At 43.2% G+C, this 72089-nt stretch overlaps 1 protein-coding gene across 1 annotated transcript; it reads left to right on the forward strand.

The window, feature by feature from the left end:
- The first annotated feature begins 7992 nt into the window (after positions 1-7992).
- GRPR (gastrin releasing peptide receptor) lies at positions 7993-44734 on the forward strand. Its single transcript, XM_077807178.1, has 3 exons — positions 7993-8411; positions 38993-39344; positions 44342-44734. Exons 1-3 carry the CDS (start codon positions 7993-7995, stop codon positions 44732-44734), a joined length of 1164 nt encoding a protein of 387 aa, XP_077663304.1.
- The last annotated feature ends 27355 nt before the right edge of the window (positions 44735-72089 follow it).

Consider the following 72089-nt stretch of genomic DNA (forward strand, 5'->3'; position numbering starts at 1 on the left):
CTGAGTGGTGCACTGTGGGTAGCTATCCCACAGTTCCCACAGTCTCCACTGCCCGTTGCAATTCTGGGTTAAACTCCCAATGCCTGATGGGGCAAAAACATTGTCGCGGGAGGTTTTGGGTACATGTCATCAGTCTCCCCTCCCTCCCTCCCTCCCTCCGTGAAAGCAACGGCAGACAATCGTTTCATGCCTTTTTTCCTGGGTTACCCATGCAGACACCATAGCATGGCAAGCATGGAGCCCGCTCAGCTCACCGCTGCTGTTGTGACCATTGTAAACACCTCACGCATTTTCCTGTAGTATGTGCAGAACCTGGCTAGGAGCCGCCAGCACGAGGACGACTGTGAGGAGGACATGGACACAGACATTCCTGAAAGCACGGGATATGGCAATTGGGACATCATGGTGCCAGTGGGGCAGGTTGATACAGTGGAATGCCGATTCTGGGCCTGGCAAAAAGGCAGACTGGTGGGACTGCATAGTGTTGAAGGAATGGAATGATTCCCAGTGGCTGCAAAACTTTTGCATGCATAAGGCCACTTTCCTGGAACTTTGTGAGTTGCTTTCCCCTGCCCTGAAGCACAGGAATACCAAGATGAGAGCTGCGCTGACAGCTGAGAAGTGAGTGGCTATAACCCTGTGGAAGTTTGCAATGCCTGACTGCTACCAGTCAGTCGGGAATCAGTTCAGAGTAGGCAAATCTACTGTGGAGATTGCTGTGATCCAACTACCCAATTCAATCACTGACGTTCTGCTAACAAGGGTAGTGACTCTAGGAAATGTGCAGGTCATAGTGGATGGCTTCGCTGCAATGGGGTTCCCTAACTGTGGTGGGGCAATAGATGGAACACATATCCCTATCTTGGCACCAGACCACCTTGCCAACCCATACATAAACCACAAGGGGTACTTCTCAATGGTTCTGCAAGCATTGTTGGATCACAAGGGACATTTCACTGACATCAATGTGGGATGGCCGGGAAAGGTGCATGACGCTCGCATCTTTAGGAACTCAGGGCTGTTCGAGCAGCTGCAAGAAGGAACTTACTTCCCAGACCAGAAAATTACTGTTGGGGATGTTGAAATGCCAATAGTTATCTTTGGGGACCCAGCCTATCCCTTGCTCCCATGGCTCATGAAGGCAGGCAGCCTGGATAGTAGTAAGGAGCAGTTCAACTATAGGCTGAGCAAGTGCAGAATGGTGGTAGAATGTGCCTTTGGACGTTTAAAAGCTCGCTGGCACTGTTTGCTGACTAGGTTAGACCTCAGTGCAACCAATATTCCCATTGTTATTGCTGCTTGCTGTGTGCTCCATAATATCTGTGAGAGTAAGGGGGAGATGTTTATGGTGGGATGGGAGGTTGAGGCAAATCTCCTGGTGGCCAATTTTGAGCAGCCAGACACCAGGGCGATTAGAAGAGCACAGCTATCTGTGCTGCGCATCAGAGAGGCTTTGAAAACCAGTTTCATGACTGGCTAGGCTATGGTGTGACGGTTGTGTGTGTTTCTCCTTGATACAAACCCGCCCTCTTTGTTGATTTTAATTCCCTGTAAGCCAACCACCATCCCCACTTCAATCACAGCTGGCAAAGGAAATAAAGTCACAGAAACCATGCATTCTTTCTTTATTAATTGAAAAAAAAGTGAGCATAACTGACAGGGTAGCCTGGGTGGGGTGGGGGAGGAGGGAAGGACAAGGCCACATTGCTTATTGTAGCCACAATACAAACGAAAACTGTTTGAATGACAGCCTTCTATTGCTTGGGCCATCCTCTGGAGAGGAGTGGCTGGGTGCCCGGAGCTTCCCCTGCGTTCTTGGGTGTCTGGGTGAGGAGGACATGGAACTAGGGGAGGAGGGAAGGTGGTTATACAGTGGATGCAGTGGCGGTCTGTGCTCTTGTTGCCTTTCCTGCAACTCCACCAGACGCCTGAGGATGTCCGTTTGCTCCTCCATTAGCCTCAGCATCGCCTCCTGCCTCTTCTCATCACACTCACTTACCGCTTTCCTGGCCTCTGCCACTGAATGCCTCCATGCATTCAGCTGTGCCCTATCAGTGTGGGAGGACTGCATGAGCTCAGAAAACATGTTATCGCGAGTACATTTTTTTCGCCTTCTAATCTGCGATAACCTCAGGGATGGAGATGATAGGGGGAGCATAGAAACATTTGCACCTGCGGTGGGGTAAAAAGGAAGAGTAGAATTTAAGAAGATACATTTCTGAGAACAAAAAGGAGACTCTTTCACAGTGAATCAAGCAATTCACAGCAGACGTGCTTTAGGTACAAAGTCTCATTTTGCCTTTTATATTGAGCTCCTGCTAATATGATGACACATCACACACAGCTGGGCAACAGAATTCAGTTTCCAGGCAGCCATGGTAAGCCAAAGGGTATGCAGGGTTGGCTTTTTACACCTTCATAACATGTGGGAATGGTTTCAAAGTGCAGCACCCTCCTTTCCCATAGCAAGCAATGCCAGTTGGGTTTGCCATTTAAAAGGAGGGGCTGCAATTTTCGGGTGGATGTGCAGCACACCCCTCCCCCCACCACTTGGTTATTCTCAAGGATGATCCCTTTTAACCAAGCGCAAACAGCCCAGCATGAACGGGGTTCTTTTACTGTTCCCTTACAAAAATTCCCCTATTTCAACCAGGTGACCATAAATGATATCACTCTCCTGAGGCTAACACAGAAAGATATAGACCGAATGTTGCTTGAATGCGACCAAAACCCAGGACCATTCGCTGCCATGCTTTGTGCTGCAAGGATTCCAGACTATGTGCTACTGGCTTGGCATGATAAAGTGTCCTACCGTGGAGGACGAAATAAGGCAGCCCTCCCCAGAAACCTTCTGCAAAGGCTTTCAGAGTACCTCCAGGAACGCTTCATGGAGATGTCCCTAGAGGATTCCCGCTCCATCCCCAGACATGTTAACAGACTTTTCCAGTAGCTGTACTGGCCGCAAATGCATCCCGCTTCTTCAGGGCAAATCAAACATTAAACACACTTGCTTTTAAACCCTGTACTGTAGTTACAAATGTGCACTCACCAGCGGTGCCTTCTTCAGCTTCAGGGTCCGGGAACCCACCTTGGGAGGGTATTGGCTCCAGGGTGATGAAAAGGTCCTGGCTGCCGGGGAGAATGGATTCTCCGCTTGTCTGCTGTGCATTCTCCTCCTCCTCCTCTTCCTCATCCACAAAATCCTCCTCCCTGTTGCGTGAGACTCCCCCCCTTGCAGATGTCAACGGACAGTGGTGGAGTATCGGTAGGGTCCCCCCCTAGAATGCCATACAGTTGATCATAGAAGTGACATGTATGGGGCTCTGACCTGGAGCGACCGTTTGCCTCCTTTGTCTTTTGGTAGGCTTGCCTGAGCTCCTTGACTTTCACGAGGCACTGCTGTGTGTCCCTGTTATAGCCTCTCTCCACCATGCCCTGTGCGATTTTGGTATATATATATATATTAGCATTTCTTCTTTTTGATCGGAGTTCAGCCTGCACAGATTCTTCTCCCCATACAGCAATCAGATCCAGCGTCTCCCGTTCGGTCCATGCTGGAGCTCGTTTGCGATTCTGGGACTGCCTGGTCACCTGTGCTGCTGAGCTCGCCACGCTGACCAAACAGGAAATGAAATTCAAAATTTCCCGGGGATTTTCCTGTGTACCTGGCTTGTGCATCAGAGTTGAAAGTGCTGTCCAGAGCGGTCATATTGGAGCACTCTGGGATGGCTCCCGGAGGCCAATACTGTTGAATTGCATCTGCACTACCCCAAATTTGACCCAGCAAGGTCAATTTTAGCGCTACTCCCCTCACTGGGGAGGAGTACAGCAATCGATTTTAAGAGCCCTTTAGGTTGGTTGTGTAGACACATTGCTTTTAAAATCGACCTAACGCAGCTAAATTAGACCTAACCTCGTAGTGTAGACCAGGGCTAAGTTTGATGTAAACAACGCAACATTTTTGTAACATAAATACTGTTTCAAGCGTCACAGTATTTGGCTTTTCCTTCTCTTGCTTTGTTTCTTGAACTTTCCATTCTCTGGATCTCCATTTCTAATCTTCATCTTTTCCTTTTGACAAACCAGGTCAGTGCTCCCAGAACTTTTATGAACTAAAGAACTTTTCAATCATTTATCAGTGCCTAGTGTCATTTCTTGGACATCACTGAACATAATGAGCTGACTGGATTTGCCTGTCTGGCTACAGCTGACAAAGGCACTGCAAGATGATCTCCAAGAAGAGGTGACAGAGAGGGATGGCAAATAAAGGAACCCGCTTGACAAAGACAGAGTTCAAATAATTGTCCCATCTTTACTTATTTTCCTTTTATTTGTTTGTCCCAAATAGTTTGAATGAAGGAGACTTTACATCCTAAATTGTGATGGGTTGCAGACTTATGTATTCAAAGAAATGAGACTGGCAAGTGCTGTGATTTGACTGTATTTGTTGTTTAGATTTTTTAAAATGGCCTATTATCAGAAGAGAAGCTATTACAGATCCAGCCAGAAGTTTCTAAAGTAGTATTAATATACATTGGTGCTCACTGAAAACATACCATGCTGCATGGCTGTTGTCCAGTCTCCTTTTCATAGAATCATAGCATCTCAGGGTTGGAAGGGACCTCAGGAGGTCATCTAGTCCAACCCCCTGCTCAAAGCAGGACCGATCCCCAACTAAATCATCCTTTTCTCTAGCAATGTCCCCTCTCCCATGCAGTAGGTGCTATTATTAGAGCCTCTCTTCTTTTCTGCATAACCACATGATCCCATTTCTGTTGGACTCCCATGATTTGGCTCCCCATTACCCTGAAAGGAAACAAAGGCTGCTACAGTAACTAACAACAGAGTCTGATAGAGATTGTGTGTGTGTCCATTTTTCTGGGCCAAATGCATGTTATGTTCTGAAGAGTAAACTTTAACTTTTGTCATACCTTTTTGTTTCAAATGGGAACAGTGAGATTTATTTCTTTTCCTACTCTCTTCCAGTAGGCACTGGGGCCCCGCTTTGGCAAAGCAGTCATTCATGTGCTTAACTTTAATCATGTAAGTAGTCCTGGTTAAAGTGAAGCATGTATTTAAGTTCATTTCTGAATCGGGGCCTGAATGGATAGCAGCAAAGCTAGCATCAAGTGCTTACGTAGATCACATGGTTGAGTCAAAACCCAGTTATCAATATGCTACAATGCTCCCACTGACCCTTAACCTCATTTTAGCATGCAACTCATGAGTATCTGGCAATTAAAGTTTGTCCAATTATATTTGGAAATATTCAGCTCAATCTAATGGTCAGTATTTATGCTTTTTAGCAAATGTATTATTTGATTCACCCATCCGTTCTTGTGAATAATTCTGGTAATTGATAGCTTATTGTTTTACTTGCAGAATTACCAGGGTGCAATCCAGACCAGTCAGGGACTGTATCACGACATGCCCCATAACCCTCACAATGCTTTGCTGCTATAGCTCCCAACCTGGGCCACTCACAAACAGCCTGACAGCATGCAGGTCACACCCTGAGTGTCTGTGTATAGCTATAGCCCTGGTCCAACATCTCTGACCCCAGGAGCCTGTCAGCAAACACCAGCCGCATTCTGGCTTCCAGCAGCCTTGATTACTACCTGCAGGGCGAAACCAATCCACTCCCAGCTCTGATTTTTCCCAAAATGTGTGTTATGCACTGTCCAGCGTTCTCCTGGGCAGGTTGGATATTAGAGGTCCACTGCCCTTGTAAGGGTCAATATTCAACAGTTTGCTACTTTAATTGGAGTTTCCACACAGCCCAGTTTAACCGCAACGCTGGCTTAGTTTATATTAAAAATAAAACAAGTTTATTTCACTACAAAGAGATAGATTTTAAGTGAGTACAAGTACAAGGTATTAAAGTCAGAAATGGTCACAGGAGAAATAAAGATAAAACGGTTCCTAGTAGCTAAAACTTAACAAGCTAGACTTGATTCAAGGTAAAATCTTTACCACAGGTGCCCAGCAACATAGCTGACCAAATTCTCAGGACAGGATCTCCCCCAGAGTCACAGGGCTGGTTCCTTTGTCTTCTTAGGTGAAAGAGAAAGAGAGACGCCTTGGGATGTTTTTGCTCCTCAGTTTTGTAGTCCAGTCACCCTCTGACGTGGATTCTTCTGAGGGTTACCCTCAAATCAAAGTGTATTCAAACAGTAAAGAAGGCAATAGGGAGTCTCATGGAGAAAATGGCTCCATGCTCTTTCTTCTCCCCTATGAATGCTGAAATGCAGATTTCATTGTCTTCTGCCATTTCACCTCTCTTGCTGTCTCAAGGACCCTGTTTACTACTTATATGTAAATTGAGGTAAACATACATTCCTTTGTTTAGGATAGACCTGTATAACACCTTTCTCCTAGTCAGGGCTTTGTGGGTTTGAACATGTGCTAACAACAGCATGCAAGGAGAAGTCATAACTTTACAAATAATGTTCCTACATATATTTCACCATGATATTATTGACCAGCAAGTTATTAGTTTTCGAATGATACCTCCCAAGGCATATTTTATACAAAAATTATTACAATAGTGGGTAAGGAGTGAATATAGGGGTGCTTTCGGTCAAAACCAGTTGCAAGGGTAACTTTCAAATTACATAACATCATTGAATTTTGTAGTGTAATTTAAATTTACCCTCATTCCTTCAGAAGACAGAGTCCTCATACTGTGAGTTGCATTTCTGTTATAAAGCAGTGAGGAATTAGTCATAATGGTCCCTTGATTAATTTATAAGAAAGATCACCTGCAGTACTTGGAGTGACCTAGATACATCATCCCCATGCTTCATCTAAATGTGTATTAGTGTTCTGTGTATACAATTACATTGAAGAGAAGTGTTTGGATCACTAGCATGAAAGGCACCTCAGAAATAGAAATTCCTGAGTTAAACAGTAAAATTTACCACTCCCCATGGTTGCCATGGAATTCCTGAATTATAGCGATGTTTCCAATAATGTGCAGATTTCAGGCTTATGGCAGTTGCTTAGTTTTCATAAGTGTCTACCTAGGCTAACTGTAATATTGATTTTGTCTTAATTGGTCAAGTTCAGTGGAGTTGTCCTGGGGGATGATTTTATTTTATTTTATTGAAGCAGATTGAATATTAGAATGCCAGCACTCTCAGTTGCAAAGGTATAATTGCTGGGCAAATCATGGTATTTGCAGGCTAATAAAACAGTCATTTTTAAGGCATTCCCTGAACCACATCCAAGAGTGAATTAAATGAGACAATGAAGCTCTTTTCGCTTATAATACTGAAAAAAACAAGAGGTAACAATAACAGTTTTATTGGTCTAAAGAGTTAACAGCGACTTCTTTCATGATCAGGCAGTGATTAAATTGTCCAGCAGGTGGCTGGCATTCTCCAGCAGAAACCTGCAGCTTCCATACTATTACTGTAATCATTTAAGCAAGCTTGCTACCCTCCTACAAAGCAGGGAGAGTGTTGACGTCCAGAGGTTCCTGCCTATAGGATCAGAGTCTTTAAAAGAGCTGTTCCCTTCCCTCACATTTAAACCCAGCCTACAGCTGCAGGTTCTGAGAACCGGAAGAGACTGGGAAATGCAGTTTGACAGCCACAATCAAAAGTTTTTGCAAAATGTAATTCATGTAATTCAGACTGAACTCTGCTCAGAAACAGTGTGCTGATGCTGAGAATTTAACTAGCCTGGATTCTGAAAATGCCTTGCGTCTATTTGTCTCTTAATTTGGTAAATGGCCTTTTAGAACTGAGTAATACGTATTCGCAAGCCAAATGAATGAGAGGGAGAAAAGTTCAAGGATCAAACTGATTCCAGATTATGGAAATAGTTCTGTTCAGTGACTTTTTTAAAAAAAATCACACAGTGATGTATGAAGTTCAGTCTCTTCTGTCTATTTAAAACAAGCATACAGCAAGAAAACTCAACTCAAGCAGCTTTATGTGAGGATTTTTGAACAAGAACATTATCTTCCCGTAGAACTGAATTCAGACAATGGCTTCTGAAGAGTGTTTTCTTCTAGACTTGGAAGTGGATAACTTTATTCTTTGCAACATCTCCATCAATCAAAGTGCAAATCTTTCCATCCTGAGTGATGATTGGTTCTACCCAGGTTTCCTGTATGCTATTCCAACTATTTATGGAATCATCATTTTGATAGGACTTATTGGCAATATCACTTTGATTAAGATATTTTGTACTGTGAAGTCCATGAGAAATGTTCCTAATTTGTTCATCTCCAGTCTGGCTTTAGGAGATCTACTCCTCTTAGTGACCTGTGTCCCTGTGGATGCCAGCAGGTACCTAGCTGATGAATGGCTCTTTGGTCGGGTTGGATGTAAACTTATCCCCTTTATACAACTCACTTCAGTGGGGGTGTCAGTCTTCACACTTACAGCTCTCTCAGCAGACAGGTGAGCTTCCTACTGAAAGCCTGAAATGTGATCTAGACTTTTATGGACCCACAGGCCATAAAAGGTACAAATGCAGATAGGTAAAATATATACTGTTGCCAATCTAACATAGTAGATTAATGCAATTTCAGTTTATTTCTGGTGTTCATGCCTCCAAACACAAATGTTAGTGGGGAAGTTTTCTGAGGCTACACTGAGTCTTTGTACAGATTAGTTAACATGGTCAGTTTAATTTAATGCAAAGAAAAATGATAGCTGATTAAGACAAAGTTAAAGCCTGGTGAGAAAAGTATCCATTAGTGAAGGATAATTTGTCCTAAGGCAGTATTACAAGTTTTTTAAATAAGATGATTTAGTCACAGGTCTTTACCAGGTCATATTTCAAGAAGTATGAAGAGACTGAAGTAGCAATTTACTATAGGTGAAATCATTTCTCTCTGATGGCTCAGCTTTCACACAGCTGATTTCATCTGAGGCAACAGTTTATCACGTATGTTCAAAATATTCAAAATTAGGTGCCTGACGTTAGGGACCTAAATCTGTATCAGACACCTAAGTGGTCTGATTTTCAGAGATCCTGCCCTCAAAAGATTTGCCCTGGTTCACTGATTTGCCATTATCTAACCAAAACTGATCTGTGCTATAATTTCTGGCAAACGTGTTTTTCCAGTTAGTGTTCAGGTTATCTATCTATCTATCTATCTATCTATCTATCTATCTATCTATCTATGTTTGACTTCTTAAAACTGCTGTGAGTGTAGGAATCAAGCTGTTTTAGATTTATGTAAAGCTTTTTGAACCAATTTTATAAACTTTAGTTTTCAAAAGTCAACAGACATTTGAATTGTAATATTACTTGCAAGGATACAGCCTACTTTTCTGATATATTACAAGAATTCACTTGCAGTACAGCTCTTACATAAATGCATGCCTATGTCAAACAGCCCAGACTGTCTCATTTGCACTCTGAGCTGCAGAATTGAAGTAACAGATTAATGAATAGTGCTATACCTGCTTTAAGTTCTGAAACCTCACAAAGGTACCAACTCTGCCAGTAAGAAAAATAGTGTCCGTTTTGTTCTGCACAGAAAGACATTATGGATGGTATTTTCCTATTCATAAGGAAATCAAATATAAGCTGCTGTGCGAAGATAGAATTAACCATGTGCCAGTCTGGTTGGGCTTTCCTTCAAAAATCACTTCAAATATTTTCATTTCACTGTAAAGGGAGTTTACACATCGACTCCTACATATGCTCTGTGGCTTTAAAACAAACAAACAAACAAAAAAACCCAGTCCATGACACTTCAGAGCATGGTTGGATGTCAGTGGGAATGGAATACAGTTTTGTAGTCACAGTGATTCGACGACTGTATATTAATGCACACATAAAGACACCATTATCAGTGTCAGTCCTAGATAAAACATACACCTTAATGAAGCCAATACTCTCGCTGTAAGAGAGGCGAGAAAATGAGCAAAGCTATATCAATACACCAGAACAGATCCTGCGATCCACCTGTGCTCTTCATTTCTGTGTGACAGGCAACAGGGCTCTTCACCTAGCACAGCTCATTTGAGAGGTTACCGAAAAGCAGGGATCTGTCATGATAGTATTTTTTTCTCGAGAAACTATTGAAAACTAGTATCCTTTCTATGGGTTTAATATAAATCACTCGAAACATGTCAGGAAAAGAAGAGTTCACTGTAAAGAACAAATTACACCAAGGGAAAGATTTGTTGCTACCTAATCACTTGCCAGTAAAAGCAAACAGTGCAGATGTTTTTTACTGAACAATCAGTGAACACAAGCTACTGCTGGAACAAGGGAGCTGAACAGAAAACTGCAGCTGTAGCAAGCTGTTTTCCAGAGATTGAAGCTTTTAATTTCAGCCCCATTTGAACTCAAAGCCATTTGCCCATCATGCTGTGCTGATAGTTGAAAATTGCACCACACTGAAATGTCGTTTTGGGAAAATGACTTAAGGAACTAAGGCACCCTTCTTTCTGGCATAACCTGCCCACTCTCTGAGGTAGATTTTGAACTCACTGTATGAGGCTGTATCCATGGAACTACTATTAACCTTAGAGTGAAGAAACTTAAATCCTGTGCATCATACTGACACTGTTCCTTTAATGGCCTTTTCTGTTTAGTTTACTAAGATTTTTATTTTGGTTATTGTCAGTGCTGCTGGGACAATAAAGTTGCAAAAGAACACGGGGTCACATTGGCCAGTTTGCAGATGCTCAGTAATATAATGTTTATTTTCTGGAGACTGTCAGCTTATGTTCCAGAATCCAATTAAAACTTACAGAATGGTTTTAAAAAAAAAAAACCCATCTCTCTAGACTCTAACCCTCATGGGCGCAAAGAAAGCTGTCCAAGTGTGAACCACCTGTAAACCAATGCAGTGATCTCTGCCTGAATCAGCAGCCAGACTGAGATGGTAGCTTTGATGTGTACGAACTTTGTCATTCATCTCAGTAAAGTCTTGACACTTAAACCCAGTGATTACAATTTCATTGTTTACTATGTCAGAGTTGATCCAAGTATGTTAGGAAGGACAAGGAGGGTCATATTTCTGAGGAGCTGCTCAATCTACTTTGAGCGGCATCCAAGCCCCACTAAAAGTGAGCTTAGTCCACAGAACTCAGCTGGACATCTGAGCCTCACCAAGGAGGAGCATAGCCCAAGGATTCCAGCAGGGTATGCCATCCACACGAAGGGGAACCAAGTCTGAGGGGCCCCGTAGGGCATCTGATGGTCACTAAGGGGAACTCAGGAGAATCTGAACTCCACTGCCCTGTTATACCAAAGCTGTGGAGCCAGGAGAGCATGAACATCTGCACAGCCTGCTTTTATGTCTCCAGTGGAGGGGGTTTGTCATAGCATCGCAAACTTTTTTCCCCAGTTCATCTTTTGCATAAGAGTAAACTCAATTCTAGTGTACCTCAGGCACCACTGGCAAAGTTGCACAGTGTGTTGACAGTTAGAAAAAATACTATTATTATTGTTTATTGAAGTAGTGCCTAGAGGCTCCAATTAGGGATCAGAGCTCCAGTGTATTAGCTGCTGTAAGAACATATAGTAAAAATAGAGTCCCATGCCCAGACAGCTTACAGTCGTATCTTACAATCTAAGCACACAATGAGAAACAATAGGTAGAATCAACAAACAGATTCGGGGGGGGCAGGTAGGAGTCACAAGGTAGCAGTGAGATGAGTATGATAGTATAATAAGCAGTAGCCACAGCACCCCATTGTGTAGGCATCATGCAAGAGGTGAGTTTTAAGGAGATTGGAGAGAGGAGGGTGAAGTGATTGGGGAGCTGCTGCCTTGCAATCTTGCTCTGGTATTTACATTAAGCTAATTTGATATGGAAATCAGGGATAAGGAATAAATAGGAAAACCCAGATGTTTGACCATAATGACTCTTTAACCACTGAGCCACCACACTATTTTAAGTTCCTTTTAGTAGAGAAACCAGAAGAGTTACAAAAACCATAATCAGATTGAGTGCCACATAGGGTGACCAGATGTCCCTCTCTTATAGGGACAGTCCCGCTATTTGGGACTTTTTCTCACATAGGCTCCAATTACCTCCCACCCCGTCCCGATTTTTCACATTTGCTATCTGGTCACCGTAGTGCCACAGAGAATTTTATATATTTATTTACTCTACTGATTTTCTTTTAATTGCCAAATGCACTGAATTTATCAGGCAGGAAAAGTTTAATAAAAGTACAATGTAGAAGGAATGCAATTTTTAAGCTCAAGATAAAATAATTGAATGAGTTGATTCAAGTCAATTTAACATACCCTGAGCTCAGAGGAAGAGAGCATCCCAATTAGCAGAGTCCATGACAAGCTTACTGCAGCACATGGCAATAAATAACCCTTTAACCTTGACAGCCCTACACACATACACAGATTTTTTTGCTAAGTGCAAAGTGAAATCGTTATTTAATGACAGTAAGAATGATGGAAACTGCAGGAATGAAATGTGACTTTTCTTAACTTTTTTTCATTAATGAAAAATTAAAGTTTGTATTTTATGGGCAAATGTTCATACTTCTCTGGTTTTCTGAAGTTAATTTTAACATCAATTAATCCATGGTTTCATCACCTCATGTGATCGCTCTCATGTCTTTCCACTCTGTTGAAAAATCCATTCCACCAGTCTCCAGTTAGATCTGGAATCTTTAAGAAACAGCCCACTCAAAAAAATGCCACTCATGATAAGCTTTCAATGAAGTGTTCTTCCGTGAAAGGTCATTTTGACTGGCTTGGAGATATTTGTATTTCCTTTTGGCTTGGTAGCACCATTAGTTTTATATTTTCTTTAGGCTCATTCTTCCTTTTGAGCCTGTCATAACGAAGAATGAACTCACTAGGACAGTGGCATGAAGTTTGTGATCTTTAAGCAGTTTGTTTAGCGTTCCCTAGAAAGGATGAACAGAACTTCTCTGATGAGCGACCAGTTGTGATCTCAGGCCACAAAGAGACGCAGTTCAGCAGTGTAAGAAACAGAATGTTTTAAATCAGGGGTGGGCAAACTTTTTGGCCTGAGGGCCACACTGGGGTTGCGAAACTGTATGGAGGTCCGGGTAGGGAAGGCTGTGCCTCCCCAAACAGCCTGGCTCCCACCCCCCTGACTGTCCCCTTCAGAACCCGTGACCCATCCAACCCCCCAGCTCCTTGTCCCCTGACCGCCCCCTCCTGGGACCCCTGCCCCTAACAGCCCCCTGGGACCCCATCCTCATCCAACCCCCCCGACCCCTATCCACCCCCCGGGACTCCCATGCCTATCCAACCCTCCCCCCCCACTCCCTGTCCCCTGACTGCCCTGACCCCTATCCACACCCCCACCCTTAACCGCCCCCCAGGACCCCACCCTCTATCTAACCCACCCTGCTCCCTGGCCCCTGACTGCCCCCCAGAACCCTCTGCCCCTTATCCAAGCTCCTCACCCCCTTACCAGGCCACTCAGAGTGGCAGGAGCTTGCAGCCCCGCTGCCCGGGTAGAGCCAACCACACCGCCGCGATGCCCAGCAGGAGCAGTAAGCCAGAGCGCTGGTGGTGCAGTGAGCTGAGGAGGTGGGGGAGAGGGACGGTGGGGAAGAGGGGACAATGGGAGGGGCTGGGGCGAGCCTCCCTGGCTGGGAGCTCAAGGTCTGGGCAGGACGGTTCCATGGGCAGGATGTGGCCTGCGGGCCATAGTTTGCCCATCTCTGCTCTAGAGGAACAAGCACAGGACTAGGAGCAATGAATTCTTGCTTTCTAACGGTAGATCTGATGTGGACTTCCTCTGTTGACATAACTATGTCACTTAATCTTTCTGTTGTAGTTTTCCCATCTGTACAATAGGGATCCTACCACACAGAGTGTTTGCAAACTACCGTATGAATGCTAAACTTCACTAACATACACACAAACTCCTCCAGTGATCTGCCCTCCAGGGACCTACAATTTATTTAGACTATTGAACTGTCACTTGCAAAACTTCTGGCATTGTTAGCAGCTATGCACAAACACCAGGACAAAGTTCTGAGCTCTATTTCTCCTAGAGTAGGAGACTAGGATGGGAGCTGAAAAGCCCCTACCCCTCCCCCCAAATTGAATTGGTTAAATGTGGGTGTACCCTGAAACAAGGGTTCTCAAACTTTTTCTTTTGGAGCCCCCCCCCCAACATGCTATAAAAACTCCATGGCCCCGAGGGGGGGAGGGCGCTCTGGGATTGGGGAAAGGGGGCTTACGCCCCATTGGGCTGGGGGTAGCTCAGGGCTTTAGGCCTGCAAGATGGGGGGCTTTGGGCTTTGTCCCCATGGGGTTGAGGGCTCCGGGTTTCTATCTTGTGGGGAGCTTCTGCCGAGGCTCAGGTCTCCGGGCTCAGGGATTCTGTCCCGTGGGGCGCCAGGGCTTGGGACTTCTGCCCTGCGGGGCAGCTTCTCTCAGGGCTCGGGGTGCTGGAGCTCCTGGCTTCAGCCCCACAGGGTGCTGGGGCTTGGGACTCTGGGCTGTAACTCCGCAAGCGGGGGCTCAGGGCTTCAACCTCGGAGGGTGCTGGGGCTCAGGACTCCGAGTGACAGCCGTCAGGGCTCAGGACTCCAAGCGGCCCTGCAGGGTGGACCCCGTAAAAGGGCTTGCAGTCTCCCAGTGGGCCATGGAGCTCCGGTTGAGAATCACTGCCCTAACGAATCATCTCACAAACTATCCGCTAAACTCTTAAGCCCAGCCTGTGAATAATAGTGTGATCATAATAAACAGAAAAGGAGTACTGGTGGCACCTTAGAGACTAACCAATTTATTTGAGCATGAGCTTTCGTGAGCTACAGCTCACTTCATCAGATGCATACCGTGGAAACTGCAGCAGACTTTATATATACACAGAGAATATGAAACAATACCTCCTCCCACCCCACTGTCCTGCTGGTAATAGCTTATCTAAAGTAATCGTCAGGTTAGGCCATTTCCAGCACAAATCCAGGTTTTCTCACCCTCCACCCCCCCACACAAATTCACTCTCCTGCTGGTGATAGCTATCATTATCACTCTCCTGCTGGTGATAGCTATTATTGGTACAAACCAATAATAAATTATTTAGCGCATAGACTGTTTAAAGAAAAGACACAACATTTGAATGAGACAACAAGTGAGGGAGGGGGCACAAGGAAGAGGTAACAATAATATGAACGTGTTGTCAGGTTGGCTACATTGTGCACACATCTGCTCAGCTGTGTTGGGTATGAGCAAGGAAGGTTGTATCCTGTACAGTTTGGCTTTGTATCTACCTGGGTGGCTTCTGGTTTCCTTTGAGCACTTCAGGGGTGTAAGGGCAGATAGGAAAGCGCTAAAGGGTGAGGGGTATTTGAAGCTGTGCTCCATGGCCTATCAGGCACCATTGCTGGGTACAAAAGAACAGGAAAATAAGTCGTGGCTGTGTGGTGGGAGAGAGATCAGGCTAAAAGAGGCTTGGTGAGTCCTTGGAGAGAGAGTGTGTATGTTTTCTAAAATCTGTGAGTGAACCCCCTGAAGGAAGGCCGTTCATCAGGGTTATTGTCCTGTCTTGGCAGAGGACAGGAGTTTTTGTAATAGTGTTTATTAAATCCCACACAAGGACCGACTTTGTCTGCTTGGGTGTATGCTGGACGCAGCTATGTGGCGAGAGCTCACACGTGTGACACTGGCCCACCCAGAAAAGTCAAAACTGTCTGTGTAGGTGATGCTCTGTGAACTAAGAAAAAAGGCAATTCATTTTATTGTCCCTGTCACCGGAGATTTCTCTGTTGGTTTGTAAGAGTTTTCCCTCAGAGCATGAGGCTGACAGGCATTTCACTTTTTTTTATTTAAATGAGCTGGGCTGCCATGCACTGAACACGCACTCTCAGTTTTTCACAGAGATTGTTAAAACAAATGTCAAGGTTTTCATGCAGTGAGTTACAAGCCTTTCATCTTCCCAACATAATCTTGTTTTCACAAAACACAGGAGGAAGAAGTGTAGTTGCAGTGAGTTTGCAAATGGCATATTTATTTTAAGCATTCTAGGACAATTTCAAATGGAGGTGCGGACCCCTTTGGAAATCTTAGACATAGTCTACAGTCCCCAAGGGGTCCACAGACCACAGGTTGAAAAACACTGTTCTAGATTATCAAGGTGTTAATACTGGCAGAGTGCAGGGTTGTGTGCCACTCAGCTCTTTCAGAAAACTGCATCGTTATAGAATACAACAGCATTTGATAAATTTATGTGCAGGAGTTGCAAGCATACAGTGATGGGCTAGATCTACAAATGGGACTCAGGGTCACCACTGCAATGTCTAACTTTAGGTGCCCTGACACCTGATGGACTCCACGGCCATTAGTTAGGTGCCCAGGTTCTCTATACAATGCCTGGGAGAGTTAGGCACCTGAGACTCCAAATTCACAAAGCCCAGCATGCTAAGTGGGGAGCTGTCTAAACTAACCAATAGGAAGATGAGGGGTGTGGCCCAAGCTCCACCCCTCAAAAGGACTTGGGCAGCTTCCTTTGCTTGGGATTCTCAGCTGTGAGCCCTCTCCTGAAGTGAGGTGCCTAAGCCATATCAGCCCTTTTTCACAAAAAAGTGAGGAGGTAGACCCCCATCCCCATAGACTAATATTTGAACACTCTCTCAGGCTGTAGGAGACCTGGGTTCAAGTCCCTACTCTGCCTGATTCAGAGCAGAGAGCTGAACACAAATCTCTCATTTCCTGGTTGTGTGCCATATCCACCAGACTATTAGGTATTGTGGGATGTGGCTCTCTCCTGTTGAAGCTGTTCCACTTAGTATAACTATTGATTGAGCATGAGAGTGATGCTATGCTCCAATGGTGAGGGCATCCACCTGTGATGGGGGAGAGTCAGGTTCAAGGCTCTCCTCCAATACATATTTAATTATTTATACAAAATGGAACAGCTTCAGCAGGAGACCTCAAGATATCCAGAGCCCAGAGGTTCAGGTACTCTCCTAAGAGGTCTGGGGTCAAATTCTTGCTCCATGTCAGACAAAGAGGGGATTTGAAACTGGTTCTCCCACTGAGTACTCCCAGTGAGTACTCTAACCACTGGACTATGGGGAGTGGAAAGGGACTTCCACCTGTATTTTGTGGTGGCGTGTCTGATCTGGTAGGCATGCTCTATGGTGGCCCCTGAGCAGTCCTCCCATATTGGGCTCTGCAGGCAAGGTAGGTGGGGAAATGCCTAGTCTGAGGAGCCTGCTGGGACTTGGGCATGCACAAGGCATCAGACCTTAGGTAGCTGTGCAACACTGGCAGAAGTGTAGGTACCTAGGGGACTTTTCTTGGTGGAAACTCAGTCAGCGATGGGAGTTTAGGTGCCTACTGGATTAGGCGGCAGCTGAGTGGAAGTTTTGAGGATCAGAATTTTGGACTTAGGTGCCTAAAGTGGTAGTTAGGCACCTAAATCCCTTTGTGAATCTAGACCTTGGTTGTTTACAGTTGAAGACAGTGGTAGCTGCAGTAGTCCAGGGCTTTGAAAATCAGGCTTGAGGTGTCTAAAGTTGGGTACTCAAAAATTGAGGCTACTTTTGAAAACGTTGGCCCTAACACTTGGCTTTGTGTTGTCTTGGGCAGCAGCAGAAATGGAGTTAAAACTCAGACACACCTGACTCTCTGTCCTGTGCTTAGACTATGTTGTGTCCCTTACAGTAAGTGTGACTATACAAAAAATGTGTGCTTCTCCTATGTACTGTTATAGCAGTTTATTGATCTCAAGAAAACCATGGAAGGAAAAGAAATCCACATCCTTTGGGAAGATATTTCCAAGGACTGAAAATTAGAGAAGCCAGTCTCCTTACCTGTTGAATTAACCTCTCCTGCTCCCTGTAGGCATACAGCATACTTTAGTAACTATATGTATAATACCAGAAGAAAGGGTAATGCCTGTAGATCCATTCAGCTGTCCAATTTTATTACTAGTGGACTATAGTGTCTACAGTGGGATTAAATAAAACATGCCACAGGGAAATAAAACCACAATGTGGCTTGCTTTTCGACTCAGATTGGATTTCCATGCTATTGTTTTAAAGGTTTGATCTTTTGTGGGTAAAAAAAGCTTGAAATCATTTTTAGCATGGGTTATAAAACTTCAGTGTGCATCTGGGTTATGAATGTATTCCAGGCAATCTAGCAATAACACTTCATAAATTCTGTATTGCTTCCAGGGCACTAAAGCACTGTTTTCAGATAATCTGCTTGTGCTATAATTTTCTGTGTAGTAACGGGAAGCTTTTGAGTAAAGTCTGAGTAAATCATTTTCTGGAATAGCAAAAGATTGCCTGTTCAAAGCTATGAAAATTTGCTGAATAGTTCCCTCACAATTACTTTCTGGATTCAGATATGAGAGCTCTGAACCTGAACATTAACACTTCCGGTTCAGATAAGAAAATCTGAACCTGCTGAATGGCATAGGGTTTGATCCAACTTCTATTGAATTCAGTGGAAAGTCTCCCTTGACTACAGTGGGAGTTGCATTGGGCCCTTAATTAATTGTTTCCTCGTGATTGCTTTTGAATAGTTCTTATTGTGCTGCATGCACGGTATACATGTAGATATGCGTATCTCTTTTGCTTGATGTACAAAATCTTACATCCTGTGTTGATTTCCACTGTGTCAACACAATACAAACTCTTATAACAGCCGTGGTTTTAGTTTGCATTAGCTCAGCTCCCTTGTCCATCTGTACGAAGAAAAACAGCACAAACAGCATGAGCTTTCTTAATGTTTTGATTACACTTCCAGTTACACCAGATGGCCTAAGCATGGTGGATCCAATTCCATTATCAGAAACGCATACAATGGGACTTGTGGATGAAAATCTGAGGGCAGAATTGGTGCTAATGGGCCAGTGTGTGTCAATATTTAAGCAACAGCGGATTATGGGTGGGTTATTGTTTAATATTTGATGTTTTTAGGCATTACTGTAACAAAGTCAGGAACCCTGGCTCCATTCTGCTAGGCACTGTCCAGACAATTACCAAAAAGAGCCCTGTTTCTGTCCCAGGGATCTCACAATCTATACATCAGATGGAACACAACAAGGGATAAAACAGAAAAATAGGATGTAAGTGAATTGGGAGGGTGAGCTTTCTGTAAAGGGAACAAGTGTTTGTGACAGATATTAGTCATGGCCATCAATTTACTACTGGAAGGCACTTGTGCCTGGATCCACAAAGGGATGGAGACATTGCAACGCTCAGCATCGCGGCACCTAGAAAATCCAGGGACAACATTACAATCCACAAAGTCTGAGCTAGGTTCCCTATACAACAAATGGGGAGAGAGAGGCACTGTAGAATGAGATCCACAAAAGCCAGCATAGATAGCAAGGAGTTACCTAAGCTAGCCAATGAGAGATGCCAAGAGAAAGGGTGTGTCCTAAACCCTGCACCTCTCTCGGACTGAGTTGCCTAAGTCCAGGCTTCGGGGAGGTGCCTATCTCTGCTTAGTGTTCCATAAACCAGAACCCCTCTCCTGGAGTCAGACAGTTTCAGCACCTAAGTAGTTTCTCGTAGGAATGACTTAGGTGGCTGCTTCGTACTGCACAAAACAACTGCTCCACTGTGGATAAATACTTACAATAGTCTGTGGGCCAGAAAGAGTGGGAGTGTCATAAATATAAAGGGAAGGGTAAACACCATTAAAATCCCTCCTGGCCAGAGGAAAAACCCTTTCACCTGTAAAGGGTTAAGAAGCTAGGAAAACCTCGCTGGCACCTGACCAACATGACCAATGAGGAGACAAGATACTTTCAAAAGCTGGAGGGTGGGGGAAACAAGGCTCTGTGGGTGTGTGTGATGCATTTGCAGGGAACAGAAAGGAATGGAGTCTTAGAACTTAGAAAGTAATCTAGCTAGATATGCGTTAGATTCTGATTCCTTTAAATGGCTGAGAAAATAAGCTGTGCTGAATGGAATGGATATTCCTGTTTTTGTGTCTTTTTGTAACTTAAGGTTTTGCCTAGAGGGATTCTCTATGTTTTGAATCTAATTACCCTATAAGGTATTTACCATCCTGATTTTACAGAGGTGATTCTTTTACTTTTTCTTCTATTAAAATTCTTCTTTTAAGAACCTGATTGCTTTTTTCACTGTTCTTAAGATCCAAGGGTTTGGGTCTGTGTTCACCTATGTAAATTGGTGAGGATTTTTATCAAGCCTTCCCCAGGAAAGGGGGTGTAGGGTTTGGGGAGGATTTGGGGGGGAAAGACGTTTCCAAGTGGGCTCTTTCCTGGTTATATATCTGTTAGACACTTGGTGGTGGCAGCAATAAAGTCCAAGGGAAAAAGGAAAATAGTTTGTACCTTGGGGAAATTTTAACCTAAGCTGGTAAAAATAAGCTTAGGAGGTTTTCATGCAGGTCCCCACATCTGTACCCTAGAGTTCAGAGTGGCGAAGGAACCTTGACAGGGAGCGAGAGAGTGAGTGATTCCGTAGCCTTGTGGTTAGAGCACCCACATAGGATCCAGTCCCTCTGCACCAATCATTCTTTCATTGTTTATCCAGCGGAACAGCTTCAAAAGAAGAGACTGAGGAAGCTCCAACATTGGAATATCTTATAGTTCAGTGATTAGAGCAGTCCCCTGCAAAGTGGGAGACCCCCTTGTTTAAATCCTTTCTTCCCCCACTTCCAGAGAGGGGGGTAACTGAATCTGGGTCTCCCGCATTCCCAGGGATGGCTCTAACCACTGGGCTAAAAGTTACAAGATGGGCACCACCTCCTCTAGCTGGATTGTGAATGGGATTTTGCCTTTTCCAGACAGATTTTGAATGAGACCCAATCCAGCCTGCAGCCTCTGCGTACACCTAAAGCAGAGAAGTTAGGTAGATGAGGATATATCTTCCCCTGGTTGATGGATAACATAACTCTAGGGCTTAGGCAGGAGGTAGGAATCCAGACGCCTAGCGTGAAGCACCAGTGCACATTATCAGAGACAGAAAGTTTGGTGCTGAGGGAGCTTTCACATGTGAAAACTTAAATGTTGAGTGAGTGTAGGTGCCTACACGGCTCAGTGGGAGTTTTGTAGCTTACAGTAGAACCGTAAAACTTGGACTTAGGAACCTAAAAATGAGACTTGTGGATCAGAGCCTTAGATACTACTACGATGAGGGAGGCATAAGAACCTACCTGAAATAGAACAGAGTTTAGCAGAAAATCATAAGCATGCAATCATGAAAAATGGACTTGCATCAAACATATTGGCACATCCTGAACAATGGATAGGCACCATTGTTTTAAATTGTGTTTTCTTTCTGAAAAGTGACTTTAAACATGGTATTGTGTGAGTTCCATTGGGCTGCTTTTCACTGGTTCCATATCAGATGTGCTTATTTTACAAGTAAAATGATGGGCTCTTTCTAAATGTGATCCTTGCAAATTCAGTCTGGGATTTTAAGTTAACCTGTATTTTCCTTCTCATTTATCACCACCACTAACAAAGATTCTTCAGGTTTAATTAAGCTGTTAGCTAAACAAGAAGCTCTTTTCTCTTCTTTTCTTTCTTTTTTTTTTTTTTTTCATTTTACAGTTATTTTTATATACTCTCGTATCCATTTTTATCCATGAAGAATGCAGGATCTGGGGTTTCACGATGTGGAATGGATTGTTAATCTTCATCTGAGTGACTTGTGGTGTTTGTGCAAGATACCATATAGTCAGACTAAAACATAGTACAGGCCTCCATAAATTAGGAAGAGCAAGAACAGGGGCTTCTCCACCACGCCACCAATGCCTAAAAACTGTTCTAGAGCAGATCACTTCCAAGAGCGTAAGGCCATTTTTGTCTCCATGCTTATTCAGTTCTTGGCCTCAGTGCTAAGACTGCCATAATTGCTAAGACTTCCAAATTTTATAATGCTTTTAAATATACGGCTACAACACCTACTAGGACCTGGACTGAGACCACATATCTCATTTCACAAAAGGCAACAAAAAGCCATTAAAAGACAAACCATGAAACCCTGGCTTCTTTGAAGTCAATAGAGTTTTACCAGGTACTTCAGTGGGACCAGGATTTCATGCCAGGACTTTTGACTGATAATCCCAAGTAGAGAACAGGGGCACTATTTAGGTGGGACAGGGAGGGGCTTCTGCACCTCCCCCACCCCCACGAGTTTCCTACAGGAGGTGTGCTCCCAGGCGGAACTCTTAACAACAGCACTGCATGCATGTGGAATGTGAGTTCTGCAGAGAGGTGCTGCTCCCAGCTTGTGCCCCTGGGGCAGGGAGTCAGTGTTTTGTTTACAAACAGAGGCAGGGTGATTACAATAAGAAAGGGCTGGTATTTAAATTAAGGATCTGGAAGTTCTTAGATGAGCCTGTAAAACAGGACTCCCTCTGCAGGGGGTGGGAGGTGTTGAAGAGAGAATGCAGGGCACTCCAAAGGAAGAAATGCAGCCAAGCCCTCTGAGCCAAGGTTACATTCAGAAAAGAGGGAGATTTGAGGTGTGTGAGCCAAAACCAGGGAACAGCCAAAACCCAGGGAAGTTCCCACTCTACTTCTGGTACATATGTGGCCCCATCACCATACGGTCTGAACGCCTCAGAATATCTAACAAAAAGAAAAGGAGTACTTGTGGCACCTTAGAGACTAACCAATTTATTTGAGCATAAGCTTTTGTGCGCTACAGCTCACTTAGAATCATAGAATCATAGAATATCAGGGTTGGAAGGGACCTCAGGAGGTCATCTAGTCCAACCCCCTGCTCAAAAGCAGGACCAATCCCCAATTAAATCATCCCAGCCAGGGCTTTGTCAAGCCTGACCTTAAAAACTTCTAAGGAAGGAGATTCCACCACCTCCCTAGGCAACGCATTCCAGTGTTTCACCACCCTCCTCGTGAAAAAGTTTTTCCTAATATCCAACCTAAACCTCCCCCACTGCAACTTGAGACCATTACTCCTTGTCCTGTCATCTTCTACCACTGAGAATAGTCTAGAACCATCCTCTCTGGAACCACCTCTCAGGTAGTTGAAAGCAGCTATCAAATCCCCGCTCATTCTTCTCTTCTGCAGACTAAACAATCCCAGTTCCCTCAGCCTCTCCTCATAAGTCATGTGTTGCAGACCCCTAATAATTTTTGTTGCCCTTCGCTGGACTCTTTCCAATTTATCCACATCCTTCTTATAGTGTGGGACCCAAAACTGGACACAGTACTCCAGATGAGGCCTCACCAATGTCGAATAGAGGGGACGATCACATCCCACGATCTGCTCGCTATGCCCCTACTTATACATCCCAAAATGCCATTGGCCTTCTTGGCAACAAGGGCACACTGCTGACTCATATCCAGCTTCTCGTCCACTGTCACCCCTAGGTCCTTTTCCGCAGAACTGCTGCCTAGCCATTCGGTCCCTAGTCTGTAGCTGTGCATTGGGTTCTTCCGTCCTAAGTGCAGGACCCTGCACTTATCCTTATTGAACCTCATCAGATTTCTTTTGGCCCAATCCTCCAATTTGTCTAGGTCCCTCTGTATCCTATCCCTGCCCTCCAGCGTATCTACCACTCCTCCCAGTTTAGTATCATCCGCAAATTTGCTGAGAGTGCAATCCACACCATCCTCCAGATCATTTATGAAGATATTGAACAAAACCGGCCCCTGGACCAACCCCTGGGGCACTCCACTTGACACCGGCTGCCAACTAGACATGGAGCCATTGATCACTACCCTTTGAGCCCGACAATCTAGCCAACTTTCTACCCACCTTATAGTGCATTCATCCAGCCCATACTTCTTTAACTTGCTGACAAGAATACTGTGGGAGACCATGTCAAAAGCTTTGCTAAAGTCAAGAAACAATACATCCACTGCTTTCTCTTCATCCACAGAGCCAGTAATCTCATCATAGAAGGCGATTAGATTAGTCAGGCGTGACCTTCCCTTGGTGAATCCATGCTGACTGTTCCTGATCACTTTCCTCTCATGTAAGTGCTTCAGGATTGATTCTTTGAGGACCTGCTCCATGATTTTTCCGGGGAATGAAGTGAGGCTGACTGGCCTGTAGTTCCCAGGATCCTCCTTCTTCCCTTTTTTAAAGATTGGCACTACATTAGCCTTTTTCCAGTCATCCGGGACTTCCCCCGTTCGCCACGAGTTTTCAAAAATAATGGCCAATGGCTCTGCAATCACAGCCGCCAGTTCCTTTAGCACTCTCGGATGCAACTCGTCCGGCCCCATGGACTTGTGCACGTCCAGCTTTTCTAAATAGTTCTTAACCTCCTCTTTCTCCACAGAGGGCTGGCCATCTATTCCCCATGTTGTGATGCCCAGCGCAGCAGTCTGGGAGCTGACCTTGTTAGTGAAGACAGAGGCAAAAAAAGCATTGAGTACATTAGCTTTTTCCACATCCTCTGTCACTAGGTTGCCTCCCTCATTCATTAAGGGGCCCACACTTTCCTTGGCTTTCTTCTTGTTGCCAACATACCTGAAGAAACCCTTCTTGTTACTCTTAACATCTCTCGCTAGCTGCAGCTCCAGGTGTGATTTGGCCCTCCTGATTTCATTCCTACATGCCCGAGCAATATTTTTATACTCTTCCCTGGTCATATGTCCAACCTTCCACTTCTTATAAGCTTCTTTTTTATGTTTAAGATCCGCTAGGATTTCACTGTTCAGCCAAGCTGGTCGCCTGCCATATTTACTATTCTTTCGACACATCGGGATGGTTTGTCCCTGTAACCTCAATAGGGATTCCTTGAAATACAGCCAGCTCTCCTGGACTCCTTTCCCCTTCATGTTAGTCCCCCAGGGGATCCTACCCATCCGTTCCCTGAGGGAGTCGAAGTCTGCTTTCCTGAAGTCCAGGGTCCGTATCCTGCTGCTTACCTTTCTTCCCTGTGTCAGGATCCTGAACTCAACCAACTCGTGGTCACTGCCTCCCAGATTCCCATCCACTTTTGCTTCCCCTACTAATTCTTCCCGGTTTGTGAGCAGCAGGTCAAAAAAGCTCCCCCCCTAGTTGGCTCCTCTAGCACTTGCACCAGGAAAGTGTCGCCTACGCTGTAGCTCATGAAAGCTCATGCTCAAATAAATTGGTTAGTCTCTAAGGTGCCACAAGTACTACTTTTCTTTTTGCGAATACAGACTAACACAGCTGTTACTCTGAAACCTAACAATATCTAACCTATTTCTCCTCACAGCCCCTCTGAGGTAGAGCAGTGCTGTTATCCCTATTGTTCAAATGGGCCACTGAGGCACAGAGAGACTAAGGCCCAGATTTTCAAAGGTATTTAGGCACCTAACAGGATTTTCAAAAGCACTTAGAAGGTTTGGTGCTTTGTAAACCCCACTAGATGTTTAGCTGCATTTTTGGGTGCCTAAAAGCCTTTGAAACTCTGTCCCTAAGGCACCAGCCTGAGGTCATTCAGGAAGTCCCTAGGGGAAGTAGAACGCAACCCAGGTCTCTCAAGGCTAACTCCGCACATGTGCTTTCTTCTTTCGGGGGGGGGGGGGATGGGCGTGAAGGGGGGGCTCCACCCTCACTCCACTCCTTCCCCCAAGGCTCCACCCTTCCTCCACCTCTTCCCATCTCCGCTCTGCCCCCCCCCAACACCTCCCACACACCACTGAACAGCTGATTGGCGTGTGACTGGTGGGTGCTCAAAACTATTTTTTTCCGTGGCTGCTCCAGCCCCAGAGCACCCATGGAGTTGGCACCTATGTAGCTCCCTATACACTGGATCAGCCTATCTTTCTGCTGTAGGCTGCAAAAAAAGAAGATTGATAGATGGGAGCAAAACCAAGAAGGCCAGTTCTCTGAGACTCCAGCAATCAGTCCCAGGCGATTGGGAAGGATGTCATGGTTGACACCATGAAAAGCAGCACAGAGGTCAGGAAGGATGAAGAAAGAAAGAGAACAAGAGTCAGATTAAAGGAGATCACAACCCCCAAGGGGTGGCAGGTTCTGCCCCAGGCTGGGTTGTAGAGCAATGGCTGCTGTGCAATTTTAGATTTTAACATTTTGTCATTTTTTGTTCTGAGTTTGAGAAAAGGAAGGAATGAGAACGTCAGATGAGTATCAGGTGTGTTTATGCCTCAAATTCTTAGGATTTCAGCTGTACCCAGGCCACTTCCAGAACAAAGAACAGAAGTTGCATCCACAGAGTCCATAAAGTCAAAAATTATTTTCATGGTTTGTATTATTTGCAGGGCACCATCTGTGTGCTCAGCACTGTTCAGCATATGCCAGAAAATGTAGTCCCTGAGCCAATGCATATAAGATGCATAACTCTGGATAAGATGGCTCAGATACTTAACTCTGAAGTGTATAGTTATTGAGCACGTTAATATCTATGAGTGGAGGCACTGATGGCAGTAGAAGTTTTATTTAATTAAGGATTAGAAGACTTTACCGTCCAACTTTCTTTCAAGAAGAAGAGCTGCTCAGAGGTCCTGTGCCTGTGTATTTCCCTTTCCTGCCTGCAGTGGCCCTGATATACCTCAGAAGTCTCAAATTTTCTCATCTTTAAAATGTGGAATGTTCTTGATGTTTGGTTTTAAATCTCCTCCTGTGAGAACTGCATCTCAATCACTGTAGGGCTGTGTTTAAGAGCCACCTGGAAAGTAATTAGTCTTTAAACAGAAGTGAAAGCAGTGTTGCCAACTCATGATACTTTCATGAGTCTCATGATAATTATTGTTTTCCTTAAAGCCCCAGCTCCTGGAGTCAAGTGGAGATGTGAGGATTTCAGCCTTCATTCTTAAAGAAAAACGAAGTTTCTAGCTCTTGTGGCTGCGGAGAAAGCTTCAAATTGGGACCCTAGTGCATCCTAAAAGCTCAAAAAGCAGAAGGGAAATAAAAAGAACACTGAATTGATTATTTTTACATAATCTCATGTTTTTAAAGCCAATCTCTTGATGGTTGGTGAGCCTGATTAATGATTTTTGAACATTTGGGGTTGGCAATACTGTGAAAGTGACTTGAAAGGGTCAGTTTCACTCCTGTTTAAAGTCAGTTTCTTGAGTATTATTTGTAGGGGGGTAACACCCTTAGAGCCCCAGGCAGTTGCAATATAAACTCACAGGCTCTTGCCCTAGTCGGATGTTTCCAAAAGTTAAATAATCCATTCCAAGGTTGGTGAACTGCCAAAAAGTGATAGAAAGTAATCTGGATTTTTCTACAGTTGTTTCAATTGTTGAATTCAAGTTAGTAACAAAGTAAGAATATACATTAAAATTTTAAACCTAACCAGTGTCCCTTAAATTACTTGAAACAAGATATCAGAACATGCTAGTATTAGAGCTGCGTGGGTCTAATATTTATTACATTTTCTTTCTTTATATAGGAATTAGATACTGTGCTCCTGTCTGCTAGTATCTAAGTTATTAGAAAGTAGCCACTGGAATCACGGTTAGAGTTGCCCCCCACTACCAAAATCTGAAATGGTGCCCTGGTAGAGAACTACTGAAGTGTTTGCTAAGGAATAGACTGTCCCTAGGGCTGCCATTATTTCAGTGCAATAAACTACTTCACCTCTTCCACAGATTTGTTTTTTATTTTTTAAATTAATTTGGGATAGATTTGAGTGCTCATGACAGGAAGCATCTATAGCAATGATATTAGCCAGGAATAGTGCAGTCACTGTTAATAGTCACTATTAAGCTCTCCTTCTCAAAATACCAATGAAATGTAATTCTGATCTAATCCCCTTTGCTGTATCAGTCCTGAGCCATTCCTGACCTGAAATTGCAATTCATCCAGATTGTACGGTGATTTTGTAATGCGCACAAGTGAGGAGAGGATTTGAATTCAAGTCTCAAGAAGTGAACAGTACCTACTATGCTAACTCTGCCATTGAAATGTCAAGTCAGTGGAAAAGGAAGAGGAAGTGATTGACATTCCAAACACTAGCTGCCTATGTATTTGCTTGTCCCAGTATAGATGTACAATTTATTAAAATCAACAAGCTTCAAATACGGATTTCAACAACAACAAAAGTCCACCCTGGAATCAAACATTCTAACCACAGTCTGTAGTAAAGCCCCAGGAAAAATAGGCCCTCTATGAATTGCTAGGCAGCTGTCAGGAGTGTCTTGGTGAGTTGCACAGTCTAGCAACCATGTGTGGAAATATATCTATTTTATAGATTTGCTGATTTACTGATCTACAGATGTATAAATATTCATACGGTTCAATTCTGGGAAAAAAAAAAAACAACCCAAGGTTTATGGTATTGTTCCACTCACTGCTGCTGCAGATGTCCAGTCAGATTTCTTTTTAATTTCTCCTGTGAAATGCTACTTTACTATCAACAAGACTCCTTCTTATATTTAATTAATATAGTAATTCACACACGTATTAAGATTAAACTACTTTCCCGACTGCTCACGGCCTTTTATATATAAATTAAGCTAGCTGGAATAATGCCAATATGTTACATTTCATGTTTTCGAGGGAACTCTTGCACTGTGACAATAGAAAACTGTAGTTACATATCTTTAATAATTTTCAAATTTTCCCTTTATACGCCGGAGCTGAGCTTGAGGTGCACATATTATGTTTAGCAAAAGGGACAGAGGAACCAGTTCAGGTGAAATTTTAAAAATACATTGAACCTAAGCCTTTTTGACCTTTGGAAAAGTTGACTTTTTAAAAATTGTTCATGTTTTTCTGTTCTTTTCAGCTGGGAGCTCAAATTTGGGAAGACAGTAATAAGAGTTGTTTTTTGCTTCATTACAGCAGGACACACTAGATACTTCATGGGAGTTTTGTTTTCTAGACCTGTGCAAAACTCAGCAGTTTCACTTCTCAGAAATTCACCTCAACATTTGTGAAAACTTCAGTCCACCTGAATTAATACCCTACCCCTTGAGTTTTTTCTTTAAGTTTCAGGATGAAATGAACCCAGCAGCTCAAAGTAAAACTCAAACTGTGTGAGTTAACATTAAAAAATAAAAAGACTCATGATTTCAATGTAAAACCTGATACTAGCACACAATTGGCTCCAACTCAGCCTGAAAGGTTCACAAAGTATTCAGCAAACCTGATACAGTCTGAATGTTGAGTTTGTATTAAAACAGAGGCCAGGCAAATTTTCTGGAATTTTGTTGTAAACCTTTTGCCCAGGAGTCCGGACTCCCCCCGCCCCCCCCCCCCCAATATACCCGAGTTTTCTGACCAATTTATAAATTGTAGAGGATGGTCTACTGTTTTGTTTTATAGACTGTCCAAAACCCAGCAGCAATAGGATTCTCTTTAGCTGGTAATATTTGGGCCTTGTTCTAAGACCTTCCTACAGACCCAGCCCAGAGGAATGCTCTGTCTAGCAGATGTGATGCAGAGTTTTCTCCTCATGTCTCTCCCCAAGATGCATGCAGAGTCTCAGAGTTCTGCCATATAGGAGTAAGGCTTCAACCCTGTCTGCAGTGGGAGGGGAAAGGCCAGCCGAATGGTGCTCTGATGGGAAAACTGAGGATCTCTGGAGGCATTGGGAGACAAGAGACCAGGAGTCTGTAAGGGCACATGTGTACCCAAAATCTGGTGGAGTGTTGGAACAAGTGCAGTCTCACCTGGCAGTCACACTCAATAAGGCAGATATGTAATGCCTGAGAAGGGGGACATTACTATGCATGGCTGATAGGGGACTCGTGCAGGAAGTAGGTGGAACAGAGGTTCTGGGAGGGGTCTGTGAAATGCAGCAGGCTAGAGGACAGTACACTACATGTTCTGATCATCTATTCTGAGTAAAAAGAAAAGGAGTACTTGTGCCACCTTAGCGACTAACCAATTTATTTGAGCATAAGCTTTCGTGAGCTACAGCTCACTTCATCGGATGCATACTGTGGAAAATACAGATGTTTGTTTTTATATTCTGAGCTAGATCTCCAAATGTTTCCTGAGCTAGATCTCCAAACGCCTATCATATCAGAGGGCACATGCAATCTTAGATACTGCCCTTTGATTAAGCGTAATGAGGAAATTTTTCTGGTTGCCACCAAGTCAGTGCATGTTAAAGGGAGATCTCTGTCTAATTGTCAGACTGAAAGTAAGTGTGACTTCTGATCAGTAAGATGAGTTTTTAGTACACTAAATAGGCATCATTCTGAGATATACTGTTGAACATCTGGCTCACCTTCCATTGCATGTTCTTTACTGGAAACTACTGACTTTGGGAAACGTGTGCTGTTATAAATTCATATAAAGCTTCATGACAAGTCATATTTATCAGGGAAACTGTAGGCTCCAGTTGTTTATGGGGATAAGCCAGGGCTATGGGTAATTTGAGATTTATGAATCCATGATATCTATATTGGAAAGGAGACTTTGGAATGGCTGTATGGCTCCTATGCACTCTGAGTTTTTAAACTAGGCCCTACCCAGGCCTCCATTTTTGTAAGTAGGTGTGTAAATAGTTGCAGGCCCCCTTTTGTTGCCATGCTCATTTGTACCCACAATTTAGGTTGCTTGGAAGTCTGTGTCTTTGGTTGCATCCACAAATAAGAACTTCAGATCTAAATTGTGAGCAAAAATAATTGCAGTACAAAATTGCACCTTCAGTTATGTGCACACTCAGAAATGGAGAGCAGTATCCCAACGGACAGAGACTTTAGGTAGTTTAATATGGACACTAATGACTTCAGCTTCTCTGAGATGAGGCAGCCAGACTCTTCAGAGCTGACATTGTTTAGTCAAGGGTTCCCATGGTTTGTTCTGTTATTCTGTGCACGTAGCCCAGATATCCACTTCTAGATCAGTGGGCAATCATTCTCTGTGAGAGCTGAATCAAAATATTTTAGACAAAATTTAGTTTTTGCCCCCAAAAAATGCATTTTCAGATCAACAGAAACATTTCACAAATTCATATCCATTTCAGCAAATTGGCTGGGTTGAAATGAATTTTTCTTTCAACATTAGCGAAAACAAAACATTTTGATTGTTTGGAGCTAGCTTCACAAAAACCAAGGAGAAGGTAGTAGTGGTCCCCTTATATCTAATAGCTCATTGGCTAGAGTGTTCACCTGGGCTGGGGAAGAGCTGTGTTCAGATCCTTGCCCCAGAACAGGCATTTGACCTGGTCTCCCCCGTGTCCCGAGTAAGTGCCCGGACTGCTGGACTACTAGATATGAGGAGGGGAACTCCTCCATTTTTGTAACTCTAGCCCTTCATTTCCTTTGTCTCTGTTTAAAGAGGTGAAAACAGACCAAAACCAAAATGTTTCATCTGACCCAAAACAATTTTTTTAAAACTTTTGATTTACCCAAAATTTGGGAAAATGTTGGTTTCAGTTCAGATCAAAACAGATTTTTTTCAGAACTGCCAGAAAACTGAAAAAGTCAGTTATTCACCCAGCTCTGTTGTCTGCCCCATCTACATCAACTCCTTCAAGGAGTGGGACAATCAGAAATAACACAGGGACCCCCATCAAAGGGCCTTATAGCAAAGCAGGGATGCAGTGATTCAAACTTCTCCTACACTTGTTTCAACTGATGACCTGAAAGAGGGAGGAAAAAAAAAAAGAGAATGTGAGTCATCAATTCAAAAGAGGCATGAAACAGAAAAGAAAGGTAAGGCTGCCAGGGGCACCAGCTTCCTCACACAGCGCAGAATTACCTCCTTTAAACAAATGATGGAAACGGAGACAAACATGGCTAAATGGATTTAAACCCTGAGAGAAAACATCACATGTCTTTCCCCAGATTTAGTCATTTTTAAGTTATTTTGCAATGGATGCAACATCCATAGGTCACTCCTCAGCTGTAAGTAGTGAGGAAAAAACCACTAGGGACTTAGACTGCGGCAGCAGGGACAGAATGTCTCTCTCATTGCTGTGGAATAAAAACTGCCCTTCAAATCTCTACAGTTAGGGGTGTCTGAGCAATAATACATTGGGGGGCAGATCCTCGGCTGGTGTAAATTGTCTTAACTTTGTAGAGGAGCACAATGGAGCTAAGCCAATTTATACCAGCTGGCAAGGAACAGAGTTCCCGGTGTGGAGATTTGTTATAATGAATGCTTTTAGAGAATAGGTGTGCAGTTTTTTTTTTCTTATGGCACACATATTAGTCTGTTTATGTCTGTAGGTGCTGCATTAGTGCTGTTTGCATTGCACTGACTAATGTTTGTGTAGCTGAAGCTGGAAAGTACATCAGTGGTGGTATTATTATTGGCAGTATTATTACATATCGGAGTGATAACGCAATTTCCCAACATTTTCCGTGACATATTAACCTCAATAGGAAAAAACCTAACCATACAGATCCCTTGTCTATGGCATTTATTAGAAAGGTAAGGCAATTTCAATGATTGGAGAAGCAGGAAATAATTATCTAATCATCACAATACAGATCCAGCCAGATGCACGTAAACAGAGGCGTGCTGGGAGTCAGTCCAGACTAGTAGAGTGGCCAACCCTCCAGGATTGCCCTGGAGTCTCCAGGAATTAAAGATTCATCTCTAATTACAGATGATGTCATGATATGAAACCTCCAGGAATATGTCCAACCAAAACTGACAACCCTAGTCTAGAGACACATACTTAGAGAGATCTAAGTACTGTCGTGTCCTCAACAGCCTGTCTTCTATTCTTCTCCCGGCTTGGTTTTTAATTCTGGCAGTTATAACAAACTCAGAAGAGCAAAAATTAAATAAATCAGACCACATATTGGAGGGAGTCAGTTAGCCACGGCTCACAAAAAGGGGTGAGGCTAGGAAGTGCTCTCGGTGAAACACGACTGAGTATTGTATGTGTAGCTATTATCCTGCTTCTAGGGCAACGGCAGGGACTACATTGGGTCAGGTTTTGCTAAGCAGATTCTTGCCTTGTTCAAATTTGAGAAAAATTCATCGTACATAATTCAGTCAGACAGAAGTTTATTGGCATTTAGAGTCAGTAGGCCAGTTCCTGGGCCTTGGCTGGGGAGAGCTGGGTGCAGCTCACAGGAGAAGATTCAAAAGGGACCTTTTGGATCTTCCAAGTGGTGACTTCAACACTAGACCAGCCCCCTGGCACAGATTAGAGTAGCCATGTTCTAAACTATGCTGGCTGCCCATGACTCTCCTGGGCTGTTCCAGCAGCCAGGAATTGCCAGGGGCAGGGACATTCTGGCCAGGCCCCCTTTGAAAAGTCCAGAGAAAAGGACTAGCGCTGAAGCTGTTGTAGCAGCTCTTTGCCACCCTGCGGGGTGCCCTAGGGAGGGGGAATTGTGAAATGGGCTAGCTGAGCTGGCTTTAGGGCAGCTTTGTACTGCTGCAGCACTGGCTGAGCATCCAGCCCTATGTTTTTATGATTGACTGCTTTCCTGCTACGTATGGTGCCTTAAGAATGGGTTTTAAAAGAGTAATTGATTTTGTTTAAAGCCTCATCTATGATTTCTTTGTCCTGGTAATAATAGGATCCCAAGGCACATAGCACTCAGGCAACCATCCTGCATATGAGGTCATTAGTGGCTTCTGTGTGATTCTCTGTCTAATGCGTACAATGGGTACAGAACAGTTCAAAGTCTGAACAGAAGCATAGGTCAGTCTCATTCATATTTCCAATTGAATCAGCAATCAGGCTTTTTCCTCTGTGCAGATTGACAACTTGGAATGCTTGGCACTGACGGTGTTTCTTGACTAGCATCAAATTTTATGTGATTGAGTCTTCAAAAGGCATGTTCTCCTTTCCAAATGTTGGCCTTTATTACGGCCCCTGAATCATCTCTTGCTTTTTAATCCTCTGTGGGAATTCCTTTAGGCATTTTTCAACTGAAAAATGTCAGTATCACACAATAATTAGAGATATTGAATTTGAGAGCAAACTGGGGTAGCAGCACCAGGAAGGTGGTGGCTAGTTTGTTACTGAGAACTGAATGGTGCCATACAATGCACACCTCAAGCTGCCATTGAGTTTAGGGGGTTTGTGTGCTTGTGTATGTATGTATGTATATAATGGCAGGATCAAGCCCTGAGTGTGTGTGTGTGTGTGATGACAAGATCAGGCCCTTAGTCTCACTGCATGGATAGCAGAGAGCACATTATATTAAGAGCTTCAGTTAGGCCCTGCTTCAGCAGGGTACATAAGCTCATGGCTAACTGTCAATATTACCACTGAAGTTCTATTTGAAATGAATGAGACTACGGTGACCCAGGAATCTCTCAGTGCCATCTGGCAAGGGACACAGAGGGGGTGTACGTGTGTTACAGGAATCTTCTGCCCCAGCCCTGATCCCCCTCCTGTACCCCAAACCCTCATCCCTGGCCCCACCCCAGAGCCTGCACACCCAGCCAGAGCCGTCACCCCCCACACCCCACCCCTCTGCCCCAGCCCTGAGCTCCCTCCTACACTCCAAACCCCTCATCCCCAGCCCCACCCCAGATCCCTCACCCCCAGCCAGAGCCCTCACCCCCTGCACCCCAACCCTCTACCACAGCCCTGAGCTCCCTCCTACACTCCAAACCCCCCCAGCCCCAGCCCCGTATACATCACCTCCATATTGGTGCACATAACAAAATTCATTCCACACATGGATGTAAAAAATTAGAGGGAAAATTGATCTCAGCCAGGCTTGGCTGAAAATGCTGGAGAGACCTTTGGGTGAGAAACTTCTTTAGACAGGAAGTTAACCTGTTAGTTAGGTCTAGAAAGAAAGCATGTTATGATTTTATTTTACAATAAACCATTTAAATCTCTATTCTTTGATTGATTGATTGATTGATTGATTGATAGATATAGTGAAAACAAGAGTAAGCGTAAGTGCTGTGGTGTTAAACCAGCTGGCGATCCTGAGTGTATTGTGACTTTGGGAACAGCTGACCTGATAATTAGGCGAGTCTCCAGTGGATCAGGAACAGAGCACTGCAGGGAATGCTCTGAGGACCCAGAGGTTGGTGTGTGCCTATTGCTACCTGTACAGAGGAGGCGAGGCCTGTGGAGGCTGGTAGGCAGTGCTTGTGCTGTCAGAGAGCTTATCCACAGCAGGCACAGAAAAGACTGCTCCATGCTAAAGGCAGGTGGTGGTAATGGTGAGGGGCCTCACCCCGCTGGGTACGCTGGGGAGTGTCACAATTACGCCCATGCTTAAAGTTAGGTATGTGCTCAAGTACCTCGCTGTCTAACATAGAGAGTAAGAGAAGCGCAGATCCTCATTATCCCCTATGGTCAGTTATTTGCTGCGTATGTGTTCTCGCTGCATGCTGCACTGGTTCTGGCCAGATAGTCCATACAGCAGGCTCGATCAAACTGCCCCAAAAGACCACAGACTTTATTCAGTGGCAGAGGTGCTTGGCCAGGTTTATTGCCAAGAAAGCACAGTATTAATGCCCTATACGTGCTACAAGTACACTTAATACATGTATGCCCATGACAATGGATCAGCTCAGTGAATGGCGGGACTTTCAGTTCCCCCCTCAACCGGCCAAAGACACCCCCTTTTTGACCCCTCTTTTATACGCCGATACAAACAAATTACGCATTGCCCCACTGACGTGGTTAGTTGCCACCCTTTACCGTGTACCTGTTGGTTTGATCAAATCGTCTCTAGCCATCACCCTGTCAGCCTGATCTTATCTTTAAGGGGGGGGTCAGTGTGTCCATGTATCATCTTCGGCGAGCGTGTTTATACCATAGCCTTGTATCAGGGTATTCTGGTACTAGCCTTCTGGAATATGTTTACAGAAATTCTCAGTGCCTAGGAATGCTTGTGTTTTTGCAAAGACAGCTCTGTTCTTGCCAAGTTCATATATCGGATCGTGAACCTGCAAGCAAGCATCTGCTTTGTAACAGGGCCTGACTTTTGCTCATAGCCAAACTTTTGCTAACTTTGCTTTATATCAGCAGTGCCTGACTATTTTAGTTCAGGCCTTAGGCCTTACACCAGACCCGCTATACCAGGCCTCATGTCTCAGGCTCTCTCTTTCTACTACATCCTGCCAAATATGTGGTATTAGTAACCATGGGAAGCAAAGATGTTGATTCCTGCACTTTTACCCATCCATGGGTCTGATCCAATGTCTTCCCACTGATTTCAGTGGGCAGACTCCCATTGACTTAATCGTACATTAAGTTAGAAACAAAAGGAGCCCCACCGTGGTTTGGGGCAATATATCACTGACTACACAACAGTCAAAGTGGATGTGTCTATAGATATTTTTGGGTAGAGACCATTTTGAATCTAGAACTTAGCTCTGAAGAATGTTTACCTGTTGAACAGGTGACCCAACAAACAGGATGCTATAATGCTGAGTGACAATGAAAGATTTAGAAAAAGCCTTCAAGAAACTTCATGAATGGTCCCTCAACACAAATGTTCTAGCATGGGTATTCAGTGTAGAGGGTTTCCCATCTGTAGATCTGATTACAACTTGACAGAACAGGAACTATCCCTATAGTTAGGGATCAATATAGGGATATCCCTAACTATAGTTAGGATCAATGTCAGACACTTTCCTGTTTCCATGGAACAAAGAGCTCCTCTTTGCCTACCTGCCAGGACCCCTGATTCCCAGGTCATTCTCAAGCTCAAGCAAGATCAAGGCAAGATGATCCTTATAGCTCCAGCCTGGCTGAGACAGATGTGGTACACAGAGTTCTGCAAATTGTCCACTCATGAACCTTTATTGTTACCAATAGTCAGAGATCTCCTGACACAGAACCACAGCTGGGTGCTACATGTTATGGCATGATTCATCCGTGGCTGAATGTAAAGAAGGCACATCGCTTAGTAGCAGTTCAGAAAGTACTCCTTAATAGCAGAAAGCCACCCACAAGAGCTACTTACCTGAGTAAATGGAAGTGTTTTTCCATCTGGGCCACCTCCCATAATTCTGGACCATTTTGTGTACCTTCAGGAGTCAGATCTAGCCCTTAGTCAGGGCACATCTGTCAGCCATCTTGGCATTTCACCCTTGCACAGATGATTAGACTGTTTTCACTTGCCCAATCACTACCAGGTTCCTTTAGGGTCTTGATAGATTGTTTTTATTTGTCAGAGACCCAACACCTTCTTGGGATTTAAATCTGCTGTTGTCTGCGGTTATTGACCCTCCTTGTAAGCCTTTAGCATCATGCTCATTTCAACATCTGTCAGCACAGGTAGCCTTCTTAAAGGCCATTACCTCCATCACAAGGATGAGAGAACGGAATGCATTGGTCACAGATCCATCCTCCACAGTCTTCTACAAAGACAAGGTTCAGCTGAGAATATACCCCATGTTCCTTACAAAGGTCAATTTCCATTTTAATTGGTTTATTCACTGGCCAGTTTCCTTCCTGAACCACATACACATAAAGACAAGCAGAGGCTCCGTACTTTGGACATTCAGCAAACATTGGTGTTTTACCTAAATAGAACAAAGCCTTTTTGTGTCTTTTCCCAGCTTTGCGTCTTTTATGGAATATATGAGAGACCACCCGATTACAACTCAGACTCTCGAAATGGATCACCAGCTGCATTACAATGTGCTATACTGGCAAAGGAGCAATGCCTCCTGAGAAACACACAGTGCTCTCAACAAGAGCTCATTTGAACTCAGCAGCATTTGTGGCACAATCCCAGTTATGGGCATCTGTAGAGCAGAGACATGGTTTCCATTCTCATTCCACACTCACCAAGCACTGTATGCTGCATCATAGAAGCATGCCAGTGTTGGGAAGCAGTCCCTCTTCTGATGAGACTCCCTACCCTGCCTCTTGGGGTAATATCTTGGGAGTCACCTAGAGTATAACAGGCGTATGCAAGCACTTGAAGAAAAAATGGTTACTCATCTTCTCATAATCATTGTTCTTCACGATGTTCGTAGGCATGTGTCCATTACACGACCCACCCTCCTTTCCTGATGCATCAGAGCCTACTATCGGTTCCGGTGTGAAGGAACTGAAGGGGGGATGGGGCAACTCCACCCTTTATATCCTTGCTTCAGAGTATGAGGAGCCCAGCAGTGGGCAGAGCCACCCTGATGGGTACCACTACGGAAAACTCTCCAGCACCGGTGCACGTGATGTGCAGACACCTAAAGTGTAATGGACATATTCAACACACCGTGAAGAACAGTTATGAGAAAGTGAGTCGCCATTTATGTTTTATTCTATGTTGACCACTTAACCCCTAACTCTATAGGGATTCATTTTCCATATACTCTTTTAAAAGGGGATTGGGCAAATAAAAATATCTAGATTTTAAGTAGAGAATAGGATATAAATTCCATTATCATGAGTATGATTAATTTAATAATACTGTATAAAACCTGTAGATATTATTTCCTAAATGCCATCTGTTACTTCTAATTTATACTTTAAATATATTTATGAATTGTGAATTTTTAAATGCACCTATTTCAATCTGGAGTTCTTTTTATATGTGGCTATTTTGTTATATGGGCTTTTCATTCTACATACAAGCTTCAAATATATTTTGCTTCTGTGCTGAATTGGAAATTCAAACTTTTAAAAAAGCTTGAAATTCTGGAAGGAAAAAGTGTACAGAAACACAAAATCTATTATGCATATTTACATAATGTAGCACGTAATTTCTTTCTTCATAACTTGTCTTCTGTAAATCACCACATGCTAGTTAATTTGGATACAATTAATTATGAACAAATGGAAACTGCGTCCTAGACCACACATAAGTAATTTAAATGGGTAGAATATCTGTTACAATTTTGAAAACACAAGGTCTGAGTTTCAGAAGTGCTGTGTACCCTCAACTCCAAAAGAAGTCACCAGCAGCTTTTACAAACTCTTTAAGCAATATCTAGTCTAGTTTCCTTGAACAATACTGAATGAAGTGCTATTCTATTTGTGGTAGTATCACAGTGTTTATGCTTTAAAAGTACACGCATTTATTGTACTTCCTCTTAATGCCACTTGTACACATACGTGGATCTCAGAATATATCTGTACATGTTCAAAATCAATACACCTGAAATTGAATTAACTGGTGACAAGTTGAGCTGATTGCAAAATTTCAGAAATGTTAAAAATTTCAACCAGCACCAGCTGAAAACTGTTGCTGGGATTTTCCAAAATGAAAAGGGGACTCAGTGAAAGATTGGACAAAGATACATTTGACCCAGTGTGACTATTTTCAATGTCATAGTTAGTAACAGTTCTTTCTCTTTGCTCTTAGGTATAAAGCGATAGTGAGACCGATGGATATCCAAGCCTCCCACGCGCTGATGAAGATTTGTGTGAAAGCTGCTATGATCTGGATTTTATCCATGCTGCTGGCCATTCCTGAAGCAGTGTTTTCTGACTTGCACCCTTTCTATGACAGAGACACTAACAAAACATTCATCAGCTGTGCTCCCTACCCACATTCTGATGGGCTACATCCAAAAATTCATTCAATGGCATCATTTCTGATCTTTTACATCATTCCTCTATCCATCATTTCAGTGTATTACTATTTCATTGCTAAAAATTTGATCCGGAGTGCTTACAATATACCTGTGGAAGGAAACATACATGTTAGGAAACAGGTATGAATTTATTTTATTTGAAAGTACATTACCCTTGTGGACGACATCCACCTTGATTGCATTGGCCTCATTAGCACTACAAAAGTACTTTTCCCTCTCTTGATATTCACCCCTTCTTGTCAACTGTTGAGAATAGGCCACTTCCACTTTAATTGAATTGGCCTCATTAGCACTGACCTCCCACTTGGTAAGGCAACTCCCATCTTTTCATGTGCTGTAATGTACTGCTTACTGTATTTTTCACTCCATGCATCTGATGAAGTGGGTTTTAGCCCACAAAAGCTTATGCCCAAATAAATTTGTTAGTTTTTAAGGTGCCACAAGGACTCCTCATTGTTTTTGCTGATACAGACTAACACAGCTACCACTTTGAAACCTGTTCTCATTTAGTGGCTGGAGATTTGTGAATCTACTACTGCTTCCAGCTAAGGGCACAAACAGTATATGTTTATACTGGAGATGGCGTTATTTCCAGCTCAGGTAGACATACCCTTCATAGCTTTGATCAAGAGAGAGTACTAAAAATAACAGTGTCCATGGGGGCACAAACAGTGAGCTGGGCTAGCTGCCCCAAGTACAATCCTGTCTGAAACCCTTGGCATGTACTTGCGGGACAAGTTGCTTGCACCAGTGTGGCTCCACTCCTATTTTTAGCACACTAGGTTGATCAGAGCTAGCACAGGTATGTCTCCTTGAGCTGGAAATGACCCCTCCAGCTCCAGTGTGCTGCTATCCTTAGATCTTGTCTAAATGAGAAAGTTACAGTTCTTTAACTTGAATTGCTTTTAAACTTTTAAATTAGTACAGCCCCCTGTGTGGACTTTCCTATTTCAGTTTACATGTGGATTATTTCAGTCTGGCTTAATTCCCACTTGATTGTAAGTAAACTAACGTAAGCTATGCTTAAACTGAAATAAGTGTTAGTACAGGGTTTTGCTCCAGTTTCAATAAATCAGTTTAAATCCTCACCTTAAATTGAGCTGGTGCAACTTTCTCATGTAGCAACTTTCTTGCTACTTTAGCTCAATCAGTAGAGGCTCATGCTTTTATGTTTTAGGCTCCAAGTCTGCTGTTAGCCTGAGTGGGGTCAGCTGTACAAACAATGACTTTACCCTCCGTCAGTAACAGATCTGAACTGAATTTCTTGAACCTTTAGAAATTTTCCCATCACTGGTTATCAGGTAGCACCATGTGGGTGAAAAGATGTGCTTTCAGCATAGTAAATGGGGGGATTTCACAAAGGATGTATCTTACATTACTTTTGAATGTTTATAAGTCTTTCTCCCACCATTCCCACCTTTCTGCCTGCTTGGTGACTGCTTTGATTACCCACTAAAGTGCACTAGAAGTATAAAGAGTCACTTCTCGCCTGTCCTTTCCCCAAAGGTTTGTATACAGAATTATAAAGATAGCAAAAAGTGAGTCTGCTCCAGCAAAGTCAGTCAATGATTTGACTCCTGCAGTGCATTCAGCAGTGATAGGTCTTTGTCTTAGATAAGTGATATTGATTTCTTTATTGCATTGTTTCCTTTCTTCATAGTGCAGATGTGGGCCACAATAGCTTCAGTATCAAATTAAGGATACATTAAAAATATATATGTACAGTTCACTCATGAGAGACTTATCCCACAGGGTTTAATTTACAGTTAGATCTTTGGGGACATTTGACTGTCATCTGGTACATGTCAATCTTTTCTGAATTCAATAGCTAATTTTCAGCTTATGCAATTAAAGGAACACAAAATAAAGTCATGACGTGCTATGGCAGTGTTCTGTTGCCTGCTTCGTGCTTGCTTCTATCATGGGAAAAGATTTGCTTTTTGTGACCATCTTAATTCTCAATTTACTTATAGTGCTTTGGGATGTGACTATCTGACTCAAATCTTTCATGTGAGTAATGAGAATATAGCATTTGCCACATCGGGTCAGAGCACAAAAAGCCTCAAATCTTGCCTCAAGCAGTGCCAAGCAGTACCTAATGATTGTTCAGTGCTATACATTGAGGTGTGAAAAGGAGCACAAGTGTGTAAAGGAGTGGCTGATCAGACTTTGATACACTTTATAAACATCTATACGTCAAATGAGACCCATCTAACTCTCCTTAAATTTTACAAGGATGAGAGCTGGGATTCTGAATATGACTACTCAGCAAAAGCTGTGTACAGGCTAGTGTATACCAGTGTTCCTCTACCAGGGATACATATACCCTTGGGCAGGGGAGGGCAAACTATGGCCCACAGGCCGCATCCAGCCCGTCAGGGCTTTCAATCCAGCCCACAACATTTCCAGCAGCCAGGCCCCCTGCCTGCCCTGGCCCCGTGCCACCTCCCGGAAGCGGCCAGCACCACGTCCCTGGTGGGGGGGGCGGGGGAGGGCAGAGGGCTCCGTGCACTGCCCTCACCTGCAGGCACCGCCTTCCACAGCTCCCATTGCCCGGGAATGGGGAGCTGCGGCCAATGGGAGCTTCAGGGGTGGTACCTGCAGGCGAGAGCAGCATGCGGCGGAGCTGCCTGCCCCACCCCACTCCCAGGAGCCACTGCCAGACACTGGGAGTGGTGCGAGGCCAGGGCCGCTGCACACCGCTGCCACCCGGAGCTGCTCGAGGTAAGCGGTGCCGGGCCGGAGCCACATCCCGAACCCTTCCTGCACCCTGTACCCTCCACCCCACACCCCAACCCCCTGCCCTGAGCCCCCTGCTGCACCCTGCACCCCTCCTACATCCCAACCCCCTGCCCTGAGCCCCTTCCTGCACACCGCACCCCCCCACACACACAGCCCGCACTCCCTCCTGTACCCTAACCCCCTGCCCCAGCCCTACATTCATGGCCCTGCATACAATTTCCCCACCGAGATGTGGCCCTCGGGCCAAAATGTTTGCCCACTCCTGCCCCTGGGGGGTACGCACAGGTCTTCCAGGGGGTACATCAACTCATCTAGATATTTGCCTAGTTTTACAACAGGCTACATAAAAAGCACTGGTGAAGTCAGTACAAACTAAAATTTCATACAGACATTGACTTGCTATACTATACACTGAAATCTATATTCTACTTGCTTCTATCTCTATATTCTACTTGCTTTATGTAGAATTATATGGTAAAATGAAAAAGTAAACAGTTTTCAGTAATATTGTACTGTGATACGTTTGTATTTTTATGTCTGATTTTGTGAGCAAGTAGTTTTTAAGTGAGGTGAAACTTGGGGGTACGCAAGACAAATCAGACTCCTGAAAGGGGTACGGTAGTCTAGAAAGATTGAGAACCCCTGATCTGTCCAAGCTAGGAAGTAACAAAAGCAGTGAAGACAAGAATTTGAGAGCAGGTAATGAGACTCTGGGTATGTAACCAGCTTGCTGTGCTGTCTTCCTTGCTATTGTTACCTGTGCCAACTGGAGTCAGGCATAGGTAAGCGAGCCTGTGCACAGCGTTTGCTATGTTGTCATACCACAGTTTCAGCTCTCACCCTTCTCAACTGAAGCAATCAGAACCGAGCCCATTACTCTGCAAGGGCCTGAATGTGCCCAGCTGCTGCCCGGATATGGAAGAGCAGGGAGGCCCCAAGCGGTGTTCACAATTTCAAGACTTACATGCAGAGCAAGTGGAGCTGGCAGCAAAAGCCACTCTAGGAAGGGTGGGGAGGAGGTAGGGCATGACCACAAAGTGACATGCATACAGCAGCCTCTTAAGACAAGTGGTAGTACACTGTCTGTGCCAGCAAGGTCCAGGAGGCATTGCATCTCCCATGATGCAATACTGTCTAGAGGTTCCCTGGATGGAGCAGCTGTATCTTCCTCTTTTGGATGGTGGGTCCCCTCTAAGGTCTTGTCCTCTCTAGAAACATAAATATGTTTTTACAATGAGAGAGAGAGAACACATTGTATCACCCTAGTGCAGACTGGGCAGGTTGTAGCTTTACTTAGATTTAGCTGCTCGAGGTGAACCCTAGGTCCCCCTCAGGATTTCCCCTTCGCCCTCTAAATCAATGTAAGACCACAGCTTGCCCTGTCTGTGTAACATGTTAGCTATCATGTGGTAAAATTACAGCTTTTCCTAGTGTAGGCCAGGCCTCAGGGAGTTTGTCCTTTCATTGCGCCTCGGCCTTCTCCCATCATGGTTTGAACTGGAAGATTGGCACAGCCATTTCTGAGATGGCCCTGTGACAAGTTGGGGGTTCTGTCTGTGCAATTTACAAATGGTGGATGATATTATTAAATTGTATCATGAAATTTCTGTGTCACAGAAAGCCGATACGTATGTGGATCCATCATTGCTGACAGGACATGCAGCTGGTACTCACTAGACAAAGGACAATGGGGAATACTTAATGTTAATGATGGTTGTTTGATCATACAAAAGTTATCCTAAAGAGTGACTGCAACTTAGAGAAAGCCATTTTTACCCTTCTTCTCTGAGGGGAGGGTTTTTCTGGAGAACATTTACTAACCATAGATCAAAGAAACCCAGGAGACTAGGAGGGGTTTCAATAAGGAAATATACAAGAAGCTTGGAGAAGGAGAAAGGAAGGCTACAGGAGCTGGGGAAGAAGACTCCATGAAGGAGAAACAATGATCCCACCTGCCTGACGAGCAGGGTCTGCCGGCATTATATACGCGTATGTTTACCACATGGCCCCAAGTAGTAACGTATTTGCACTCTGTGAAGTATGCTAGGTAGCCCCTACCCTGGCTAATATGTTGCTGATTCTTGGACTTCTATAGACCATGCTGGGGTTAGTGATACTCTGTCACTGAGCATTAGGTTCACCTGAGTTTTATCTTTAAGATAGAAGAGATGTTTTAGTTGTTTGGTTTCTTACTTTTTGGGCAGCTGACTCGCTCAGTGCTAAAGTCCTGTCCAGTCCAGACTCCCCTGCAATAACTGTCTCATTTCCCCCACATCCACGCCCGGTGACAGGAAAAGTAATTAGCTTCCAATTTCACCAGCTTTTGCCAAAGTGAGGAACATTCGCTAATCTACTTTTCTCTTTGTTCTTTTCAGATTGATTCACGTAAGCGTCTGGCCAAGACAGTGTTGGTGTTTGTGTGCCTCTTTGCTTTTTGCTGGCTTCCTAATCACATCATCTATTTATACCGGTCCTACCATTATTCAGAGGTAGACACCTCAGTGCTGCACTTCATCACCAGCATCTGTGCTCGAATCCTGGCCTTTGCTAACTCTTGCGTAAACCCTTTCGCGCTCTACTTGCTCAGCAAAAGTTTTAGGAAACAGTTCAACAACCAGCTGTTGTGCTGCAGAACCCGTCTCCTCATCAGGTCCCAAAGCATGGGCAGAAGCACCACTCGAATGACCTCCCTCAAGAGCACCAACCATTCAGTGGCCATGTTCAGCCTCATCAACGGCAACCACATCTGTAATGAAGGCTGTGTATAGGGTACATGGCAGGGGACAGCTTTGGAAACTGTTGTGCGGTGTAGTTAGCATGGCTGCCTGCTCTGCTTTGCGGGGATAGTGCGTCGCATACATGCATAGAGAAATCAACTGCATACAAGAACTTCCAGGTACTTTAGGGCCTGACACCGTCATAGTGAACATCTCGTGTGATGTGCTGAACGCCTTCAGTGCCCACCGATTTAACAAGAGTTGAGTGCACTCAGCCCCTATAAGATCAGGCCTTCACTGGCTTGGAGTCAAATCCTGAGATCCATAGTTTTGCCTCAGTTCTGACTCAGGCAGACTCCAACCACGGTCACATAAAAAAATTGTGTAAGGGACTCAAGATTTGTCCCTTTGTTTGCGGAAACAGCTTCATGGAGGTTTTTTTCTCTGTCTTGTTTTTTGGCTGAAGTAAATTCATCTAAATGAGAGCAACCCTTTTAAAAAAAGTGAAGTGTAGATCATTCCCTAGAGCTGTCAAATATTTATAAATGTTTGAATACAGTATTCATAGTGTAAAAAGATTTTCACAGTGTTTATTGGGGTGTGTTGGCCCCATCTGAAATGCGCAGTATCTTGTACACTATCAATGTACCATTTGAATAAATGTGAGTTAGAAGATGTTTACAGTTTGAGTGTGTGCATTTTGCCATATTGCAGAGGGAAAAGCACAGCACTTTGAGACTCACTGACAATTCTGCTCTTCTCTTCAGGGGGCAAAATAATGGGGGTTACATTATTAAACGTATAATACAGAATTTGAGTTGCGTTTGATTAAGGATGAACAACAAATGTCAAATGAAGCACAGAAGTTCTTCATGAGGATGTATTCTAATATGGGGATGTACAGTGAATATCATTACAAACTCAGGGCCTGGTCTCAAACCCATTACAGTAGATTTATACCTGTCTTTCTACTGAAATCATAAAACTGATGGAGAATCAGGCCTTCAGTATTTTCCACTGCCAAGTGGTTGGGGCACCATGGCATCCATTATTCTCAGAATAGGAAGATAATGTGCCACGGACACAGCAGATTGCAAATCCTGCATTAACATAAGGCAAAATCCAATTCCCATTGAAACAGGTGGGATGCAGATTAAGCTGTACAGTTACAAGCCTCTTAAAGCAAACTGGTGCAAGTGAGAGCAGAATTTGACCCTTGGAGCAGTGAATGCTGAGTTAATGGTGCATCTTGTTGGGGAAGGGGGAAGAATCAAAGACAAAGAGAGAATGAAACCAGCAAAACATTGTGGTAAATTTGGATTGAAAATGCAAAAACATAATGTAATGGTTGGGGTATAATCAGAGCAAAACCTCCCAGTGCCCATTGAGTTCAGTAAGAGGTGCGTGCCTGCCTCCAGGGGCAGACATTGGATGTTCAGCAGTTCACAAGGGTTGGTTTCCTTCTCTTTCAGTCTACGGGAGTGCATGTCCCCTAAATTTTAGTTAGGGGGTTATATTAACTCAGCATTCACAGCTGTAGAAACGACTTTTGTCTCGTTTAGATGTGAAACCATAGATTGTCCTGGGATCTCAAGACTAGGGCCCTACCAAATTCATGGCCCTGAAAAACACGTCAAGGACCATGAAATCTGATCTCCCCTGTGAAACCCTATACTATACAGATTTCATGGGGGAGACCAGTATTTCTCAATCTGGGGGTCCTGACCCAAAAGGAAGTTGTAGAGGGGTCAGAAGGTTATTTTAGGGGGGTCGTGGTATTGCCAGCCATATTTCTGGGCTGCCTTTAGAGCTGGGCGGCCAGAGAGCGGCGGCTGTTGGCCGGGCGCCCAGCTCTGAAGGCAACGCCCCACCAGCAGCAGTGCAGAAGAAAGGGTGGCGATACCATCCCATGCCATCCTTTCTTCTGTGCTGCTGCTGACAGCGGCTCTGCTTCAGAGCTGGGCGCCCGGCCAGCCGGCAACGCTCTCCGGCCGCCCAGCTCTGAAGGCAGCACCGCCACTAGCAGCAGTACAGAAGTAAGGGCAGCAGTACCGCACCCCCCACTCCAATAACCTTACGACCCCCCCACCCGCCCAACTCCTTTCTGGGTCAGGACTCCTGCAATTACAACATTGTGAAATTTCAGATTTAAATAGCTGAAATCATGACATTTATGTTTTTTAAAATCCTATGACTGTGAAATTGATCAAAATGAACTGTGAATTTGGTAGGGCTCTGCTCATGAGATTGGGCCCAGGTCTGGGAACCTTTGAGAGACTCTGGGTTGCATTTCAAGCAGTCCAGGAAATGCCAAATGAGAGGACCATATGTGGTTTTGGATTTTGCAATGAATATTTTCCATGATCTAGTACAGTGGTGGGCAACCTGAGGCCCACGGGCCACACGCGGCCCATCAGGGTAATCCGTTGGCGAGCCGCAAGACAGTGTTTACATTGACCGTCCGCAGGCACGTCCCCCTGCAGTTCCCAGTGGCCAGGAACAGCAAACCAAGGCCACTGGGAGCTGCGAGCGGCCGTGCCTGTGGACAGTCAATGTAAACACTTTCTTGCAGCTCGCCAGCAGATTACCCTGATGGGCTGAGTGCGGCCCACAGGCCACAGGTTGCCCACCACTGCTCTAGTAATTAAGTACATTCAACTAATGTGAATTAGTGAACACAATGAGGAATGTTTAGGGCTTAACCGATTTTGAGTAGTACCTTACAGCATAAGTAGTCCCACTGACGTCAGATGGACCTACTTGTAGCTCAGGGTACTACTTAGGCCTTGTCTACATTACAGGGGGGAGATCGATCTAAATTATGCAACTTCAGCTACGTGAATAATGTAGCTGAAGTCAACGTGCTTAGATCTACTTACCGCAGGGTCCACACTACGTGATATTGGTGGGAGAGGCTCTCCTGTTGACTTCCCTTGCACCTCTCATTCAGGTGGAGTACAGGAGTCGATGGGAGAGTGATCAGCATTTGATTTAGCGGGTCTTCACTAGACCCGCTAAATCAACTGCCGATGCATCAATTGCTGCGCATTGATCCCCCGGTAAGTGTAGACAAGCCCTGAGTGTGAATAACCCATCAGACTCTGGTACTAACTGACTATTGTTAGTTTTCACCTTTCTACTGCAAGTACAGGTACTGAGATCTATGAGGGCGGCAGTGGAGAGATTTGCTGTTCTGATTTAAAAGTGCTTTCCTCAAAATGCAAACAGCAGGTAACAGTTTGTTCTTCAAAAGCAAATGCACTAATTTTGGTGCACAAGATAGATGGGACAGTACAGTGAAAGAAGAGAGTTCTTTCTAGTTACAAATTCATGTATGTAATTTACTATATTCTCCTGATGTCTCAATTTTGTTCTTCACATCTAAAGCTGGTCAAGGGTGTGTGTGTGTGTGTGTGTGTTTCTGCTGAAAATTTCAACTTTTCACCAAAAATTGGAAAACCTGAAAAAGTGTTTGGTTTTTAGCAACTGAAAACCAAAATAGTTTGGCTGAAAACTGAACAGATCTTGGGGTGGGGCAGAAAAAAAATCAGGGTTTGGTTTTCTGCCAAAAATATTTCAGAAAGCGTCTACTTTCCTCAAAATAGTCTCCCTTTAGTCAAAACCCCAGTTTTCCACTGAAAAAAGCGTTGATTGAAAATTTTCAGATTGCAAAGAATTGAACTGGGCTGGCCCAGACAGATTTCTCAAATGTGTTTTCTTTGAAATTTGCAAAGAATTTTTTTTCTATCAGACAAAGAACAAATTTTCTCTGCAGCTTTCTTGCCTGTGTGAAGCTGGCATTTGTTTTTGGCCCGTCACTGTGCTAAAGTAGCAGCAAAACACAACCTGGGACATAAGGAAGGACAGGGACTTTGAGAGGGCTTTGTTTGTTTGTCTGTTTGTTTGTTTTTAAGGACGATGAAATTTTGGGGTTGTATTTTTTGTAGTCTATTACTTGTCTCATTACCCCAGTTTCAAAAACATGATGCAATTTGTTACAGAACTGCAAAGGTCTGAATCCTGATCTCATTGAAATCAATAGCAATTTTATCATTGACTTCAGTAAGCCCATGGATTTGGCCCAAGATGTAGTCTCAGGAAATTGGGGTTTTTTGTTTTTTGTTTTGCTTATTTAAAAACAAATGGGACTTTAGAAACAATTAGCACTAAAGAGCAACCTGGGGTTACACAAGGTATACATCAGGCTGAAATATTGCTTAATCAGACTGTAATCATAGAATATCAGGATTGGAAGGGACCTCAGGAGGTCATCTAGTCCAACCCGCTGCTCAAAGCGGGACCAATCCCCAATTTTTGTCCCAAACGGCTCCCTCAAGGATTGAACTCACAACCCAGGCTTTAGCAGGCCAATGCTCAAACCACTGAGCTATCCCTCTGTCCCACCCTTCAATGCTTTATACAGCAGAGGAGTCTTGCCTTTGACTTCAGTGGGGCCAGGGCCAAGATTTCATCTTAAAATTGCATTGGCTTAGAATTATTCTTTGAGAATTGTTCATAAGAAAAACACCAGAAACAACCTAAAAAGACAAGAAAACCTCTGTGATTGAAAGGAACTAATCCAGCTCTCTTATTCACCATGCAGCTCTGCACCACTAGTGCAATTGTAACCCAGTGTTTCTAAATATTGTATTCGGTCAAATATGTGATTATTGACCCTCAAATGTTTGTGCTGCATGGCAACAATTACCTAATCAAGCACATGGTGGAATATAAGTGTGATATTGTTGAATCCAAATATTTATTTTGGGCAGAAAAGACTGCCATTTTACTCTGAGCAGTGACTTCTAATTTTTCATTTAAAGGAAGTTTTTTAACCAAGCAAGGAAACGGGAAATATGGCATATTGATTAACATATAGGCAATTTTCATAATTAATTTGATCAGTATGGAAGTAAAGCTATGGCCATAGAATAGAAAGATGACATTTTCCATGCATGATTTGGCAAAAGATACTTCCATTATTGCTTGTGCCTCTGTCCCGCTGACAAAAAAATCCCATTTTAAAGCAGAAAATCTGTGTTTATTCCATGAGAAAAAACTGTCTTTCAGCCTAGCTCAGGTTTGGCCTCTAAAGGCATGAAATTCATTGCTCCCTAACTGAGCAATAAACAATCCACTGAATGTTATTATTGCCAGTGTTATGCATCATTATCACAGTGCAGCTTAGAGTACAGATTCTGTGGAGTCACATAAGATGTGCCAATATAGTTTTTTAAAACATTGTTTAACCCATATATAGTATTGGTCAAGAGAAAAGAGGCAACTGTTCAGGGATGCAGTGGAATATGCAGAGGACATAGTTTAAAAATGGAATGCTTACCGCACCTCTGTGGCAGTATTTGTGATAAACCCTACACTTCATCCAGTTTCTAATGGTACCACTGTATATAATCTCTCATGATAAAACACACATTACTTAGCCAAGGAGCCATAAGAGATTACAGTTAAAGAGGTAGTTGATTTGAGGGTCACTTAAATCTGTATTTAGGATCAGAAAAACACACACTTTGCCATTACTGTGAGGATGTGGTTTGCCAAATATTTGTATTTTGGTTTGTATAGTTCATGAGTCAGTTTCTGCTTTTAGTTACACCAGTACTATTCACACAAACGTAATTAAGGGTAGTTCAGGGCTATAAACTCTAGACCAGATTTTGCTTTCTGTTCTGTCAGTGTAACTGAGCTGGCCCGAGATTTATAAGACTGACCCAGCCCCAGTTACATTAATCAGTGCCAATCATACTAACAGAAAACACGTGGCCTTTAAATTACTAGAACTAGATGTGGAATCTGAGTTATAGATATTTAGTATAGTTTTAAACCCTCAGTTCTATAAAGGTTTACATACATTTAACTTAAGGCACATGCTCAGGTGTTTGCAGGATCAGGACCTTAGAAATGATACTGTATTGAATCAAAACATATACCACCATTTGTAGAACAATTTGATAGATCAGTGTTAATCTTTCTATGTTACATTTCACAATGATTAGTTCACTGGGAATTATAAGTCTGTGTTGTGTCCCAGTTATCAAAGAGACTTTTTTACAAGTCTCTATAAAACCACATTCAAAATCTCTCATTTTTTAAAGTATATAATTGCTTGTTTCTGGAAATAGCTACTTTATATAATGCATGTGATTAGTTTGCTTGAATATTTACAATAAGTGGAGCCACGATGGTAGAATTCCTATGGAATTATGGATTAAATCCATTTTAGTATAAATGAATTAATTATACTTCAGGCTAATTAATGATGAATATCCTTTTGCTGAGAAGTGTTGCTGTTTGTTTGCAAGACAAGTCAGACTCTAGGGCCCACACAGTATATTGATTTGAATGAATCTTGTATATTTGTGAGCACTTTTCACCCTGGAGGCAGATAAAGAGTGCTATTGATAACCAGACCATCACAGGACATAAGCATTCAGTTACAAGGACCTGTTTTCTCTTGTTGTTGCTTTTTACTGGAAAGTGAATGTGAGAAGTCCGTGCACCAAGAGGCAGACTGAGGGCTTGTCTACACAGTGAGGTAATGTGCATGATCAGGATGTGATTTCTAAAGCTCATTAACAAGATGTGCATTAATTGGTCTGTGTAGACCCTGCAGGTGCACACTAAAGATTCCCTAGTGCACTTTAGTGGACTACATTAAAGCGTACTACGGAGCCTTTAGTGCACACCGGGAGGCTTTATACAGACCAACGAACGTGGAACATGTTAATAAGCTTTAGAAATCACCCCTCAGGTAGTGCGCCTTTTCCAACCGTGTAGATAAGTCCTGAGAATGATGAGAATATTCAGCTCTTATGTAGCACTATTTCTCCTTAGAGCTCAAAGGAAGTTTTCATTGTTCCCATTTTACACTTGGTAAAACTGAGGCACAGACAGGTGAAATCACTTGCCTAAGATTACCACTGATCTCAGAGGCCACCAACAAAGTTCAGAGACCACATGAGTAAAATGAATTTGTGAACTACTAAGCCAGCTATACCTTGTAACTCTGCTAAAGCCATGTTGTGGCCAGTTTGTGACTGCCCCTTACCCAGATGTGAGGAGAAGGGATTAAGCAAGGATCTTCCCTCACCCTTGAACTGTCTGTGTGAGGGCCTGTCAGGTGCAGCCTATGCTCAAAGAGGCAACTCCTTTGCTATGGCCCTTGTGGGAGGGCGATGGTCACAGAAATGAAAGGCTTATGGATCCACTCCCACTCTGCCAGGGCTGCCAAAAGGTTGGGTAGGGGGAGAACTCTGGAGTGAGCACTCATCATTCCTACAGACACATTGAGGGGATTAGAAACATGAGGCTAGATAACTGTGGTGTCTACTTCATGCCTACCTCGGTCCCACAGTGCTTATATCTTTAACCTCTGCACCAAAGGCTGGGGGTGAAAAGCAGGCTGCAACATCTTGCCTTAGGCCAGTGACTAAATATGGCCCTTCATCTGGTGTATATTAGTTGTGGATGCACAAAGGAGGCTGGGCCAGGTTGGTGGCCTACCAGGAATATTCTGCACTGTGGTAAACCTGAATTTATTCTCAGTCTGGGTGCCATATTCCTGATACAGGCAGGAACTGGGATTGCTGCAAAAGCTCTGCATTTTACCTGTGGTGCAGAGATTGTTTTGGGGGAGGGGTCCCCTCACACTGTTCAACAGCAATGCAGCCCCTCTGTCCAATTTATAAGCAGCACCAATAAGCGTCAAAGGGGATTCCATCTAGTGGACACAAGGCAGGGCCTTGAGATGGTGATTGAAAGCAGGACTCCAACACTAATCCAGAGCCACCTTCCCATCCATGGAGGAAAAATAAATGTGTTACTATAACTGCTCTGGATGGGCATTCGGGACCAGTTGGGTACTATATAGAATTGGTTTGGATGGATGGCAATCCATGCACTTTAAAATTGTCTCATAAAAAGACCATTTAGTATTTGTTTTTCTACAGAAGTATTATGATGGTGATCAGTAAATTTGTTAGTCTCTAAGGTGCCACAAGGACTCCCCATTATTTTTGCTGATACAGACTAACACGGCTACCACTCTGAAACCCTTCTAGACTAGATTTATTAACACTTCACACTTAGGTGGTTCAAAGACACAGCCATCCTTTGTGTCATTTTCTGAGTTTAGATGTACAAGTGCTGAACAAAACCCGTACCTATCTCCAGGTGTGTATGATTTTAATATCTACTTTGAATATTTATTGCCTTATAAAGTAATATATGCATTATTAAACCATCTGGCTAGGATTACCGTATTTTAGTTATTGTGTACAGAGATAATGACATTTATTTTATTTGAAACACGCATCGCTTTCTCTTTTCCAGAATGCTGTGTAGTTAGATGTGAAATCTGTTGACCAACTATTTTTCTTATAAAAAGAAAACTTGCATTGATTGTAATGTTTCAACTCCTTTAAAATAAGACTCAGAAGCCAATTTTTAGGAAAAACAAATGCTAAAATATGTGTCCTTAATTTCATCTGTATGTTTCTGAAATATTTTCTAGTTTTAAATGTGCTTTTAAATGCTCATGAACAGCCTGTACGTAAATGTGGGCTCAAATCAAATGCACTCTATCAAAAGATAAATATTGAATTACATGAAGGTTTGACTGAACAGCACCCCGGTAGCTAATAAAGCATGACAGATGAAATAAAAATGTATCTTCTTGGTTTCTTGGTTTAGAACAAATCTCCTGTTTGCTAAGTGTGTATTCTGTTCAATTGACATCAGCTGTCAAGCATTTCAGCCGCTTTTCCAATATTGATCAAATGTGGAAGTTAAAGGTGGCATCACATAAAATCCTTAAGCTTTCCTTTGTCACTGGGAGTTCTTACATTGGGGTGAATTTGGTCCATGTGTCCATTTTATCTATGATGCTCGTTTATAGCAGCTGAGGATCTAGTCCTTAAATGTTTTACTTTGCTGGGAGTAAGCAAACTAAGCAAACTAAGCAGGAAAGTGCTCCTTAGGTGGGGTCCAGTTGGCTACCAAATCTCTGACAGCTGTGGCTGGCATCTAGTCAGAAGAATGGCATTCATTAGAACAATTGAATTTTCATGATAATCAGTTTCAGGTAGCAGAGTTCAACTGAATTAGTCTGCTTGATTAATGGACAAGGCATCATTCTACATTAGAAAATTGTCAGCAGCTACACCAATGGGAGTCTTTCCATTGACTTCAGTGGGCTTTGGATCAGGTCTACTGAAAGAAATCGATCAGCCTTGGTTTAACTTTTATTCTGCTTTGACTGAGCATCCATTGCATAGCAATTTCGGCTTTTGTAGAATCAATGACAGATTGTGTTTAAGAGAGTCCCTGTTGACCCCTGATGATCCAGGATGCAATAATGTCCTTCACTAAACACTTCCCACACTTGATACAAAACAACACTGTCAGCTGGACTCAGAAATAAAGAGTGAAGGAGGCTGTATGGCAGTAGAGTATCAAAGTAACAATACTATTCGTTCAAGTCCTGCCGATTTCAGTCCCTTCTCTTTGGCATGGTATGATTCATGTTTATATTCCAGCTCATACTCTTTGTTCCATTTCTAACCTAGTCATTCCATTTGTATCATATACAGTATCCAGATACCAGGTTTGTTTATTGAAGGCATTCTCTTCAATACAGTATTCACACTAGCTAGTTTACCTAAATTTTTACCTTTGAACAGTGAGCATTACTGTTGTGTGCGCTGTATTGCTACTCTTTTATACTGCATTTTGATACTAATCAGGGGTGCTTTCAAATTAATAAGTGCTACAATATATAAGAAGAGTACTATATTTGGAGTGGAGTTTTCAGTCAGCATATGCACCCAAACTAAGATATTTCAATGTGTGTGTGATGTGAGGGAATGTGAAACTTGATAGTCACAGATTCCAGTATCTTTTTAAACGCAAATTTAATTCAGTGGATTGCACAAAACAGAAAGCCCCTTTTACTCCATGGAACACTTACTTTCTGCACAGAGGTGTTGCAAGCTTCCTCATAGCACAGCACTTGAAGAAAGTCGATCTTTGGAACTGTAGAGGAAGATTAGATTCTAAGCTTATTCCATCTTGTTCCTTTCTACTGAGACAAGCAAAAGTTGTGTCATTATGATAGTGTTTTGATGATCTTGTGAACAACTATCTTCTTGGAATTAAATGAACAGTCACCTATGGCTAGATTTTTAAACAGATGCCTAAAGGTGCAGATACGTGCCTAGTGGGATTTTTAAAAGCATCTAGGTAGCTAACATCTATTGAAGTCATTGAAAGCTGGCCCCTAGATACTGTGATGATTGGTCCATTAGAAATATCCTGATAGATTACAGCAGTTAAAATTAGATTGACTATTGAACAATCTTATGAAAAGTCTTTGATCCATAACATAGGTAAACTATTCTGGAATTAATATATCTATAGAGATAATAAATAAAATAAGAATTGCCTGAGCTCAGGTTAAATTACTTTGTGACACTAGAAATGCACAAAAGCTAGGGAACTGACCCTAAAAGCAGAACACTTAATAACTTATTCACTAAGCATAACTGAATCTTGATGTGCAGCTGATCTACTGGGGAATATGTTGGAGTTCAGTTAACATTAGTTAGTAGTACACATGCATTTATTTCTGTATGATAGGTGTTGTGAACTCTTTCCAGGTAACAAGGCCTGGATTCAAAGCTAAAATAATTTGTTAAATGTAGGTATTTTCTGCAACAAAATTTGGGGTATATTATGATTTTAGTTGATGGGATTTGGATTTGATATTTAAAATGTCAATCTAGCAGTCCTCAGATTAGATTTCTGCCAGAAGCTTAAAACAAATATTAAATAGAATCTAGATCTAGTGATATTTATTTTTCAACATGATCTGCATCAAGCTCTCCATTAATTAGTACTAACAGGGCCCTGATTCATGGCTATTTAAATAATGGCTGCATTAATTTTTTCCTAGGAGTTATACTACGATGCTTCAGGCTAGTTAATCAATTCTATTTCATGAATATGATCTAGATCAGATTCTTATGTTTTCCTAAATCCCCCTTATTATAAGGTGTGGTCCTGCAAAGTACTGTGTGCCCTCAACTCCTGTTGAATTCTGTGTGAGCTGAGAGGAGAGCACTTGACAGCTTGCAAAACTGGGCTTCTACCTAGACAGATTATTTTCCTCCCAAAAAATATGAATTTATTAACAGAGACTGTGTCTAAAACTACTGAAATCCCATGAGCAACTCCAGTGAAACTGGAATTGGGTCTTTTATCCATTGAAAGTAAAAACTTTTGGAAAGAAGCCATTGCACACAAAAATAAAATAAGCTCCTTACGAAAATCAAAGCTTCCGAGAACATGAGAGGAGCAAAAAGCAGAATCCACGAACATCTTCCTGCACCAAACAAAACCATTGGATTAAGCACTTAGACATTGTGGTGACAGGCAATCTAGAAATACCTAAAGTAGATTAGATGCATAGAAATGAGTTAACCCCCATTATCCAGTAACATTTTGGTTAAAATATTTATTATTTTAGAAACAGGAAATTAGCTGTTTCTAGCCAAAATGATTACATCTATTTTTAACAGATATCACTAGAAATTTTCTCTACATTCAATTTTTCAGCCCAGAAAGATGTTATTTTAGTCTCTGCAAATAGGGTTTATAATAAAATTGCACAAAGGCTGACTTATAAATACTACTTTCCTTTAACCAACAAAGTAGTCTTACATGGCAATGACTAAATTACTGTCACTACAGCTAGTTGCAGTGTACCAGTACATGAGTGATTACATTTCAAATGTCTTAGGTAAGGAACATTCACTCTTAAAAAGAGCCAATGAAAAAATACCTCCAACAATAACTAAATATAATTTCATTTAAAATAACCCATCAATCACCTTCTTGTCAAGTCCAGGGCTGCAGCAGCAGACCAGTGATTAAAAAACTTTGGAAAGGAACAATGCACTTAATTATTTTTCAGTTCAATGTAAAATAAGACAAGCAAAAATCTGAGTAAAAACATAAATGGAAGCACTAACCAATGCCATTGCATTGCTCACATAGGCTCTGATTCTTTTCCCAGTAGAGTCAATTGGAGCTGGGTCCACACTTGGCAACAGGTTAGGGCCTCGATCCTCAAAGGCATTTAGGAGCCTAACTCCCTTTGAGTTCAGTGGCAGTTAGGCACCTAAATATCTTTGAAGAGCTGGGCCCAGGAGCCTATAGTGGTCCAATTATTATTCATTTTATTATTTTATGCTTACTTTGTAGAGCAGGGCCCCATTGTGCTCTGAACTGTCCAAACACACAAGTAGATATTGTACCTACCACGTAGAGCTTCCGATCTAATTTGAAACAAGTGAATAACAAATAATGGCAGGAAACAGGCAAGGGAAAATGAGCACAATAAGGTCAAGAGGTTCCATATATGTACAGTTTGATCGCTCCAAATCATTTGAAAGTTTATCTTAAAATAAAAATATCAGCTATCCCTGGCTGCTTGTCGGTCTATCATCAGTCAATGGTTGGCTGATTTCTTGAAGGTGCCACATATAAAGATGTGAAGATCTGTGATGTGCAGATGTGAAGAAGGGAAAGTGCAGTCTCATGGGGTACTCACTCAACACAGGTGGCGCCTCCTCCTGGCTGTTCTGGGGATTGTCTGTCTTCCTGGTCTAACACCTCCCCTTGAAGTCTCTCCCCACCCCTCACCTCCACCCCCCATCGTCCTCTTTCACATGCTGCAGCCCCTCTCTCGCTCCAGAAGCTGCAGCTTCCTCTTAGTAACTAGGCTCTCTAGCCAGCTGACAACAGTTGAACCTCAGAGTTATGAACTGACCCGTCAACTACACACCTCATTTGGAACCGGGAGTATGCAATCAGGCAGCAGCAGAGACCAAAATAAAAGCAAATACAGCACAGAACTGCATTAAACGTAAACTACTAAAAAAATAAAGGGAAAGATGAAAGTAAGATTTGACAAGGTAAGGAAACTGTTTCTGTGCTTGTTTCATTTGCTTTAAGATGGTTCAAAGCAGCATTTGTCTTCTGCATAGTAAAGTTTCAAAGCTGTATTAAGTCAATCTTCAGTTGCGAACTTTTGCAAGAACAACCATAACGCTTTTGTTCAGAGTTACAAACACTTCAGAGTTATGACCAACGTCCATTCCCAAGGTGTTCGTAACTCTGAGGTTCTATCGTAATGTGTGTTCCCAGGTTCAAATCTCTGTCCTTTTCAATAAATGTATGGAGTGTGTTTGTGTCTTTTTGTTAATGTTTATAGAGCAGGGGAGCAGAACTCCTGCTTAGCTACTCCGTTGTATAGTCTACACTTGACCATTTACACTGGTTAGCTACATTTCTGTCTTTCTAACGTCCTTTTCGTGCCTCTCAATATGCATTTTGCCCATGACGTGGCTTTGTAGTATATGTCCATATTGCCTCTAGAGGCTCACTACTTGGTTCCCCAGGGCACTTATCTGCCCCGCCACATAACGTTTCCCACTTGTATGCTACTTCTTGTGTCCTGCTGGCAGCGTAGCACTCCACAATGAATAGGCAATGGCTAATCCTAGCCTGCCTCAGCACATTCTAAAAAAGGCTCTAAGAACCCGACCCATTCGCAAAGGTGCCAGCCTTTCACTGAGCTGCTTAGCAGTCACAGTGGAGCAGTGAGGGGCACTTTTGAAAGATTCCTTAACTAATGAATGAGTGCATCTAAGAAGACTTATAGATAAAATTCTGTTAGAGCCAGCACTGTATGTAGGCTAAAATTCCTATGATAATACAGGTCTATTTCAACCTTAATTAACAGAGCTCTCATTGCCCTTTGCATAACTGTTCTTAGTGTAAACTCCAATGCTTGCAATTTCCACTAGATTAAATGGATAATTGTGATAAGACATGCTGCTATGTATCTATTGTGAAACCCTGAGATGAGAAATACATTCGTGCATGTCACAACCACTGGGTACCGCCTTCCAACATGTCGGCGTAAATAAAACTCATCAAGTATCTCTGAGTTGCTCATTACTCAGATTTGAATGACACACTTATTGTTCATCTGTCTTCTGTGTCTTTCCAGAACTCTTCATCATGTCATTTTAAATCTCTCCATAGACAAAATGTATTCATTTCTCTAAATTATATTTTTGGCTTGTTACTCTCTTATATTGGTCAAAAACTACATAGATCTCATTTTATTCTGGAAAGTCTGGGGGAGATTTTAGTTCCCCAGACATAAAGATTTCATTAAAATAAAATTTTAATCTATACTTCCTAAGTAAAATGTGTCCACGTGGATGCAGGAGATGAGGCTGGGATGCAATATGCTGCAACAGAAGCTAGGACCTGAGCCAGGATAATGAGCTGGAATACTTATCTGATATAACTGTAAGAAAAACATTTAGGATTGCTGTTCATTATCTTAATTATCTGCTGTGCTGACATCTCTGCAGGTGTACTAATCAACAGTGAACTCTGTGGTTCGGGCAGAAATGGGAGTTAATCACTTGTGTTCTGCTTTCGTTTATCAGATCTTGGTTTCAGTCATTACTAATGGCAAATGATGGAAGGGTCAATTCAACGTTCCATCCTCACAGATGGAGGGCCAGCAAAAGCAAAACGGACTTTTCTCTAGTCCCACCTGCCCTTTAGGAAATCAGACAATGGAATTAATGTCTTTGCAAAACATCAATGAAAATGGTTCTAATATCCATGAAGTGAGGTTTAATTCACTATACGTGACATAGTACTGTGTTTTTTATCCATGCTGGATGAGATAGAATGTATCCTATAACAAGGTCTCTAGCAACCTCTGATTAGGCAACTGCAAAATTTGTTGCAATGTTTACATTCTGCGGTACGTTGGAATGACTGCAGTATTTTTAATGTTTTACTTTTTGCAGAACCCCATGGAAGAGCCTACAAGCTACTACATTTTACATAGTTATATCCTGGCAAAACTCTCCATAATAAAAAGGACCCTTTTTACATGGGTGACATATTTTCCAGTGAGGTTTTCTCCATTTAAGCCTGGATCCAGTGCCCACTGAAATCAATAGGAATCTTCTCAACAGCTTCAAGGGGAATTGAATCAGACTATACAAGCCTGATCCAAAACCCATTGTAGCTAATGGAAAAATCTCCATTGGTTTCAATGCCCTTTGGATCAGACCCATAGTTTCTTGCAAAATCTAGTAATAAGCTGTGCTCCGTCAAACCAGTGCTGAGTGATGGTTGGAGTTTTCAGAGATGTGTTAATTATCTCTCCATAACTACTTCATTAGTGTGCGTCACCATGGCAAAATAATTACGAAATTAGTTATTAAGATAGCTAGGGGCAGCAGTAACTGTGAATTAGTCGGAAAGTTAAGTATTTTCTTCAACATAATAGATCTTACTGTACTGATACAAGATAATCCAATTTAGAAGGGGTGTGAACAGTTTTTTTTAACCAGAAGCAGTAACGATTTCTCTAAAACAGCAGCTAATACTGGAAAATCCGACGGAGAGATCAGAATTCTGAAAAGAACAATCAAAACATATTGAAAACATTAGAATGTTTCAGTGCTTCTATGAACACACTCTTTGCTATAAATACCACTAGAACAAACTCACCGTCTCTTCACAATTCAATAGCACCACATCCTACGACAGTACAAGATTGCAATCTTCAAATGTATTGAGAATGTGCTCTGTTTCTACTCCATTTACAATAATGATCAATAGGAAATATTACTGTTTGGCCATTATATCTATTTGTGACACACTATCATGAAAATAGACCTTTTGTGTCATCATTGTACAGTACTTTCTCATAAGGATATTAAACTAGTACTTAGCTCTCCTATATACTTTTGGAAAAACAGTAAGACTTTTAAATATTATTTTGATTGTCTGCCTATGCTAACTTTTTCCTGCAGTTTACGGATGCCCCGTAAACAAAAGAGAACAGGGTGAGCATAAAAGAAATTGACATTGAAAAGATCAGATATTTGACCCTGCGGGCTCCTGTGTGCAGCTGAAAGAAGCACAGAGAACAAAATGGCTAGCACTGAGTGGCTGCTGAGCACCAATGCAGAGTGGTTTCTGAATAGTGCAGAGAAATAGGTCCAGTTCACAGCAGTGTCAACACACCATTCTTCTTGTATTCAAGATAAGCACTGCTGAGTGTTGGGGAAAGCGGGCATGGCGGCAAAGGCTGCTTTAGCTATAGGTAAGCTAGAAAACTGCCTCGGGTGGCAGATTTCTGGGCAGCAGATTTGACCCAGCCACTTCTCAGCCATGCTGGAGAGGCAGTTGGGCCAAAGCTGACAAAGTTGGTGCTGTGACTCTGTGCAGCAGGTTGCAATGCGACTCGCTCACATTTGGCCTGGCGGAGATAGTTGGACCATATTTGAGTGGAGTGGGGGGCAGCACACTGAAGCATTGCTGAGGGCAACAAATTGGCTTGCGCAGCCTCTGCAATGGCAGGGGGCAGAGTTGGATCAGTGCAATTCAGTGAATGCAAATTATGGGTCAACTGATGTAAATTGGCGTAATGCCACTGCTTTCAGTGGAACTGTGAAGGATTTCTGCTAGCTGCAGCAGATCTGGCTCTCTGAAAGCACCGGATTGAAGTTATTAAGGTTTTGAAATTACTTACTCTTGCTCGTCATCTGGGAGTAGTGGCTCCTCTGAGCACGCCTATGAGCAGGGGCAGCCAGGAGGGCTGGACCGTAGGAGAGAAAAGTTCTAATAAAACATTCTATTTCACAGGCAGGTGGTCAGTGCTGCATGACATGTACTGGACACAGAATTCTTGCCAGCCCCAGCCTGTAGTCTCCTCCAGGTTAGATTATGAGAAGCAGCCCTCCTGGTGGCTCAGTAATGGTCTCGCACACTCATCCATACCCCAAAGGAGGGAACTGCAAGCAGTGCAACTGAAATTGTTTTGCAAAGTAAACTACACAAGGCTTCACACGGAATTTAATCTCTAGGGATATTAACTATAATGAAAGAGAAAACAACAGGAGGGGGAAAGTACTTGAGAAACTCTGAGTTGAATTCTGCATGTAATGGGAAAAAGTTTGCTGATTTCTGGAGAGGGTGTGAGGTGGAGTCTATCCATTTTGCAGGCTCTTCCCTCTGGCACCTGAAGCTCTGTATTGCTCCATAGGCCCCATTTCTCACAGGCAGCACAGCTCATTCCTGTGTGCCTGTTCTCTATGGAGCAGAAATTGATGCTGACTGGAACAGCATTAATTTACATGTATGCTAGCTGAAATCTGAAGGGAACATGCCATACAGAGCGTCTGCTCCCCAACTCCACTTCTCATCCCCAAGAAGCCCCTGAAATATGTTTGAGTCCTATCCATACAGAGATACTGACTGGTGTTTCTATGAGTGAAAGGAAAGAGTAGCATATCTTAGCTACGTCTACTTTCTCCTTCTCTGGGTTCAGGGTCCTTTTGGCTCCTTTTTTATATGTTTTTAATGTCTTCAATGTCTCAGTGCATGGAGCAGAGGGATCTAGGCCATTTAACATAGAAAATAAGTTGTATTTTGTCTTTTCTGCAATTTTCACAATGCTGCCATGGCAAAGTCAAAAGGATCCATTCATAAAGAAGAGAAAACACCCCCCACCCCTACTTATTTTGGGACCCAGAAGAAGGTCAGTAATCCGCTATTGGTCACAAAGAAAGACTGGACTGCAGGGTCTGGTTCACTGATGAGCTCCTGGGAGAGCACCTCTGTGATGTTCCTGTGGTGTTATCTGGACTGGTGATCTGCGAGGTCACTCCAATCCTCAACTCTGGGAGCCAGCCTTACCCTGCTCTGCTGTGAGAACCCCCACTCCCGAGCTGTTCACGCACAGCCTCTAGCATGTGAGCTGCTTGGATTGTGCAACCGAATGACACTAGCCAATATCTCCGGTCCCAGACACAACCCTAGGAACCTCCGCCTTGCGGTGTCCAGTTATGCCTGCTGGACGCTGCAAGCTTATGTGAGTTCGTCAATTTAACAAATACATTTATATGCATCAGGTTTGTTATCCCAAGGGGAGTTTTTGACATGCTTCAAACCAAATGCACTGCTTCAGGTAGAATAAACAAATGGATTTATTGACTACAAAAGGTAGATTTAAGTGATAATAAGTCAAAGCATAACAAGTCGGATTTGGTCAAATGAAATAAAAGCAAAACACATTCTAAGCTGATCTTAACACTTTCAGTGTTCTTGCAAACTTAGATGCTTCTTACCACAGGCTGGCTGGTTGCCCTTCAGCCAGGCTCTCCCCTTTGATCAGTGCTTCAGTCGCTTGGTGGTGATGTCTGTAGATGGAGGTGGAAGAGAGAGAGGAAGAGCATGGCAAACGTCTCTCCCTTTTATCATGTTCTTTCTTCTCTCTTGGCTTTGCCCCCCACCTTTCAGGGTCAGGTGAACATACCTCATCGTAGTCCCTGACTGACCAAGGGAAGGGGGAGACGACTCACTCCAGAGTTCAACAGACCCTTTGTTGCTGCCTAGGCCAGTGTCCTTTGTTCCTGTGAGGCTGGACTGGGTTTGTCCCATACATGCCCTGATGATGTGTGAACTGCCCCTCTGTTCCTGGAGAGTTTTGCCTGGGCTTGTTTTATGCCATGAGGACACATTTTCAGCCTCATAACCATACACATGAAATTACAACCTATAACATTACTATAACATCACTATAACAACTATGTTCAGTGCATCATGAGCCTTCCAAAGACACCTGACATGACAAACTTTGCATTGGATACCACACAATCATATTATAAGGATGAACATGGGGTTGCAGGGTGTTCCCCTGAGGTACAGAGTGTCACAACCTCCAACACGATTTGGACCTCAGTCAGTAACCACATTATGTCTCCAGGACCCTTCATTCCCCTTTCACCCTCATGTAGGAGCTAGCCTAGTGCAATCGCTCTGCTCTCCTGAATAGCATTACCTCTCAGAGTGCAGCATAGAGTACTGGGCTACACCAGAGTTAACAGAGGTCTACTGCTCTCTTATAACCTGATCGCCCACTCAGCCACTGGCATCCTTCCTGGCACACCTAGCCTTGGACTAGAGGAGTCCACAAAGCAGAGGCCACAAGCAAGCACCCCTGTGTATATGTGTGCAGCCATTCCTGAGCTAGACACAATACAGCAAGCAACCCCAGAAAAGGAAGTCAGAGGAGAACTGGAGCCATGAACATTCACACTCTACAGCCGTCTAAAGGACAGGGTGCATGCTGAATGCTGCTTCGGCATGCTACTGCGATAGGATGCTCTTTCTGTGCAATGGAAGACTCCAGGAGGCCTTGTGAGGACCAATACTTCTTGGGGCTCCACCTAGGACAACATAACGCCATGTGTCAAGGTTCCTTCCCCACTCTGAAGTCTAGGGTACAGATGTTGGGACCTGCATGAAAGACCCCCTAAGCTTATTCTTACCAGCTTAGGTTAAAACTTCCTCAGGTACAAACTTTGCCTTGTCCTTGAACCCTATGCTGCCACCACCAAGCGTGTTAAACAAAGAACAGGGAAAGAGTCCACTTGGAAACGTCTTCCCCCAAAATATCCCCCCAAGCGCTACACCCCCTCTCCTGGGGAAGGCTTGATAAAAATCCTCACCAATTTGCATAGGTGAACACAGACCCAAACCCTTGGATCTTAATAACAATGAAAAAGCAATCAGAATCTTAAAAGAAGAATTTTAATTAAAGAAAAAGTAAAAGAATCACCTCTGTAAAATCAGGATGGTAAATACCTTACAGGGTAATCAGATTCAAAACATAGAGAATCCCTCTAGGCAAAACCTTAAGTTACAAAAAGACACAAAAACAGGAATATACATTCCATTCAGCACAGCTTATTTACTAGCCATTTAAACAAAAGGAAATCTAAAGAATTTCTAGCTAGATTGCTTACTAACAAGTTCTAATACTCCATTCCTGTTCTGTTCCCGGCAAAAGCATCACACAGACAGACAGACCCTTTGTTCTCTCCCACCCCGCCAGCTTTGAAAGTATCTTGTCTCCTCATTGGTCATTTTCGTCAGGTGCCAGCGAGGTTATCTTAGCTTCTTAACCCTTTACAGGTGAAAGGGTTTGGGCTCTCGCCAGGAGAGATTTTATAGTTCTGTCTACAGAAAGGTGGTTACCCATCCCTTTATATTTATGACACCATGGTATTCCAATGGGAGCAGTTATTAGTGGCCACCATCAAGCCTCGAATGCTGATGAATGTTAGGGGCTGGTGTTTGCGTGTATTTCATTTTAGAGGAGACACTGAGGTAAGGTGCCATTCGCAGCTCAGCAAGTCCCCCAATTAAGTACTAAGCACCACTGGTACATTTTAGTGGGGGGAGCACTGCTGACAAATAGGTGAAAGAAAGAATCAGCTACAGATATAAAGGCATCACCAGGACCCTTCGGAGAAGCTGTGTATTATGCAGGCTGCACCAGGCTTGCCAGCATGGGTGGAGAAAGTGCTGACTTGGTGACAACAGGAATGAAGAAATTCTGATTCGCACTGGGGCTGAGCTAAGGGAGCAACAAAAGACAGATGTGAAAACATGATTTATCTTGCAACACAAGTTTGACAATCGTGCTGGAAGGCATGACTTTGAGGCTTCCTGTATTATATTTAAAGTGGAGAGTACAAAATGACAGGGAAGATATATATATGGAGCAGATGAAGAAAAACTGTCACCAAATACGAAATAAGAAATCAGCAGAGATGGAACTTTGGAAGGTCACCATCAAACAGTAAATGAGCTCATGGCCTGAGACAAGACATAGCAGATTATTATGTGAACATAGTAGTTACACAATGATCAGCTGAACAAATGCAGAATGACTTTTAAAACTTTCAGTAGGCAATCTCAAAAAACATCCCTCTTTCTGAATCCCAGGAAATAGCAGCAAAAATACCCCAAGAGAAGGCAGAATGACCAAGTACCTCTGAAGCCTTCCTATGAGAAATTCCTCTCCTATCTTACCCACCCTCAAACAGATTTTTGAGTAAATAGATGGACCTTGCACTGTGCTTCGACGGTCAATAAATTTTGGTTATGGGGGACTAAGCAGACGAGTGAATTGCAGAGCAGAAGTCCTCACTCTGGTGGAGCCCTGCCTCCAGTCCCATGGAGTTCATATCCATGGACTGTCAGGGAAGGATGAAAGGTGGTCTCCTAGGTAGCCCAAATTCGGATTATGTGTCATGGAGGGTTGGGGTGTTGAGTGGGGTCACCCCTGTTTGCCCAATGCAGGGTTGACACACCCATCACACACACATCCCTGCAAGTCAGGACCAGATAGCAGCCCTCCCTCTTCTTCTTTCCCCTCCTTTTCTATCATTGAATACCTCATTTCACAGGGAAATAGCTTCCTGATTAGGTAGAGTATCGGGTGTTCTTCTCTTTTCTGCTCCTGAGAAAGCATCACTCCAAGGCCTATCTTTGAGGTGTTGGTCTGAAATATAAACCACTTCAAAAAGTCTGGGCAGAAAAGGACTGGTTCTCGACTTAATCAATCCGTCCAGGTCTGGAAAGCGTTTTTGCAGTCCCTAGACCACTGTTCCCTCCTAGGCTTGGAGTTTTTCTATCATGTCCAAAAGGGGAACTGCTAGGGTTGCAAAATCAGGCACAAAGCACCCATAGTAACCGGCCAGCCCAAGAAACTACCTCACCAGCTTCTTGGTTGAGTTTGTCAGGCAGTCCCTGCGTGCTTGGACCTTATTCATGAGTGGATGCAACCGACCCAGTCCCATCTTGTATCACAAGTACGTTACCTCCCTCTATCCTAGGTAGCATTTGGATGGTTTCACAGTTGGCCTGATTCCCCAAGGGCTTGCAACACCATGGTGAGGTGTCTTTGATGGTCTTCCCAGCTGGTGCTGTATATCACTATGTCATCAATATAAGATGCTGTGTATTGGTCATGTGGTTGCAACAACTGATCCATAAACCAATGGAAGGTAGCCATGGCCCCATGTAATCTGAAAGGCATAGTTGTAAACTGGAAAAGGCAGCATGGTGAAGGCCGTCTTCTCCCAGGAGGCCGGGGTCAGGGGAATTTGCCAGTACCCTTTTCTCAGATCCAGAGTAGATATAAACTCAACATTCCCTAACTTCTCAAACAGCTCATCTATCTGGGGCATAGAGTAGGCATTGAATCGGAAGATCACATTGACTTTCTGGAACTCTATGCAGAAGCTCATGGATCTCTCAGGTTTTGGAAGGAGGACAATGAGGCTCCTCCACTCACTGTGTGATTCTTTCATGACCCCCAGCATTGCCTCAATCTCTTCCTGGATGGCTCCCCCCATCATCCTGGGCAGTGGCCGGTGATGGTCTTGCACCTTCTGCCCTGGGCTGGTGGCTATATGAAGTTAGTCATATTTGTCTGTCCAGGGTGAGATAATAGTACGCCTGTATCTATCAGACAGGAGCCCAGTTGCTGCTGTTGCTGTCCACTGAGCTCCTGTCCGATGGATACAGTTGAGTGGGAGGGGTTCAATGCTACTGGCCCCAATTCTAGTTCAGCGGGGTAGAGAGCAATCAACAAGCCCTTCTGAGCCTTCCAGGCCTTTAAGAGGTTGACATGGTACACTCAGGTGCTTCGTCACCACCTGGGTAACCAAACTTCATAGTCTACTGGCCTGAACTTTTGGATCACCCCTGCCAGTTGGCCAACATCTTGAACTCAGACAAGGGGAGCAACAATAGTACCTGATCATGGAGGTCAAAGGTCTGTAGCTAGATCCCCTGGTTGTATCTTTGCTCCTGGGTCTCCTGGGCTTTTATCAAGTTCCCATTAAACCTGTCCATTTAACCATCAGTTTATGGGTGGTAGACGGATTTCTTTAGGGCACGAATGTTCAACAGCCTGCACAACTCCACCATTATTCAAGATGAAAAGTTGGCCCCCCAATCCATTAGTATCTCCTTTGGCATCCTGACACAGGTGAATATTTTCAGGAGTTCTGTCGCTATGGCAGTCACAGTTATTGAATGCAACAGGATGGCTTCAGGGTATTGGGTCGTGTAGTCTACCACTACCAATGTGTGGTGGAACCCTGACCCTCATTTCTCTAAGGATTCCCATCAGGTCCATACTGTTCCTTTGAAAAGGCACTCCCACCACTGGGAGGGGGATCAGTGATGCCTTTATTTATCCATTTAGGGCCAGCACATTGGCATTTTAGACAGGAGGCACAAAAATAACTCACTTACTTGTGAATGCAGGGCCAGAAAACTTTAAGGGCCACCCTCTGTAAAGTCTTCTCCTGCCCCAGGTGTCCAGCCCATGGCACTGAGTGAGATAAATGCATCAGATCCCACTGGAACTTCCGGGATACCAGTAGCTGTTGCAGTACCTCTTGGGTTTGCAGATCCTTGGTCATCTGGTATAAGCGGTCATTGTGGACTTTGAAGTGGGGCCCTTGAAGTGGGGCCCTCTGTTGATCATTGCCCCCTTCCTCCTTGGTGTTGGTCATTTGTTCCCACGCACAACTCAGTGTTGGGTCTTCCCTCTGCTCCCTCATGAAATCTCCATTGACCATCAGACAATCGTGTCCCACTTCCTCCGGTGCATCGCCCTCTACGGAGTGTGGTCCAGGGCCTTCGAACAGGTCAGGGGGCTCTCCTTCTGGCTGTTCATTCTGCTTTGGCCTAGGAGCACCCTCAGCCATGGTCTTGGGTTTGTTTCCACTGGTAGTCAGATTCTCCACTCCTCCATGACCTCCCCAAACCATGCCGTCATGTCCCAGGACCAAGGGGTATGCTAGCATCTCTGCTGCTGCCCTGGCATGTTTCCTCATGATGACCAACATCTAGCTTTATCCTGGGGGTGGGATATGGCTGTACATCCCCATGGATGCACTGCAGATATATCGGAGCCTCTGTCCAGCCAAATGATTCACTAGTTTGGCCTGTACAATTATCTGGCTGCACCCCGAGTTGACCAGACATGTTACCAGGGTTCCATTTACCTGTACAGTGATCAGAAGCTTTGGCTGGCCTCTCTTCTGGACCCGCGAGCTTGCCACACAGGCCTGGCCATAATTACAATCCATGAAGGGGCAATCACTTCTGAAGTGCCCCTCCTGGCCACACTCGTAACACCTGTCTCTCATTGTTTCCATTGTGGAGTTCCATCATGACAATCCAGGCCCGTTGGGTGGGGTTTCCTCACACTCATGGTCTTGTGCTGGGGTTGTCTCTGTGATCCACTGGTTGTCGGCTGTGTAGTACGGGTCCACGGTCCCAATGGCCTGGAAAGTCGACAGTTCCTCTGCAGCAGCCTGCAGCACACATCCTTCCTCCTCCTCAGCCAGCCCTGACTGAGCTGGGCTGCCTCCTTTTATCGGTCTCCTCCACCTGCAGCACGCACAGGAGGGGCAAGGGGGCATGATCTCCTGGGCCCACAGTAATTTGCTCAGTGAGGGGTTGATACACCCTGTCACACTATGCACTTGGAAACAAAAAGGAAAAAAGTGCAGCGTACAAACTACAGATACATTATGCTCAAATTGGCTTGCACCCTGAGCAGGTAGGCTGCCTTATTCCACACTCACTGAAACAGAACATATTTCAGTAATCCAAAGACAGGGATATCTGAAACTATAAGATTGTAATTTATTTCAAATCCCCGAATCGGACAGAAACATTTTCCAGGACTTTTTTAGTCTTGTGTATAAATGAAGCTAGGTAAAGTCCAGTCCAGAATGCTGGATGGTTGTCTGTTAGGTTTATATTCTTTCTCCATATTACAAGGAACAAGACCAGGAGTCCAACTTTGTTTGTCCTCTTTACACTCATTGTAGAACCTAGGGCATAATGATTAGAAAGAACAAGGCCGTCTGCAGTTTGTGCTACGCTAGCTGGAACTTCAGGTAACCCTCTACACTAATGATGTGATGCTTAGCATTAGAACACCAAATGTTTGAAATACTAATGCCCTGAATGAAGAAGAAAAATTTGGAATGAGTTTGGAGTTTAAAATACATATATATAAAAGAAGCTATGAGAACAGATATAGCAGCTAGTGATAAGGTTAGTATGAAACATTCATTCTAATTTACATAAGATAAAAATTCTCATAGGGGGTTGGGAACATAGATATCCCACCCCAATTAGAATATTTATTTGAATGGATTTATATTCTACTTCTTCATCTTAAAGATGACGTAGAAAGTTGGATGGATGTATTTGTTTCATGGTTAGGAAGAATCACTCCATTCAATGGAAGGGAATGCAAAGACTTTGTTGATGATCCAAAGGAATTTTTTAATTCAATGGAAATAACCTAGAGTCTTGGAACTCCCAAACATTAGAAGCTATTAACTATTAACAAACTATTAAACTGAGCAATGATGAGCAATTATTGGCAGGATTTGAGCTTTGCAGTCAAATCATTGGATTGATGAAAGCAAAAACTCTGCTAGGACAACTGTTTTAAATACATACATACAAATAGATTGACCCAGGAAATTATTTATTAATAATTCAATTACTAAACTGGGCAAATCTGGAATCCTGTGGATTCAAAATATGGTCTGACATCATTTCTATCCTTCATGGTGCATATGCAAAAACTAGCACTACAGTAGGTAGTTAGATGGCTGTCCTGCTGCCCATTCTCACACCCTTTGCAGGAGGGGTTTTTTTGGTTTATAGCCCAGGAAGCACAAGGACTATAGCTGTGCTCAGGTAGTGCTAAAAATAAGATTATTAACTTGCTTAACTAAGCATATGTTAAATGCTTTGCTGGAATGGGACCAGAGTGCTCAGCTCCTTGCAGGATTGAGAAGGGGAATATATCCCCTTCTCAATATATATACACAGCAGCACAAGAAGGGGTAGAAGAGGATACATCCCATTGCACAACCATGGAGCAGCTGGGCACAATCTAGCCCTTACTTTTATAAGGTAATTAGCCAGTTATAAAGGACTACCACTGTGCAGGTCTTAAAAAGCAAAAGTAGTCGTGTGCTACATTGTTTGCTGTGTGGATCAAAGTGATGGATGAGTAGATTTGATAACAAGGCTGAAAGGGAGTGCAAGGAAAGATCCTTGTGCACATCTCCTTTATATTCTTTGATGCTACTTGAATATAAGAACAGACTGTGACAGATATTAGGGACACAGGGGCTTTCTTTGAGACTATTGGATCACCTGTATACATTTTACATATATCTGTATGGGCTAGACTTTATATTTTAACTCTACGAAGGAGTTACAGGGGTTTCTCACAGGAACTAAAATCACTGGGGGATAATTAATGCAAATCCCTAGGCAGGTAAACAAGTCTGGAGAAGACTTGCCCCCTAGGATAAATTGCATAGACTGATTTGAATTTGCTGAAGTAGGCTAACTAAGAACTGAGAACTATTAGAAAGTGACCAGCCTGGCATGGTGAGGGAGGTCACTGTTGGTTGATCCAGGAACTGATGACACTGTGACCAAGAGAGACACCCTGTGGGAAGGATTTGAAGTATTTTGTTACAAACAAGATCTCCGTGTAGAAGATGAGTGACTGCCAGTGCAAGTCTTTCTATCCATTTCAATCTGATTTAGATCAAGATATACAGACGGAAACTCAGTTTAAAACTTTTTTCTTTCTGTATGCGCATACTTTCCTGACCTTTTCCACTAAATATTCAAATTTAATTAATGGAATGGAGAATTATATTTTCCAGTTACCAAGATCCAGTGGCTGGAAGTTGAAACATGGAGTGGGTTGATTTAAACCAAAACTATTTGAATAATCAATTTTAATCATGATTTAAATCAGCAAGCAGGAAACCTTGATTTAAATAATTGATTTTAATTGTGTTTACATTTGTATTTTTAGTTATTTTCCTAAAGAAAAGATGATTTTCATTGGTTTGTAATGATGACATTATATTGATTTGCAACTAAATGTAGTGTTTACTCTAAATTTGGGGCTTCTTTTTGATAATCAGGAGGGTACACTATATCCTTACATTTATTTAGGCAATTGTACAGCTTAAACATTTTACTAGATGATTAATTTTTTACTTGCAATTTGTGTCATCCTGTCTGGAGTGGCTCATGACCATGAGTGCCAACCTCAGAGCAGACTGTCAAGAAGCAGGGCACAGACCCCAAACTGGTTGTATGTTCTATAATTAGATTTCACCAACCCAGTAACAAGAATGAACACTTAAAGCACTGTAACAGTCTTACCATGGACAGTTCTCTTGGGAATTCCAATCTATCTTGCCACCCAGGCAAGCTGGACTTAGTGATAGATAGTTGCTATACACCAAAGACAATAAAATATTCAGGTTATTCCCAGTCCAAAAGGACCAGTCACTTACCCCAGGTCAATTTGCACCTTAGATTTCATACCAAAGAAAATGATTGTAGCCAATCC

This window comes from Eretmochelys imbricata, chromosome 1 (assembly GCF_965152235.1).
Source record: "Eretmochelys imbricata isolate rEreImb1 chromosome 1, rEreImb1.hap1, whole genome shotgun sequence".
In the NCBI taxonomy this organism is placed as follows: Eukaryota; Metazoa; Chordata; order Testudines; family Cheloniidae; genus Eretmochelys; species Eretmochelys imbricata.

Coding starts and splice junctions, on each gene's coding strand:
- GRPR (XM_077807178.1), top strand. CDS start 7,993: ATGGCTTCTGAAGAGTGTTTTCTTCTAGACTTGGAAGTGGATAACTTT. Junction 8,412..38,992: donor ACAGCTCTCTCAGCAGACAG/GTGAGCTTCCTA, acceptor CTTTGCTCTTAG/GTATAAAGCGATAGTGAGAC. Junction 39,345..44,341: donor ACATACATGTTAGGAAACAG/GTATGAATTTAT, acceptor TGTTCTTTTCAG/ATTGATTCACGTAAGCGTCT.